Below are 70,794 nucleotides of genomic sequence, written 5' to 3'. Positions count from 1 at the left end.
GACAGGAGTTGTAGGGACGACTCAGTTATGGCTCAGCGGCTTCCGGTGGAGACCTTGCGTGACTGCCTGGTATTACTTTCTGAGACGATAAAAGCAGAAGTAAGAACAGGGTGATGAGAGAAGAAGGTTCACATGTATGTAATTTCAGGTCTGCACATCAGAAGCATCTGGGCAGGCCTGGCAGAGGGCTGGTCTGGAAACCATGTTTGGGCGCCCCCATCACGTGCCCATGTCCGGCAGATGCCCCTAGGGCCCTCCAGCAGAACACCCCGGGTCTATCTGACGGGCCCTGGTTCTGGGTCTTGTGCTGCTGCCGCTGCTGATGAGCCGCTTCAGTCGTGTCCGACTCCGTGCGACCCCACAGATGGCAGCCCACCAGGCTCCCCCGTCCCTGGGATTCTCCAGGCAAGAACACTGGAGTGGGTTGCCATTTCCTTCTCCAATGCATAAAAGTGAAAAGCGAAAGTGAAGTCGCTCAGTTGTGTCTGACTCTCAGCGACCCCATGGACTGCAGCCTTCCAGGCTCCTCCGTCCATGGGATTTTCCAGGCAAGAGCACTGGAGTGGGGTGCCATCGCCTTCTCTGTCCAGGTCTTGTAGGAGCCTACTAAAGCCTGTCCCAACCTCTCAGGAGAGTCGAGTCAGGAAACAGGGGGGAAAACCATTGCTCAGCGAGGCTAAAACGTGACACCTGGCTGCACAATCGCCTCATTAGCAAACAAACCACAAGCTTGCACTTGAGAGGCCTCGCCTGTTAGTCACACTTGCGTCGGGGCTCTGGTTCCGAGGACGCCACCAGGATGACGCCGAGCGATCCATGTTCACGACGTGAAAATTGCTGACGGAATAACTGCACATTAAGTAACTCCTGTTTCCCTGTGTATTACTGTTTCTAATCAGCAACAGGGAAAATACAGTCATTATTTATGGATACAGTTCGGCTCGGCATTTATACAAGGCCTGCCGACCTCACGTCCACCCCCGCCACCGCCCCAACCCTCCTGGTGGGCCCTGGAGCTGGTCAGCCGGGGATGGGGGCAGCAAGTCCCCCTCAGCCTCCCCGGCTCCTCCTCTGGCCTCCTCCCCCTCCTCCCAGCCCACTTCCTCAGACGCTCCCTGGAGTCTCCTCCCCTAACCCCTACCCAGCCCCACCCTCCACAGTCTCTGCCATAAAGGGAAACAAAACCCTTCATTCTGAAATCCTGAACATTCTGACACTGTGCTACACGAAATGCTTGCTTTTCATAATATGTTACTTCACGTTAGAATCCTTTTTGTGTTTGATATTTTTATTACAGTCAAACACGGCTGGGAACTTTTTCTTAACAGACCTCATTGCTTTCCCAGCCCTTTTAGATCCTGCATAATAAACAGCGGGTAAAGAATCTGCCTGCAATGCGGGAGAGACAGAGAAGACGTGGGTTGGATCCCTGGGTCGGGATGAAGAGAATGGCAACCCACTCCAGTGTGCTTGCCTGGAGAATCCCATGGACAGAGGAGCCTGGCAGGCTACAGTCCAAAGAGTCACAGAGTAGGACATGACTGAGTGGCTAAGCACACACACACAGTAAACAGTGGGCATCCATTAATGTGCAGAATTATTTGGATTTATTAAACTGCAACAGAACAAGCAGAGGGGAACCAGCCCCCATGTAACGGAAGGGATCCTGGGCTAAAAGCAGTGTCCCGTCCCTTCCACCTCCTTGCCTGCCCAGGCCGACAGCCTGTCCCTCCAAGCTCACCCAGCTCTCAGGCAGATGAGGCATGTGGCTGAAAATTATGCTAAAAAATCAAAAACCTCTGCCTCTCTCACACAACAGCCAGCCCATCTGGCTAGTGTGTAGCGCATTTTACCTCTCAGATCCTCAGTTTCACTTAAATAAGAACTCTGGCCTAAATCAACCTGGAAGTTGCACCTGACTAAACTATGAAATTTTTAATAAAACACAAAAGCCTGGCCGCATGGCCAGAGTGGGGCCCTGAGGGCCTGCAGGGGGCCCTCGGCAGCGGGGGAGGTAAGGCTGCGTGGGCAGAGGTAAGGCTCTGACGCCCACTCGGGTTGAAAAATGCTGTTATTCTAGAAGTTTCTCAGGCTTGGAAAATAAAATCGCTAGGGTCCAAGCTGGACCTGCTTGTGTTACATCCCCTTCACAAACAAGTAGAATATTCCTAAGGCCTTAATTAACGTGTTGTGGCCATGACTAAGTGTGCTGACCTCTCTGAACTTCAGAATTTCCATCAACTACCAGATACTAGATAATTATAGTAACTATATTTCAGAGTCACTGCAAAGAGGAAATCAGGTCATATGCTCCACACATTCAGATTCAGGACTATGAATGCATTTTCCCACTGGGAGAAGCCAGGAACCCTGGAAGAAATGTCTGAGTCCAGGTCTGAGTCAGGAACCGTACAGGATAAGTCTGGGATCAGTTGTTGCCCCGGAAAGAAGAAAGATAAACAACAACGCAGCTTTCAAAATAAAATGTTTGAAAACAAAGACATGTCAATTGCTGAAGAAACTGCCACTGGTCTAAGATGGAATGATTTTGGGCGCTAAGCAAATAATGTTTGGAACCGCCTGAAATACCTCCTGTTGTCAACTGTATACAAATCCATGAATTCTCAATGAAGTTTCAAAAATGAATAGAAATCAACTTTTAAAAATCAGTGGGAAAAAAGGTGTTATGAAATCAACGCATTTAAAATTTGAAATGAAATACACATTTGAAATTTGAAATGAAATGAAAAGTTTGAAATAAAATTTTGAATTGAGAAACACATGATTTAAACATGAAATAAAAAGAACCAAACTTTATTTTGCCTTATCTATACAAGCTTGTATTTCAGAACAGAGTTGGTGAGGAAACTTTTTGGAAGAATACCAGCTTAGAAACACCAAAAGGAGGTAAACTTTGAAAACTAACACCCTGAAACTTGGGGTAAAAGGATGGATCTCGTCAGCGGCCACTGATGGGCGTGAGAGCCGCTGGTAGAAAGAGCTGAGGGTGAAGAGGAGGCGTCACACTGCAGAGCCTCCTGTGCGCTCTGTCTCTGGAGCTCAGCTCGCTCCTCGCCGTGTCTGGATCGTGCAGGTCACGTCGGTCACGTAGTCTCAGAAAGTGGGGACGAACAACGCTAGGGACTGGAGCTCCTCTCACTCACCGTTGTCCTGCCCTTTGCAACTTCCCAGCCCCTGCGAACTGCCGAATCGTGCCTGTCCATGTAAAGGTCAGGCGACGCCCCCACCCCGCCCCTCAGTCTGGACTGCCCCTTAGTTTAAACCAGCCTGTTAACAGCTGGTGTTGTCCACTATAGTCTGTCTATAAAAACTCTGTAACCCCTTTGTTTGGGGCTCAGAGCTTAGAGCGTTAAGTCCTCTGGGCCAGCCGGCGTAATAAGCCTGAGTTCTCCAACTCTGAATTGTGGTGCGCGGTTTCCCGAGAACTGGTTTCTGCAACAATGGGAATTTTATAACGGTGGGATCAGATCAGAAGAATGATGCATTCTCGCATTAAGGGATCAATCTTTGCACAGCTGACAGAGAGCAAGCACGAGCAGGCTGATTCACACCAGCGTGAAGGTATTCCAGCCCTTAAAGACGGAGCCGAGTCAGAGGACTTCACCCTGACGACCTGTTTAGAGTAGAGGGGCCAAGAGACAAGCTAGAAGCCTAAGCAAGAAAGCAAAGCCAGAATCTGTGACCTTCTGCAGAGAAAACACTAAGCTTTTGCAAGAAAACAGTGGCACTGAGGAAAAATAGGGGGGCCAGGGGCTTCAGGAATAACAGCCAGCAAAGCCTGAGGCTGGGCTGCTCAGCCAGCCGCAGAGACATTTCTGAGATAGTGAGAGAAACTGGAAAAAGACCAGGTATTAGATGCCGCAAATAAAATTGTTAAATTTTAGTTCTATAATGAAATGGAATGGAATTTACGGGGAGACATCGTGACATAGTGATAAACGATAATCCATTTACAGAGTAAATGATACGATATTGAGGATCTGCTTTCAAACACCCTTGAAAAAGAACTGTGGTGGTACCAGTTACACGGGATGGAAAGACACGCTGGCGATTGTTGAAGCTGGCGACAGGGACACGGGGAGCATTGTCCTGCTCTCTCGGTTTCTGTGGACTTTTGAAAAGCTGCATGATGCAACCTTTAAAACAGGGCCACTTCCTGTGATGAAGGCGCCAAGCAAGAGTGTAAGGTGTAAGGTGTAAGGTGCAAGAGTGTAAGGTGCAAGGCGCAAGGTGTAATGAAGGCACCGAGCAAGAGTGTAAGGTGTAAGGTGCAAGGTGCAAGGTGTAATGAATGCACCGAGCAAGAGTGTAAGGTGTAGTTCGGGCGAGGCAGAAAGAGGAAAGACGACCTCAACAGAAGTAGGTGACCTTTATTCAGGCAAGCAGGGGCGACAGTCGGCCTAACGACCAGCTGAGCGCGGAGAGGGATAAGGGAGGCTGCATGTTTGTAGGGAGGCTTGTGGAAGCGATACGGGAAACGTTAATCAGGCGGGATGTTTTGGGTATACTTTAGTTGAGATGACATTTGTAGTTGGGCAGGGGGTGGAAAGTCTTCTGGGCAGGAGTAGGGGGTGGAAGGTTTCCGGACGGGGGGTGGTAAGTCCCAGATAGATGCGGACGGCCTGGAGCATCAGGGCAGGACCTAAAGCTCTGTTGTGTTTTCCCCGAAGTTAGACGATCCAGCAAGGGCCTTTGAGACTGCTGTTTTCTTTTCTAGGCCCAAAAGACTCCTTCAAAGAGAGTTTCAGAAGGACATTTATTTCTGCTTTATTGAATATGCCAAAGCCTTTGACTGTGTGGATCACAATAAACTGTGAAAACTCTGAAAGAGATGGGAATACCAGACCACCTGACCTGCCTCTTGAGAAACCTATACGCAGGTCAGGAAGCAACAGTTAGAACTGGACATGGAACAGACTGATTCCAAATAGGAAAAGGAGTGTGTCAAGGCTGTATATTGTCACCCTGCTTATTTAACTTATATGCAGAGTACATCATGAGGAACACTTGGCTGGAAGAAGCACAAGCTGTAATCAGGATTGCCGGGAGAAATATCAATAACCTCAAATATGCAGATGACACCACCCTTATGGCAGAAAGTGAAGAGGAACTAAAAAGCCTCTTGATGAAAGTGAAAGAGGAGAGCGAAAAAGTTGGCTTAAAGCTCAACATTCAGAAAACGAAGATCATGGCATCTGGTCCCATCACTTCATGGGAAATAGATGGGGAAACAGTGGAAATAGTGGCTGACTTTATTTTTTTTGGGGGGGGTCCAAAATCACTGCAGATGGTGACTGCAGCCATGAAATTAAAAGACGCTTACTCCTTGGAAGAAAAGTTAGGACCAACCTAGATAGCATATTCAAAAGCAGAGACATTACTTTGCCAACAAAGGTCCATCTAGTCAAGGCTATAGTTTTTCCTGTGGTCATGTATGGACTGTGAAGAAAGCTGAGTGCTGAAGAATTGATGCTTTTGAGGTATGGCTGGAGAAGACTCTTGAGAGTTCCTTGGACTGCAAGGAGATCCAACCAGTCCACCCTAAAGGAGACCAGTCCTGGGTGTTCATTGGAAAGACTGATGCTGAGGCTGAAACTCCAATACTTTGGCCACCTGATGCGAAGAGCTGACTCCTTGGGAAAGACCTTGATGCTGGGAGGGATTGGGGACAGGAGAAGGGGATGATAGAGGATGAGATGGCTGGATGGCATCACTGACTTGATGCATGAATTTGGGTAAACTCCGGGAGCTGGTGATGGACAGGGAGGCCTGGCATGCTGCGATTCATGGGGTCGCAAAGAGTCACACACGACTGAGCGACTGAACTGAACTGAACAAGTGCCCTTCTTTTGTTATCAGACAGCTGAGAACTGGGGGCTTCTGCCCTCGCAGTCTGCTGTGCTTCACAGCAGCAGACCGTGGGCCTTGCTCCAGAAGGATCTCATCAGTGCTCCCCAGGACTGCACCGCAGCATCACACAATGTCCACTCCAGGCTGGGGGTGGGGAGGCTTGGCAGGAACAGCCCTGCCCCTGCGACTCTGCCCAGACAGCCGGGTCTGTGAGCGGAGGCAGGAGCAGCCTTGACAGGGTCTCCCTGGGGCCTAACGCTCTGGAGCAGGCTGCATCGCTCCTCCTGGAGGGAGTCCCGTCTGCCCTGGGGTGGAAGCCACCTCTCCCAGGCCCATCCTAGTGATGTGCAGGCACCTGGCCGCGCCCTCCGCTACTGGCTTCTGCGTCACTCTCCCCTCATCAGACCCTCAAGCCCCTGTGAGTGTGTGTGTGTGAGTGTGTGTGTGTGTGAGTGTGTGTGAGTGTGTGTGTGTGTGTGTGTGTGTGAGTGTGTGTGTGTGTGTGTGTGTGTGTGTGTGTGTGTGTGTGGTCGGGGATGTTAGCAGACACTCATAGCCTTTATCAGGGAAAACGCTCTACATGTCCACACGTGGAGAGAAGACCAATAAAACCCACTGACCCACCAACCCAGCTCCAACAGCTGTCAGCTCAGAGCTCATCTCGTTTCAGATACGCACTCACACACCCCTAAATCATCCTAAAGCAAATCACATCACCTTATTTTGAAGTATTTCATTATGCAGCTCTAAAAGATATGAATATTTCCTCTCAACTATTATTCAAAATTAAAACATTCTCTGTAAGTTGGTATAGCTGTTATGGAAAACAGTATAGCTGTTCCTCAGAAAACTAAACATAGTTACCATATGACCCAGCAAACCCTCCCTTGGACATCCGCCCAAGCAAAACCATAATTCAAAAGACGTGGGCACCCCAATGTTCACAGCAGCACGGTTTACAACAGCCAGGACACGGAAACACTTAGACGTCCACGACAGATGAAAAGAAGATGAACATACAGGCAGTGGGGTCCACCTGGTCCTAGAAAGAGCGAAACCCTGCCGCTCGCAGCAGCGTGGACGGATCCAGGGGCTGTTCGGTGAAGTGAGTGAAATCAGTCAGAAAGAAAGGCAGACAGCAGACGATGTTGTCAGGGGGGTCTGTAATTTCCTTGGGTCTATCTCATTGCAACAAAAATCTGAAGTGATGGACGGACCAGTGTTCCATCTCCGTGTTACAGCTCGGTTTTATTTGGAAAGTACATCCTAGAGGCGTGAGGGCCTGCTAACCCAAAAGACACGAAGAGAAGAGAGGCCGCCGCGCAGGCTCGGCTCCTCCTGTGCGTCTCCTGCCCTCCCCCGGGCCTGGCTGTGTGCACTGGGGCGCTGCTCGCCCTCCCTGAGCGCCCCCCTCCGGTCCTCGGACCGCGCTTTGTTCCATTTCTCAGGCCTTTCCCTTCCTTGTCTTTCAGCCACCGCCATTCTGGACTCCTTCCTATTCTAACTACCAAACAATATCACTTACACGTGGGATCTAAGATACGGCACAGACAAACCTATCTGTGAAACAGGCTCAGACACAGCGAGCAGAGAGGCTGCCAGCGACGGGCGGGCGAGGGAGAGGAGGGACTGGGCGCTCGAGGTGGGTAGACGCCAACTATTGCATGCAGAATGGATAAGAATAAGGTCCTATTGTGTGGCACAGGGACTCATATCCAGTCTCCCGGGATGAAGCATAATGGGAAAGAATATAAAGAACAGTGAACATGTGCGTATGTAACTGAGTCACTCTGCTGTACAGCAGAGATTGGCAGACGTTGCAAATCAGCTATACTTCAAAACCACTAAAACGTCTCCAGGAATATAATTATCTTTCTGAGCCGTCTGAAGGTAGTTACATGCAAAGGATGATCCATCCCTAAATGCTGGAGCACTGGCTCCTAGAGCAAAGCTGTCCTCCCGCATGGCCAACTTCCCCGGTCCCATTGGCACTTCTGACACTGATATTTGCATATTATTTACATTCAGGCTTCCCCAATCGTTCCAAAAATGTCAACCGAGACTTACTTTATGAACAGAGTCACAATACTACTACCACACCTGTGATTACTAGCAGCAATTCCTTAAAATCAAATATTTAGTCACTCTTAGATTTCCGTCACCTTTCTCTTTCCAAACACTTTCCTTTCCTCTCTCTTTGTAGAAGAAACCTGGAACTGTACTATGGAATTTCCCCAAATATAGATTTTGTTGGGTGCATCCTGGTACTCTGTTTTGAAACCACATTTCAAAACAGCTAGACACAGGAGACTAGATATACAGCTAAATGTGGATATATAGCCAGACACAAGAGACTCTTCACAGAAACCAGATATGACTTTTCAGAAATCCCACTTCACAGGTGGTGCTGCGTATTGGGATGGTTAAACGTTCATTCAGATTTTTCTGTAACATCTTATGGAAAATCCAGATGAACTTTTTGGCCAACCCAATACTTATGACAGGTGGCTTCTAATGTCCAAGTGTCTTTTGAGGTTGTAACCAGGTGTTAGCAAGAGCCGTTAATTTATTGAGTTGCAAAATAGTAATATTTTGCAATATCATTTCTTCCTAATCCTCATACACTATGTATAACCATCGTATACTGTGTATAACTCGGATACACTTCAGCTTATGTAGGAAAGGCGGAATAAATGCTTGACTTTCATCATGTTCAAAAGAATAGTTTTGTTCACAAGCACCTCCATGACTGACCAGTTAGTTTCTGTAATGCTTTTTAACATTTCATTATGAAATCATAGATTTTAATATAGTTGATATGTTTTATTTACTACAGTTATTAACCCTATTGAAGCTTAAATTGTCCCATTTTTCAGTCTGTGGGAGTCTCTTTTCCTCCTAAGTCTTTCTAATGTGATTGTATTATTCTGTGACAGTTTTCTTGTTTTCTAGGAGAACAAAGTGTTCCAGGCTCAAATGGTACATTTTCAGCCACAGCCCTATAATCAGCCATTTTCCCAAGGAGTCCTGGCTGTTTCTAGTGATAAAGAATATATAACAACAATAATTCGAGTGCTACTGAACTGCCCATTGTCTCTAAGACTTTCTGTAGCCATAGACAATCAGTCAGCCCAGACACTCAGTCGTGTCCGACTCTTTGCGACCCCATGAATCGCAGCACGCCAGGCCTCCCTGTCCATCACCATCTCCTGGAGTTCACTCAGACTCACATCCATCGAGTCCGTGATGCCATCCAGCCATCATCCTCTGTCGTCCCCTTCTCCTCCTGCCCCCAATCCCTCCCAGCATCAGAGTCTTTTCCAAAGAGTCAACTCTTCGCATGAGGTGGCCAAAGTACTGGAGTTTCAGCTTTAGCATCCTTCCTTCCAAAGAAATCCCAGGGCTGATCTCCTTCAGAATGGACTGGTTGGATCTCCTTGCAGTCCAAGGGACTCTCAAGAGTCTTCTCCAACACCACAGTTCAACAGAATCAATTCTTCGGCGCTCAGCCTTCTTCACAGTCCAACTCTCACATCCATACATGACCACAGGAAAAACCATAGCCTTGACTAGACGGACCTTAGTCAGCAAAGTAATGTCTCTGCTTTTCAATATGCTATCTAGGTTGGTCATAACTTTTCTTCCAAGGAGTAAGCATCTTTTAATTTCATGGCTGCAGTCACCATCTGCAGTGATTTTGGAGCCCCCAAAATAAATAAAGTCTGACACTGTTTCCACTGTTTCCCCATCTATTTCCCATGAAGTGATGGGACCCAGATGCCATGATCTTCATTTTCTGAATGTTGAGCTTTAAGCCAACTTTTTCGCTCTCCTCTTTCACTTTCATCAAGAGGCTTTTTAACTCCTCTTCACTTTCTGCCATAAGGGTGGTGTCATCTGCATATTTGAGGTTATTGATATTTCTCCCGGCAATCAAGATTCCAGCTTGTGCTTCATCCAGCCCAGGGTTTCTCATGATGTACTCTGCATATAAGTTCAATAAGCAGGGTGACAATATACAGCCTTGATGCACTCCTTTTCCTATTTGGAACCAGTCTGTTGTTCCATGTCCAGTTCTAACTGTCGCTTCCTGACCTGCATACAGATTTCTCAGGAGGCAGGTCAGGTGGTCTGGTGTTCCCATCTCTCTCAGAATTTTTCACAGTTTATTGTGATCCACGCCCCCAACCTGCTAGAGAGGAGGGAAAGGGCAGGACTGAGATGCTCCCCCTTTTGCAAATCCTGTCCCAGCCACTTAGTTTCGGGGTTGGTCCCCACATAAATACAGCAAAAGGACAAGGGCAGCAAAAGCACGGGCCCCAGTGTGGAATCTGCAGTCTGACCTCTTCCATCCTGGCCCTGCCGCTTCCGCACCTGTGGAAGGGACTCACCCCTCCAGCCTCCTGCCAGCCTCCCCTAAGACCACAGGGTGCTCCCTGCCTCCGGGGGCGCTTTCAGTGGAGAAGAGCTAGAAGAGGCTACCTGAGCGTGTGCTCACGAGAGCACGAGGACCACTGTGCTCCCCCCGTGTCCGGGCCCTGCACGTGGACCCGCAGGGCTGGGAGCCGGCACCGCCTCCCCGGAGCCCTCAGTGATGCCCCAGACGGCACAAGAGGGCACTCGCGGGTCTGTTCACAGCCTGGACGTAATAGACGTGACCAGGGTGTGGGTCCCCACAGTGGAGACAGAGGTCAGCAGTGAGACGCAGACTCTGAATTTCTAGAAACGTTTCCCGCTGGGGAATGCTCCCTCACTTCACTCCATGAGCCTCACAGTGGAATTCAAATCCCAGCGTAGCTTTAAGGGTCAGATCTTTAAAAAGGCTCACTCCCTTCCCCTCTAAGATGAGTTCTGAGCTGGGAAAATTCTAATCCCTTGAAAACGGGAAATTTACTTCCAAGCCATTGAAGAAAAAGCGCCCAAAGTTTTATTCTTCAAAGGATTGATTAGAGTTGCTTAGGATAAATCAAAATGAATGTTCAGGAGATGTCTGTAGACTTGCCAGAATACTGAGGCAGTATGACCATCAGCAGGAGGGTTAGTGAGGGCGTGCTCAGTGTGTTTGCGTTGTTTTAAATGGAAAATGCCCTCTGGAATCACCATAAGACTTGAAATCAGCAAAATAAGTATGTCGTCAACATTCTTATGCCCGTGTGGAAAGGCGGGCAAGGCTGGGGGAAGGAGCCCTGCGGCTGTCTGCCCGCCTCCCTCCGGCAATGCTGGGCGCCAGGCAGGTGTGAGCTGCTTTGCTGAGCAGGGCCAGAGCAGGAACTGAAAATAAGCTTAGGGTCAGGACCCCTCCTCCCTCCTGTGCGCCTGCCTTCCCCCTCCCCAGACTCGCCATCCCCGTCACCCAGCCCCTCCTGCTGACGCACAAAGGTGTGGGCACCTGCTTCCCCCTGCCCCTCCACTCGGGGCTCCACCTGCTGCGGGACCCGGGAGCCTTACCCCTATCTCGAGGGACCTTTGTCTTTAACGCTGGCACGGCCCCCACTGCCACGGTCGTGGCCTCTCATTCTGTCACGAGAACCACTTGGATCCTAAAATAAAGCCACATAACTTCAGTAGTTTATCAAAACAAACGTTAGTCATGCTCTTGCTGGAAGAATGAAGACTTACTTTGGCACCAATGAATTTCAGGGGGACCATATACGTATCTTCTGTTTCCCTTCCAGGCAGTAAGTTTTCCTCTAGGAAACTGCTCACTTTGTCACAAACAGGACAAGGACTGGGGAGAAGCTACGGTGGTGGAGCCGGGTGCTCAGTCCCCACAGTAGCCTCGCCTTCTCAAAGGCGTGTCCCCTCAGGCCGAGGCTTCCCTGGGGCACATGAGCTCTCCCTGAACCCTGGGGAGTGAATTTGAAGAAACTAAGTAGCTAATATATCGTTGCGTCATATTTATCCAAAAAAATTTTAATGTGTTTTTAATTCGAAGTGAAAATCACCCAGTCGTGTGCAACTCTTTGTGACCCCATGGACTATACAATCTGTGGCATTCTCCAGGCCAGAATACTGGAGTGGGTAGCTAGTCCATTCTCTAGGGGATCTTCCCAACACAGAGATCAAACCCGGTCTCCTGCACTGCAGGCGGAATCTTTACCAGCTGAGCCATGAGGGAAGCTGAAGAATACAGGAGTGGGTGTCCCATCCCTTCTCCAGGGGACCTTCCCGGCCTAGGAATCAAACCGGGGTCTCCTGCAATGCAGGCAGATTCTTTACCAACTGAGGCATCAGGGAAGCCCCGATTCTAATTCTAAGGATCTTGGCGAAGACTCGAAGCCTTAGAGAATTCAGAGAGATCCAGGTGGGGAGAGGTCTCTAGGGAAGAGGCGATAGGTTTTCTCCTGGAAGCACTGGCTTGGCTGAAAGCCATGGGTCTAGCCCTTGACCCACTGAGCCAGAGCTGCTCACAGGCCCCACGAGGAGGACTGAGCCCCGTCTTGTACCCAGAATGCTCGGTGACCTCGGTCCTGATGAAGCACGCAGCCTGAGCGGGGGAAGCCTTGGGTCAGGACCTAGAGGGTGGAGTCGAGGCCTGTGGACGGCAGACCCCGGTCGCCCCATCCCTCCCTCAGGTTATCGGCAAGGATCCCCGTGTCCAGAGATGGCCGGCGCAGGTTGCGTGGGGCTGGGCAGCCCCAGTGCCAGACTCAGCCCAGTCCCCGCCCCCCACCTGCTTCACAGTTCCCACAAAATGGGGCCCTGGCCCATCACCGAGCACGCTGTATGTGGGGTCCTGCTCCCCTACGGCTGGTGGTGTGGTCGTCGGGGCACCTGTCCTCGGGGAGGTGGACTGAGAAACAGAGGCAGCTGTCCGTGAAGGTGGACAGTGCAAAGGCTGGAAGGCAGCTGTTAAGCAGGGACACTTGGCAAGAATACCTGTCCATCAAGCCTGCTTAGAGTAGACCACCAGGGAGACAGGGCTTTGCTTCCTGGACGGTCGGAGGAGCAGACGGTCCTCCGTCCTCACCCCACCTGGGCGTGAGTGTTTGGGGAGGGGCCGTCTCAGATTCGGAGGTAACTTTGCCCTCTTGGCAGGTGGGGCTGCCGTGGAGCCCAGCGCCAGGGTGTCCCCTCCCTGCAGCCCCCAAACCCCTCCCTGCTTCCTCTTGGCCCCCACCCACCACACTGCAAGTCACCCCGCTGCCCCCAGGGAGAGGGGATCCCTAAGGAGGGTTTATTACACCTCAACTGGCCACCCTTGGGTCACTTATGTTATATCCCTGTGCCTTTGGGTTCTAGGTGTTTTCATGTAAGAATTTTCACTGAAGCCGTTTCACTGCACAACTAATTGGCTGTAAGACAATTTTGCCGTAAAAAAAAATAATGAAAATAAACGAGGCATATTAAAAAGGACATAATGAAACAAGAAAAATTAACAATAAAATACTTACAATATTTTATTGTAAACAATGAGACTGCCAAAGCATGTCTGAACACATTTAGAATGCGTGTGCTCTGAGTCCCCATCTCCACTGCCGCCCTGCAGATGAGAACAGCCCTGCAGACCCGGCAGGGAAAGGGTGGGACGAACTGAGAGAGTAGCCTGCAAACGCGGGCGCCACCTCGTGCAAAACAGCTTGCAGGTGGGCATTTGCTGTGTGGTGCAGGGAGCTCAAGCCTGCGCTCTGTGCAACCTGGAGGGGTGGGATGGGGTGGGAGGTGGGAGGGAGGTTCACGAGGGAAGGGACGTGTGTATACCTGTGGCTGGTTCACGCTGCTGTCCAGCAGAAACCAGCACAATACTGAAAAGAAAATATCCTCCAATAAAAAGGAAAAAAAAATATGCTACACCCATACGATGGAATATTATTTGGCAATAAAAAGAAAAAGATGTGTGTGGATTTATGGTTATGGTTTTATCTGGGCATATCTTACAGAAAGTGGTGATACTTCCCTTCTCAAAGTCTGTTATTGAGGATTTAGGACCCAATGGAGGAGGTAAGTTCTTTGCAATATGAAAATATCCACTGAAGTCTCTAGATGTCCCTGGAAGTGAGAAGAGGGACGCTGCTACTCCTTGCGAATGTGTCGAGTGCGTGCTGCTGGTGATGTGTATTTGGGCTGCACTGAAATCTTCCTTCGTACACCCAGTCCTCAAAATTTACCAAATCAGTTGAGCCAGGTTAGTGCCAAATACGGACATTCTGTCTGCGTCACATTCTCCACCATCAAATAGGAAAAACTTCTCGCCGTTTTCAAGAAATGTCATTCATTTTGGGGAGCAGAAGGCAGCTGGCCCTTCTCTCGCCTCCCACTTCTAACACCGTATGATGAATGTGGTAAAACGGCTTGAGAGCCGCCTTGTACCTAAGGTTGGCTAAAGAATCAATCATTCCTGCTCCTGAAGACTGCGGTGAATCCCTTGCCGCTGTGTCCACATCTGCGTGGCGTGAGACACTTCTGCTTGTGTCTGATGGGAGGGTGATTTGCTGGCTGGCCTGGGCTCACGCTCCATCACGACGGGTGAAGTATGCAGCCTGGCTGTGTAGCGCTGAAGCCAAACTGCCTGCCTTTCAGGACAAAACTCCTTCTGGCTGACGAGCTGTTGGGGAGGACTGCGTGCGGCCTCCTGGCAGGGCCTCTGGTCCTGCGCTGCACGCTCCCCTTCCAGGGGCTGGGCACGCCCACAGGCTCAAAGCAGTGCCCGCAGGGAGCGTGGCCAGCGCCAGAGGCACGGACCGCAGCCCGTGCCCGGCTGCCCGGCTTCCCCGGCGGCTCCTGCGGTGGGGGAGCGGCTTCTCGGCAGCCTACATTCTGCCCCCTCAAGAAACTGGCAGTGGATTCATCAGGGTCTTGGCTGGCTTGGCAAAGAGAGGAAGGAAAGAGGCGCCCAAAGCCAACTGCCCGGGGCCCCTCTGGGGGCCTGGGATGCCCTCTGACCTGAGCTGGGCCCCCAGCTTCACAGTCAGCAGGTGCCCTGCAGCTGCAGGGAGCTCACTCTGCCCGTTTCCTGTTGCACACGTTGTTTTTAAGATTCCTCTGAGCTGAGGGCAGCTTCTCTGCCGGGGTGTCCTGTTCACAGGTCAGCCTTGGGGTCACGTTGTTCCACGCTGGCACAGTGGTCCTTGGGTGACCCTGTGCTCACGGGGACAAATGTAACTGGTGTGAGGAATAAGTGAAACACGTATAAGAAAAGACTTGGAAAACCCACTATTTTTTTTCCTTCCGAATGGGAGAAACACTGATGAGAGATCTTTGTGCGAGGCAGTTCTCCCCCTTGTCGTTTCTCCGGGTGTCTGAGCGTGCGAGTGGGGTGCATCTGTACCCAGCAGAGGATGAATCGGCTTCTTTAACCAGAACCAGAAGCAGCGCACCTGGCCGGGCGCCCAAATCGTCACCAGGCTCCCGTGAAAGGCCTGCCCCTCGGTTTCCAGCAAGTTCATCGCCGTGACGTGAAGACTACGCTGGCCCCTGGCACTGCTTGCTGTCCACCCAGCTCGGTGCTGGATCCGCAGGACCGCCCAGCGTACCAGAGAGTAACTCAGGACTGCTCTGGAACTCTCTGTGTGTCTACTGTCTAGTATGGCGGGGGTGGCGGAGGCGCACGGCCAGAGGGACCAGGGGCAGGCGCGGGGCCCAGCGAGGCCACCCGGGCAGGGCCAGGGTGACAGAGGGCGATGGGGCGCCAGGGCTGCCCAGCAGGGCCAGGGCGATGGAGGGCGACAGCAGTGGCGGGTGGGAGGCCTCGGAGGTGGCGGCCCCAGGCTGTGCCCCCCTTTCCCGAGCAGCCCCTCCTGCCAGCCCCGCTCCTCGGGCACGTGGCCCCCTCTGCCCTGCGCTGGCGCAGCAGCCCAGCCTCCCACTCTGCTCCGCAGCGGCCCTTCCCTCCGCCGCACCCAGAGGCTCTAGAATCAGCGCGCATCTCAGGGCGGTCCTGAGCCGCAGCAGAGAGAACGGCACACAGGCAGACTGGGCGCCTCGGCATATCGCTTTTCCTTCCCGGCTGGACCCGGAGCGGGGGAGGGAAGTGTGTGTGGCAGAGAGAAGTGCCCCGAGGCTCCCTGACCTGCAAAGCTCCTGAAGAGCACAAGCTGTCTGCTAGGCGCTGCCAGGAGGTTAGGTCATCTGAAATTCAGGACTTCCCTGCAAGCGTTTTACAGTTCGTTTCACTGAATCGCCTTTTCCTCGCATTAAAGGCATTCACATCACATGCAGTGCGAGCAGGAGAGAGCGAGGGGGGCACGAGGAAGCACTCTTCTGTGGAACTCGAGTGACCTTTCAAGAGACAGTGCAGCAAGGAGTGCGGAGAGGACAGGAGGTGGCGGGAAGGCCGGGCTGCCGAGAGGCTGGCCCTGACCCCACGGCCCAAGGCGAGGGTGCAGACCCCTGGGGAGAGTGCGGTCTCCCCAGAGCGGGCAGGCTGGGCTCCAGGCAGGGTGTGTCGTGTGAAGTGCCCAGGGCTCACCTGCAGCTGGGGTGCAGGAGCCGATGGAGCGCTGGCCGGGAGAAGAGGGCGAACAGCTGGGGGCCGCAGCCCAGGGCCCCGCCCCGCTCCTTGAGCCTGCAGTCACCCCGCAGCGCACACTCACGAGCCCTGAGGGCACCTGGGGTCACTGCAGGCGAACCTGCCCCAAGGGGACAGGCTGGACTGCAGGGGCCTGGGGGGGCTGGTCACCCGGCTCCCGGGTGGCATCCTCCCCGCCCCCCAAAACCCCGTCAGCACAGAGAACGGGTGAGTCAGGGGCGCCAGGGACCCAAGGGAGCCCCGTGTGCAGGGGGCAGAAGGGAGTGTCCACAGACGCCTCGCCAGGGCGTCATGGAGCCTGGAGCCTGCAGAGCTGGGAGAGACGATGTCATCCCTTGTCTACGGACACGCAAACAGGCTCACAGAGTCTGGGTGCAGATCAAGGCAAGTCTGGAACTGGACACAAGACAGGACCCTGCTCACCCTTCCTGTGAGCCGGGGGGCGGACAGCGCCTGCAGCATCCCGGCTTCTCGGTCAGTGTCTGTGGGCGAGTGAGTGAAGTGAGCCGAGGGCTTAGACACTGCCCCCGAGAGCTCCTTGCAGCGGCAGCGGCGAGGCGTGGGGTGGCGCGGAGGCAGGGCCGGGTGGGGGGCGGGGGGCTCAGCTAGAGGCAGTGCAGCACTCACTGTGGGGAAGCCCCTGCCAGCCCCGAGCTTGCTGAGGCCCCTCTCATTTGTTTTCTCAGTTGCGTGACAGACGTTTAGCAGCTCTGTTCTGTGCAGCGAGCTTTAGACAGAAACACACAGGATGGACATGGAGAGGGCACAGTATTTAACTGTGGGTCGCGGAGCCTGTTATGGGTCACTGATAGACGGGACCACAAAATAAGGGTTGGAAGGCAGTGCAGAGATGATGGGCTGGACCTCAGAGCTGACATTCCCAAGGCTGGGCACAGAGTCACTTGTTCAGGGAATGGCCCCTGGGTCTCAGGACCCACGCTCGCTCCTGGGGCTGCAGAGATGCTGATATTTGAGCTCCGTGGTCAAGAAACAAGCAGGCTTTCTCGGCCAAAGGTGGCAGGGTAAAGCTCTTGGGAGGAGAGAGTGGGCAGGGTGACCCAGGAGGCCCAGGACATGCGTCTGGGGACGGGGAGCTGGCCAAGCCCCTGTTTGTGGCGTAAACATGCCTTGAACATGCCCAGGTGCCAGGCGACGGCTCCATGGGGAGCTGCCACTGACAGAGGAAGCGTCTCGTTTGCAGGGAGTAGGGTGTGCGTGTGCTGGTGGCTGTGAGAGGAAGGGGCAGAGTGACAGGGCGCTCGGAGGAGGTAACAGCAGGGACGGCACTGATGTCTCACAGAGCTGGGCATCCAGGAGGGCATGTCTGGGTTCCCCAGGCGGTTCCTATTCCAGCCCCTAAAGCCCCAAGTCCTGGGACGGCCCGGATGGATGGGCAGCTAGCAGGGAAGGCTTCTTGCAGGAGGTGGCCGCCACCCCCAAATGTCATGGGGACCGTGGGCCAGTTCCTCAAGACTCGGGGCCGTTTGAAGAGGCTGAGCTGTGAGCAGGAAGCCTGCAGGAGGGCCCTGCATGCCGCCCTATGAAGTCTCGCCCCCGTCCATGCCCCAGCCCCACCCTGGGCATCAGGACGGCAGCGGGCAGCTGGGGGCCTCTGGGTTGTGGTGGGGCTGGGGCTGTGCCCAGTGCCCTCCCTGGAGCAGTAGCCCCTCCACCTGCCCCTCTGGAGGGCCCCCTCACGCCTCCCTACTCCCCTCCAGCCCCAGCTCCTGACGCCCTGTTTTCCCCACGGCCGACAGGGTCTCGTGGATGGCACTCCCAGCAGACCAACTCTGTCCTCGCTCACGGGCCACACGGCTGCCCCACCTCCACCAACGCTGTCCACAGTGTGGGTTGTGGGGCTCCGTAAGGATGGGCCTGGCACCTGACAGGACCCGGCACCCGTTCTCATCACCACCAGGGGCCTTCACGCGCCTCCTGGTCCCATAGGTCCCAGGTCCCAAAGCCCCTGAGCCACTCAGAGATGCCCTCCTGAGGGACGGGGTGGAAGAACAGGCTGGCTGCCAGGAGTCCAAGCCCTGCCTGAGCTTGAGGCTCCAGAGAAGCTTCTAGGAAACAATTTCAGCCCTGGAAGCTCTCGAGATAGACTCAAGCCGCCAGAATTCAGCCGCTGGAGTGGACTGTCCATCCCAGCAAGAGCTGTGGAGAGGGCCCAGGGCTGGGGTCAGGGGTCAGGGTCAAGTCCTGCCCCCAGGTCGATGGGTCAGCTGAGCATCCCCGGCCCGGAGGGGCTCCCTGATGCCCCAGGACTGAGCAGGCTGTGTGCCCTCGTTAGCTGGAGACGGCGGCTAAGCCGCTGACCGCTTCCTGCGTCCTGGACTTTAGAGAGGCCCCAGGACCTTCAGAGAGGCCCCAGGATATTCAGAGGCTCTGGCACCTTCAGAGAGGCCCCAGCACCTTCAGAGAGGCCCCAGAACCTTCAGAGAGGCCTCAGTGCCTTTAGAGAGGCCCCAGCACCTTCAGAGAGGCCCCAGAACCTTCAGAGAGGCCTCAGTGCCTTTAGAGAGGCCCTAGGACCTTCAGAGAGGCCCCAGCACCTTCAGAGAGGCCCAAGGATATTCAGAGGCTCCAGCACCTTCAGAGAGGCCCCAGAACCTTCAGAGAGGCCTCAGCGCCTTCAGAGAGGCTCCAGGACCTTCAGAGAGGCCCCAGCACCTTCAGAGAGGCCCTAGGACCTTCAGAGAGGCTCTAGGACCTTCAGAGAGGCTCCAGCACCTTCAGAGAGGCCTCAGTGCCTTTAGAGAGGCTCCAGGACCTTCAGAGAGGCCCCAGCACCTTTAGTGTGGCCCCAGAGCCATCAGAGAGGCCCCAGGACCTTCAGAGAGGCCTCAGTGCCTTTAGAGAGGCCCCAGCACTTTCAGAGAGGCCCCAGCACCTTCAGAGAGGCCCCAGAACCTTCAGAGAGGCCTCAGTGCCTTTAGAGAGGCCCTAGGACCTTCAGAGAGGCCCCAGCACCTTCAGAGAGGCCCAAGGATATTCAGAGGCTCCAGCACCTTCAGAGAGGCCCCAGAACCTTCAGAGAGGCCTCAGCGCCTTCAGAGAGGCTCCAGGACCTTCAGAGAGGCCCCAGCACCTTCAGAGAGGCCCTAGGACCTTCAGAGAGGCTCCAGGACCTTCAGAGAGGCCCCAGCACCTTCAGAGAGGCCCCAGAACCTTCAGAGAGGCCTCAGTGCCTTTAGAGAGGCCCCAGCACCTTCAGAGAGGCCCCAGAACCTTCAGAGAGGCCTCAGTGCCTTCAGAGAGGCCCTAGGACCTTCAGAGAGGCCCCAGCACCTTCAGAGAGGCCCCAGCACCTTTAGTGTGGCCCCAGCGCCATCAGAGAGGCCCCAGGACCTTCAGAGAGGCTCCACGCCTGTGATGCTCGCAAGAGACGCGGATATGGACGGCTTGTCATGGTTCCTGGTGGGCCGCCCAGGGTAGGGGTCGAGGGTCCCACGTGGGGACAAGTGGGGGACAGGCCCTGGGCCCCAGGGTCTGGCCCACAGATGGCACACGAGCACGCGTGACGGGAGCTGAGCTGGGTCAGAACACGCGTGGTGTGGGCTGTGTTCCTCGTCCTTCCCTGCACGAAGCCGGCAGCGCTGCCAGGCACGACAGGTTTCCATGGAAACCACTTGGTCAGCTGGGCCATCTCAGAGCTGCTGCTATGGAAGCGTGTTGTCCTCTGGGTGATGGGCTGCATTATGAGCAGGGACACTGTGGGCTTCCAGCTCATGTCCCGTGGCCCACCCCCTCCTGGAGGCTGTCTCTGAGCTACTTACCGCTGCGTCACCAGGCCTGGTGTCAGGCGCTTTACAGAGAGGAGGAAAGATGCTGTAAGCCGTCAAGTGCCTGGTGCGAACAGGTCAGCAAGGAGGCAGGAAGGGGATGGTGGTCTTTATGGAATCAGAGGCTGAGGGTGGGGAGAGAGCCACCAGGGAAGGGCCCGTAACCACCGCCGACGGCCCACCACCCGCCGACCAGGGCACAGAGGAGGCCCAGGCCCCCAGAGCCCCATGCAGACCTGCGTTTGGCGTGGTCCCCCCCTGTCTCCTGGCCCTGCTCCCCACCCACACCCCTCCACACACTGCACACACACTGCACACAGCACACACACAGCACACACGTGCACACACGTGCACACACACCACACGTACCCGACCCACATCATACAGACACACATCACATCCAACATGCACACCACAGAGACACCCCCATGTCTGCACGCACACTGCACACACCACACACACTACACACAGCACACACGTGCACACACACCACACGTACCCGACCACGCACACCACACACACTACACACACTGCACACAGCACACACACAGCACACACGTGCACGCACACCACACGTACCCGACCCACATCATACAGACACACATCACACCCAACGTGCACAGCACATCGACACCCCCACGTCTGCACGCACATCACACACACAGAGCCCGAAGTTTCAGACAGGACAGGACACGCTGACCGTCCCTGTGAACCAGCTTCAAAGGAAGTGCCCTGGAGGTGGTGATGAGTGGAACACAGTCCTTACCAGCCACACGGGGCACCTATCCAAGCGGCCTCACGTAGCTTTCATGTAATTTAGAGAAGAGCTTATTTGTTAATCGAGTTTCCAAAGAACCACAACCAGCAACCAAACAGCCAGCTCCTGAGCACCGGCAGGCGTCCCCCAACCCCGCCCTCTTCTAACCCCAGGGGGGCAGTGGGCCCCTTGTGCCTTCCCAGTCGGACCATTCAAGGGCACAGGGGAGCAGGATCCAGCCAGCCAAGTGTTGAGAGGAAAAACTAGAGAGTGAAAAATGGAATGTGAGGGCTGAGATGCTGGAAGGATGGGAACTGCCTCCAGGGAGAGGAGCGGGTCTCCTTCGTAGACGTCAGTCTCAGATGTGTACTAGCGTGTGTGCACTAATGTGTGTGTGCTAACGTGCAGGTGTGCACAGTGGGCGGATGTGCAGTGGGCGGGTGTTCATCCATTTGTGGGTGTGCACAGTGGGCAGTGTGCAGTGGGTGGGCGTACACAGTGGGCGGGTGTCCTGTGGGCGGGTGTGCAGTGGGCGGGTGCACAGGGGGCAGGTGTGCAGTGGGCGGGTGTGCAGTGGGCGGGTGTTCACCCATTTGTGGGTGTGCACAGTGGGCGGGTGTGCTGTGGGCGGGTACGCAGTGGGCGGGTGTGCAGTGGGCGGGTGGGCAGTGGGCGGGTTCACAGTGGGCGGGTACGCAGTGGGCGGGTGCACAGTGGGCGGGTTCACAGTGGGCGGGTTCACAGTGGGCGGGTACGCAGTGGGCGGGTGTGCAGTGGGCGGGTGTGCAGTGTCTGGGGTGCACCCATGTGCAGACGTGCACCCATGAGCACTGTAAGCATGTGCCCCCAGCCTGCCCCCTGGCCCTGGCGTCCCCTCCAAGCCCCTGGCCCCTATTGGTCCCTCCCTGCCCCCTGGGCCCTCACCCCTGTCACTGACCTCACCCCCAGCCCCACAGGTCCCCTGTGACCCTGTCCTGTTGGGAGGGGTTGGCCCACAGTGTGAGCGTCTCCTAGACCCTGGATGTCACGCACCAGCCGGGGTGACCCCCGTGAGTGTGGATGCCGGAGCCCCTAGGCCTGGGCAAGGAGGTCCTCCACCCCGTGGGTCCCTGGGTGAGAGAGGAAGAAACGGGAGATAAGCTAAGAGTGACAGAAGCCCTTCCATTTAGGCAGAGCCGTCAGCCTTCTCAGGCTCTTCAGATCCCTGTCACCCCACCCTGCCTGCCTCTGGGTTCCACCAGGCCCTGAGAATGGCGCCCTCAGCCCTGCCCTCACCCCGGGCCCCAGACCCACACTCGCGCCGGGAGCCCCCCAGGCAGGGAGCAAGCAGCCTCGTGAAGCGTCGTCCCCACACCCTTCCCTCCAAACCCTCAGCCACGCGATAGGGAGAGGCTTGGCCGTGCACATGGGGGCCCAGAGCTTGGCGGGTCTCGCTTTGGACTGGGCATGGGAGACGAGGCATGGAGAGGCCACAGGGGCCGGACGGGCGCGGGGAGCGCAGAGGGCGCCCAACTCCTGCCTCAGTTAGACCCCAGGGGACAGCAGGGGCAGAAGGGCCCAGACTCTCAGCTGTGAGGACGCGTCCTGTCCTGAGGACGGTGAGGAGGGCACGGGGACAGGCCCTGCCGGGGTTAAGCTTACAGACGCCAGGGCCCCGCACCCCCGTCTGTAGACGCCTCGCCCCTGGACAGACGCAGAACCTGGTCCATGTGCCCTGCCCAGAGGAGCCCTGTGCTCTTGGTCAGGCTCCAGCAGAAACAGCAGGATGCGGGCCACCAGGGAGACAGGGCGGGCCCCGTGACGGGGAGGACGGACCCCAGTGACAGCAGGGAGGACGGGCCCCCAGTGACAGCAGGGAGGACAGGGCCCAGTGACAGGGAGGATGGGCCCCCAGTGACAGCAGGGAAGACGGGGCCCAGTGATGGGGAAGACGGGGCCCCGAGACGGGGGAGGATGGCCTGCGCAGGAAGGGCCTGGGGGCAGAGCCCAGGGCAGTGACACTGCTGAGGGTCGGCGGGACCGGGAGCGGGCTCCATACACCCTCAGGGGTCCAGCTCTCCTGCTTTCCTGGGGCAGACCTGCCCCATCCTCCCCAGACGCCACAGAGGACTCGTCCCCCATCCTCCGCAGCTCACAGCTCCATCAGAACCATCACCCCCTCGGGAAGACCGACTTGGTGCAGCGGTCCTTCCACGGGGGCGGGGGCACATGGAGCCACCCCTCCTTCCCAGGCGTGGAGCAGCCGTGGAAGCGCCTCCAGGCCAGGGGACACACAGGGTCCTCTCCTCTCACCCAAGCTTGGCTCTCCAGGAGTGGGCGTCTCCTCAGGGACACTGGTCTGGAGGCGGTTTCGATCATCAGAGCCTGGGGGTCTGGGCTCCTGCACCCAGGACTCCTGGAGGCAGAAGTGTGGGTGCTGCTGAGTGCTCAGAGTGGCCCACGCTCAGCGCCAGGGGCCGCAGGGTGGGAAGCCCCCAGCGCAGTGAAGCACGTCCTCCCGGCCGGCGCGTCTCCACCAGGGCGGCCCCTTCAGCCTTTCTGCTCCCCAGGGGCCGTTCTGTCCCTCCAGGGGCCGTCCTGGGCTGGGGGCAGGCACAGTGGGGACAAGGCTCACCCACAGAGGCACTCCTGTGCTCACTCGCCCACCCCCCGGCCCAGGGGCAGCACCCACGACCGTCCACTACCAACCAGCGGCCTTGGGGGTGCCCTGGTGGGCACTGCATGCTTTCCAGATCAGACAGGACAGTGGGGCCCTGCCCACTGTGGGTGCAGCCCCCGAGCCGCCCGGGGACCCTCCTTGTCTGGCCAGCAGGCTCCTCACGCTTCCTTTCTGAGAAGACAAGACATCAGTCACTCCCCAGAGCCTCCCTCAGAAAATGAGCGAAGGACGCCGGGCTGGGCTGAGTGACAGAGGACGGCACAGTGCTGACGCGGGACAAAGCCTCGCCAGCGCCGTGACGGCTGGTCGGTGCAGCCGGCAAACTGCCGGCAAGGGCAGACTGTCGCGGCGGGATTAATCTCCCCCTGGAAAACAATTTCACACTAGAATAGACGGCAGAGTGGAGCAGGAAATGCTCTGCGTGGTCCAGGTCCTAACCTGGGCCTGATAAAGACTAAAAACAAGTTGGTCATTCTCACCAGTGGCAGAAGCTCACCGTGCTTAGCAAAATAAGATGAAGAGGTCTGGGGTGGAGAGCAGCCGTCCTGGGGTGACCCGTGTCTCCCAGGGGAGGCCCCAGTTGCCTGGCCCGGCAGCGGAGGAAGCAGAGGGCCAGTGTTTCAGCGGCGAGGGCCTCGCTGTAAAATACAGTCGCAAAGCACAAGGATGCCGAGGACTTGCAGGCGGCACCCCGCCTCCCCAGGGATTCAGTCCTGCCCTGCATCCCGAGAGGGCATTCGGCCCGCACTGCAGAGAAAGACGCACCTGCCCCCAGGTCGGGGCTGGGCCTCTGTCTGTGTATGCAGGACGTGAAACCGACCGAGAGGCCTTGCGAAGACGTCGCCTGAATCCTAGACGCGTTCTCGTGCCTGTCAACCCATGACGCCGACGGAACCAGTTCACTTCTGCTTGTGGGGCCAACGCACTCTAGGTCTCTGGATCACTCAGGGCCGGGAGGTTTTGTGAGAGAGGGAAGTGCTTTGCTCCGACAAGGCTGCGGTGCTCGCAGAGGGGAGCGGTGACCTTGATGATGGCTGAACGCCCCGCGCCCAGTGGCCTCAGCCTCAGCGGTCTGCTCCCCAAGCCCGCCTGTGTGATGCAGGGGGGAGTGTGACCACCCTTCCGAGCTGCTGTTCTGCACCAGGCCTTGCCCACGCCCCTGCTTCCAGAGACACCCCAGCCCCACGAGCCCCAGGCCCTGACCCTGTAGACGGCCGGCTGCCCCCCGGCCTGTCAGCTGCCCACTGGTCCCTGTAGAGGGTCCTCACGTTCAGGCCTCAGGCCTCTCTTCGTGGCCCCCTCGACGATGAAAGATCAGGAGATCAGCTCCAGCTGGTCCTGGGGGGCCCCGGGCATGGCCCCCGCTGGCCCATCGGGGTTTGAGGGAGCAGCCCTCCCCATCCTGGTCTGCTGGCACCCTGACCGCCTGTCTGTCCGTGAGCACTCCTGGAGGTCCCCCTGCCCACCACGAGCAGCCTCTCCCCTGCAGCCCGCACAGACGGGGAGCCCCGTCCCCTGGGCACAGCCCCTGCCCGAGCCCTCCCCACGGGGCCGCTGGCACCCTGACCACCTGTCTGTCTCTGGACAAGCAGCCTCTCATCACCAGCCCGCACAGACAGGGAGCCCCGTCTCCTGGGCACAGCCCCTGCCCGAGCCCTCCCCATGGGGCTGGTGGTCCTGCTGCCTGGCCGGGCTGGCCCTCTGAGGCCTCCTCAGGGCCAGCCATGGCCCCATTGTCCCAGGGCCCAGGGACAGGCGCTGACAGGGCCTTGGCTGCAGCCTCTGGCTTTGGGGTGCGGCCGGATGGTACAGGGTGGGGACCCCGGCTGGGGTCCCGTGCCCCCTGGCGGCCTTGTCACTCCACAGCAGTCGGTCAGAAATGCACCTGTGAGTTCGCGAGGTCACGAGTGCCTTCAGGGGCGCCCCTTCTGGGGACGAAGGCCGTGGCACCCACCTGACTGAGCTCCAAAGGCCTGCTCTGACCCTCCTGTCCCGGAGGGACCGTCCCCCACCTGGGCCTGGCTGCTCCCTCAGGGCCCGGCCCGGTCGCTCCCTAGCAGGGGCTGCCGGCTGGCGCACCCCTCCTGCAGGGCTGGGGGCGACGGGGGCCCCGGCGTCTTCAGGCACCGTCAGCCCGCGATCTCCGCTGTGACAAGGGGCCCCAGTTCTTCAAAGCTGTACACGCTTCTTGTGGCAGTTGTTATTCTTCTTTCCCCGTTTTGGGAGCCAGGCGTCTAAAGCTCAGAACACTGGAAACTAACTCCGGATAAGGGAGGATTTAGAGACTCACCACAAGGAGACGCTCAGGCCCAGGGAAGACCTGAGGGAGCCTCGCACTTTCAGTTCTGGATGGTTCTGGGTGAAGACGCAGCCTCCGACCTTCAAAGAAGGGAAGGAAGGAAGACCAAGGCGGGAGCTGACCTCCAGACTGACCACAGTGTGAGAGCGAAGCGTCCACTTTTCAGCAACAACCGCAGATCATCAGGGCAGCGGAGAAACACGGAAGTCAGTCCCACTGGAGGGAGCACGACGGACGGACAGCGCCCGAGAACGCCCCGCTGCTGGGAGCCGCCGTGTGCTGTGTCCACGGGCCTGGGCGCTGCGCTGTGCCTTTCGGTTCTAGGCGCAAGTGAGCAGGGACGGCATTTTCCTTTCTCTGTCTGACCTGCTTCACTTACCCCTCAGCTTGTCCACGTTGCTGCAAGTGGTCAGATCACATTCACTTTCATGAGAGGATGATGTTCTGTTGGATATGTGCTTGCCACACTCCTGCGTCCAGTCAACCATTGTTGGAAACTTAGGTCATTTCCACAACATGATTATTGTAAATAACGCTTCAGAGAACACGCAAGTGTATGTCTTTTCAAATTGCTGTTTGTGTTTTCTTCAGATATATTTACCCAGGAGTGGAATAGCTGGATCGCATGGCAGTTCTACTTTTAATTTTTAAAGGGGCCTCCGTGCTGTTTTCCATCGTGACTGCACCAAGTCATGTCTCTGTCAGTAGCATCCGAGGGCTCCCTTTGCTCCGAGGCCTGCCCGACTTTGATTGCTCGTATCCTTTCGGGTGGCAGCCACTCTGACAGGTACGGGCTGACGTCTCGCTGTGGTTTTGATGGGCAGCTCCCTGGTTATTAGCGACGCTGACCATCTTTTCATGCGCCTGTTGGCTGTCTGTAAATTTTCTCCAGAAAAATGTCCATTTAGCTCTTCTGCCATTATTTAAAATTTTTCACTGTTGTTTTGATGTTGACCTATATGCTGCTGCTGCTGCTGCTAAGTCGCTTCAGTCGTGTCCAACTCTGTGCGACCCCATAGACGGCAGCCCACCAGGCTCCCCCGTCCCTGGGATTCTCCAGGCAAGAACACTGGAGTGGGTTGCCATTTCCTTCTCCAGTGCATGGAAGTGAAAAGGGAAAGTGAAGTCGCTCAGGCACGTCCGACTCTTAGCGACTCCATGGACTAACTGCAGCCCACCAGGCTCCTCTGTCCATGGGACTTTCCAGGCAAGAGGACTGGAGTGGGGTGCCACTGCCTTCTCCGTTGACCTATATGAGTTCTTTAAATGTTTGGGTATCAACCCCTTGCTGTATCTTTCATTCATTTGCAAATGCCGTCTACATTTTGATAGGCTCCCTTTTCAGTTTGTCGATGGTTTCCTTTGCTGTCCAGAAGCTTTTAGTTCAGCATCCGATGTCCTAGACAGTTAGAGTGGGGACAAAGGTGAGAGAGTGAATGAGGGTGAAGGGTGAACCCGGGGTGCTCGAGCGAGGGTGCTGGCAGGGTGGCAGCCGAGACCACAGAGCGACCCGGACTCTCTTCCTTGTGGTTCTCGAGGGTGACAAGCTCCGGGGGAAAGCTGCACGGTGTTGCCTGCCCCCTCTCAGAGGTCACTGTTTGAGGGTCTTGGGTGGGTGACAAGGCCTCCAAGGCCTCCAAGGGGGGAACAGAGTGTGAGGAGGTGGGGTGTCTTCCATGAAGGAAAGGAACACCAGGTGTCAGTGGAGAACAGCCAGGCACAGGGCATCTGCATGTCCAGTGGGGGAGCCGTAGAGGGTCAGCAGTGCCTCTGTGTGAATGCACGTGTGTGTGTGTGTGTGTCTGCACATATGCACACACGTGTGTGCACACACATGTCTGCACGCATGTCCGTGCCCACACATTCGTGCACACACGTGTATATGTGCATACCTGCGTGTATGCATCTGTGGGGGGTTGTGTGTGTGTGTGCGTGTGTGCACGTGTGTACATGCATGTGGGTTAGAGGGAGGCAGACGTCCCACTGAAGAGGGCCACAGCAGCCCCTCCCTCTCCCCCTGTCCCCAACCCCTGCCTTTCTACACAGTCTCACTTGTGTTTTGTGTTAATTGCACTTAATATGCAAGTTTCCCAATAACGTCAGGAAATAAGCTCAATTAAATGCAGATGTATTCAGCTTACTGTTGCATTTTACAAATATAATTTTTCCACTGATGTTTAATTGCCTTAAAATTCTTTCAAGGTTAAAAGGGAACTATCTCTTGAACATTAGTTATTAAATTATGCAACGCCAATTAACTTGCTGAATTGATTTGAGCTTTATGACACTTTTTATTGATTGTTTGAAACCAAACTTCTGATTATCAAAGGCTTGGATATTTTCAACTCAAAAGTCCTCTGAGAGTAACAGAAAGCTGGCCTGTCATTTTGAAGGTCCTGGTTCCTTATGACCAGTGATTTGAACCCCAGTGTGGGATCAACAAAAGGAAGCATCTTCCCGGGTGGAGGGCTCTGGGAAGGCCTGGATCTGCTGCTGGTCTTCCACGGTGTTACCCAGCTGTTCTCCAGGTCAACGGCAGCACCCAGAAGTAGGCCTGCTATCTCCACAGGCAAAGAGCTGCTATTTCCTCCCTTTGTCCTGCTTGGAAATGAAGCACTCTCCCCCCAGGGTTTACAGCCCTGGTTTCACCACCTGCGAGATTTTAGCATCTGGACCGCCACCTAACACTAGGGGCTATGGTCCTCCCCTACAACCAGTGATGTGTCCTTGCCGCGGACCGTCCAGTGCACTTAAGAGCAGGGATTCTACAAAAAGGCATGAAATAAACTTAATTATGTATTGAAAGTGAAAGTCACTCAGTTGTATCTGACTCTTTGTGACCCCATGGACTATACAACCCATGGAAATCTCTAGGCCAGAATACTAGAGTGGGTAGCCTATCCCTTCTTCAGGGGATCTTCCCAACCCAGGAATCAAACTGGGGTTTCCTGCATTGCAGGTGGATTCTTTACCAACTGAACTAAGAGGGAAGCCCCAGTTATGTATTCAGTTCAGTTCAGTTCAGTTCAGTAGCTCAGTCGTGTCCGACTCTTTGGAACCCCATGAATCGCAGCACGCCAGGCCTCCCTGTCCATCACCATCTCCCGGAGTTCACTCAGACTCACGTCCATTGAGTCCGTGATGCCATCCAGCCATCTCATCCTCAGTCATCCCCTTCTCCTCCTGCCCCCAATCCCTCCCAGCATCACAGTCTTTTCCAATGAGTCAACTCTTCACATGAGGTAGCCAAAGTACTGGAGTTTCAGCTTTAGCATCATTCCTTCCAAAGAAATCCCAGGGTTGATCTCCTTCAGAATGGACTGGTTGGATCTCCTTGCAGTCCAAGGGACTCTCAAGAGTCTTCTCCAACACCACAGTTCAAAAGCATCCATTCTTCGGCGCTCAGCCTTCTTCACAGTCCAACTCTCACATCCATACATGACCACAGGAAAAACCATAGCCTTGACTAGACGGACCTTAGTCGGCAAAGTAGTGTCTCTGCTTTTGAATATGCTATCTATGTATTAGTCATAATCTTAATTAAAAGCCACCAAGTCTTAAGCAAAAGCTAGGAAATAACATATTTTGAAATTGTGAAAATTTTATTTTTAATTTATGTTAAATTAAAATTTATATTTAAATTATGGAAGTTTATACTTTTATAGCAGCATCATTAAAATCATAGGGAAAATTCAATGAAATGTGTGTAAAGTCATGCTCTAAAAACTACAAAACACTGTTGAGTAATTAAACACCAAATTGAGCTATGCAGTTAAAACAGTATCAGTCAACTTCTAGTAGTGATTGTGTTTTTCACATTAAACCAGATTCATGAGATAATTATTATGTAAAGCCTTTGGCTTCCAGAATGTGGTTTAAAATCACAGTCTAATTAATTCAGCCTTTGGCTCCTCCTCCAGCCCTTTTTTATTGACTTTTCTCTCACTTCCCAAATATACAGATTGCATTTCTGGTTTTATTAAAACTGCCCTGCTGCAGAATACTTAATGGGATTCAAAATTGGGTCTCATTTATTACTGCATAATTAACACATCCAAAAGTTTCCTTTGCCACAAAACCCTGAGTGCTTTATTACTGTATTTTGCAAAACGTAGAAGGGAAAATGATTGCTGGGGACTCTCCAAGAAAAATGTGTGAGACTCCTACTGCTCATTTCTGTGAGCTGATGTGAGATTTTGGCCCTTAGTACAGATGGTCCCTAACTTACAATTTTTCTACTTTACAATGGTGCAAAACCAATACAACTTTAGTAGAGTCTGTACTTGGAATTTTGAATTTTGATCTTTTCCTGGGTTGGTGATATGAGGTCCAATCCTCCCCTGTAGCGCTGGGCAGTGGCTGCAGCTCCCAATTGGCCCCGAAATCATGAGGGTGAGCAACCAACAGACTTAAACCATCCTGAACCCAGACAACCAGTTGGACTCTCAGGGATTATTACTTTCATCATCATCACCATAATCACCATCACCACCATCACCACCATCACCACCACCGCCATCATCACCATCACCACCATCACCACCACCATCACCACCACTATATCCATCACCATCACCATCACCGTCACCACCACCACCACCACCATCACCGTCATCCTCGGGGGGTGAGTGGGCCCTCTTCGCCTCTCTGCCCCGCTGCCTCCATGCTCTCTTCACAATCATCAACTCAAATTTCAAAGCTACCTCTTTTCCTAATAATTTTAACTTCTTTTCCGTGCATATTTCTATCCATCAGCTAGGCTAGTATAATCTCAACTCATGTAAACAGCAGACTACATTGCATTTGTTTTTAAAATTTTGAGAAAAATCCTCAAATGCTGCACCTTTGTTGCCCTGACATTCTTTCATAATTTTTCATTTTTATTAAGTTCATCTATTTATCAAAAAACAATATTAAAGATGAACAGACATGTGACAATTTGGAAGATATTACATAGATTTAGAAACAGATGCCAATGTAGATATGCAGATATAAAAAGGGAGAGTCGTTGTGTACAATTCAGCAATTAATACACGAAAAACCCATTGGAAAATGCAAATAGGCGTTTCATGAAAAAAGACATTTGAACACCAATAAGCATATGAAATCATGCTCAACATCATTATTTATCAGGGTGATGCAATTTTAAACCACAGTGAGATACTATCTTCAACCCTCTAGAATCACCAAAATGAAAAACTTCTGATGATTCTCATACCAAACACGGTCAAAGGTATGAATTAACTCAGGCATAGCTGAGGGAGTATAAAATGATACACTCGCTCTGGCAAACTCTTTCATAGTTTTCTTAAAATAACGTCAACTACACGTCTGACCAAACAATCCCACTGCTGGTTGTTCAGCAAAGGGAGTTTGGAATCTGTGTTCACAAAATCTATTGTGCAAGAATAGTTAACTAGCTTTTTTACAACAGCTAGAAACTGAAACAACCCAGATACCCATCAACTGAAGAATGAGCACCAAATTATGGACTATTCCAGAGGCAGTGCTGCTTAGACACCGAATGCAACTCTTCCATAAACGGAACGAACATTATTCTGAGTGGAACAGACCAGGCTCGAAGCACACGTTCTGTGTGATCTCACTGACGTGGAGTTGAAGGACAATCAAACAAGTGAGTGGGTGAAAGTCGCTCAGTCCGTGGAATTCTCTGGGCCAGAATACTGGAGTGGGTAGCCATTCCCTTCTCCAGGGGACCTTCCCGACCCAGGAATAGAACCCAGGTCTCCCGCATTGCAGGCAGATTCTTTACCAGCTGAGCCACCAGGGAAGCCCAAGAATACCGGAGTGGGTAGCCTATCCCTTCTCCAGCAGATCTTCCCGACCCAGAATCCAACGAGGGTCTCCTGCATTGCAGGTGGATTCTTTACCAACTGAGCTTTCGGAGAAGCTGCATTGAATATAAGCTTTGGCTTTGGTATAAAATGCAGCAGATTGATTTCTTGATATAAGCACCCCAAGCAAGCTTTCTGGGGTGACGGAAATACTCCATGTCATGCTTTTGCAGTAGTTTTATGGGCATGTGAAATCTCCCAAGTTTATCTAACTAGCAGTCAAGCTAAGTTACGAGCTTAATAAATAAACAGCATGTGTTCATGGGGAACATTGTCTAACACTGGCCCTAAGTCTTTTCTGAGCAAGATGAACTGGCAAGCTGGATGATCACCAGCCTCACGGTTCATTTTCCGGTCCAGCCTGAGATATTCTCTGCTGACAGCTGTGGGCACGGTCTAAATCACCCCTCCGCCCCGGCCAGTCACAGTCAGCAGTCATCTCACAAAATAACGAGTCTGCCAGCACAGAGAATCCCAGAAGATCTCAAAGGAATCCACTTCTTGAATTTCATTTCTAACCTTCCCTTCCCCTTGAAGTATTTCAAAGCCCAGTAGCTGTCTATGGGGTCACACAGAGTCGGACACGACTGAAGTGACTTAGCAGCAGCAGCAGCCCTCCTCAAAAGACAGTGACACAGAGTCACAGCAGGAGAAAACCATCAGCAGAAGCACCGTGACCGGCTGCCATCGGCCGAGGAGGGACGCTCGAGGGTGAGGACGGAGGGAGAGGGGGCCAAGGGGCACCCGGGCCAGGCGGGGCACAGAGGGCAGCTGGAGAGAAGGCGGAGGAAACACACAGGAGCCGAGGAGAGCCTCAGACCGGGGTGGAAGTAGGTAGCTTGGAACTGGGTTTCTGTCCCAGGCAACGTCATAACTTTGTAATAAAAGAGACGCCCAGGCATCCCCAGTAGAAGCGTGTTGCACAGAGAAGCCCCAGGTCTCTTTCTGTTTTGTTTTTGGCCGAGAGGCATATGGCATCTTAGCTCCCAGACCAGGGACCGGGCCCACACCCCTGCACTGGAAGGGACGTCTTAACCTCTGGACCACCAGGGAAGTCCCTCAATTAATTTCATTTTGTTTACTGGGATAGAGCTGCCTCAGAGCCTTGTTTTACAATAAGCAGCTCCTTCCAGGATGAACACCTTTCTCTGAGACCTGTGATCAAAGCTTTTCTTTGAGGTACGCTCTTTGCATTTAATGATCCCGGAATCTGTGACAAATTCTTCCTCTCAGGACTGCGGTGACATCAGGGACCCTCTGTCTCCTGCTGCCTCTGTGGGTTTTCACTTCTTGTAGATATATTTATGAGGAATGGGGAGACTCCTTTCGCCCAGTTTAGTTTTCATTTGATTTGTGGGTAACATGTTTCACAGAAGACTCATTTATCCAAAACATTCTCATTACTGACTCTTTTCAAACCCTTAACAATGTGGAACAAGGGCAGCAGGGCCGCTGTGTGAGCCTCTCGACCCTGTTTGGGGACCAGGAGGTGAGAAGGTGAACAGGGGCGGCTGCACGTCCATGGGCCGACTGGGGCCCTTCAGCCATGTCCTCACCTGCCCTAGGCCAGTGCTCCGGGACGGCCCAGGAACCTGGTTCTGGGTCTGAAACAGCCCTCTTGGCCTTCAACAGTTTTGATGGATCCGGCTCCGGCTCTGTGAGCCTCACTCTGGAAAACCTCAGAAGAGGAAGCGAAGGACAAGCCGTGGAAGGGGGTGGAAGGAGGCTAGGGAGAGCACCGGTTCCAGGGGTGTCCCTCCTCAGTCCCGCTGACTGCGGTCTCGGGCTCTGCAGCGTCTGTCCCAAGGAAACACCCTCCCTGTTGCTGCCAGTGACACGGGTGGGGGCGTGGATGGGGCACAGGGCTCAGCCGCTGTCCCTGATCCCCTGCCTGCTGGAGCGGAACCCGGAATCATGGGTCTGGGTGACAATATTTGGGATTGGTTCCTGGGGCTGAGAAAACTCACGCCAGAAAGAGGACTGTTCAGTGTCAGGGCCGAGTGGGCAGTGACCTGTATAGGGCCGTCTTTCCAAAGAACCTAAGTGACTCTCTAGTGAATAAGAGGTGTAGGCTGCTCCGAAAAAAGGATGCATGTGAAAAACAGCTTTCTACAACGCAAATCCCTCCCAGGATCGCTGTCATAATTTGAGAGCTGGAGAAACCTGGCGACATGTGCAACTTTTATTCTAAGATAACTTTCATTCTGTCCCCTTGACAATGGTTTTTATGAGGCTCAAAGGAGGTCACATACATTTTGAGAGTAATGTTAGCCTGGAAACACTTTGCAGATCTGGCCACGGTCTGTGTGACATCATTAATATTGATCCAATCAGAAACTTTTCCTTGGAACCTCCCGAACTACTTCTAGTGCATCACAAAACTACATGGGATAAATCGGATTTAATTGTTTCCATTTTATTCCAAGGCACAGAGGGAAAATACTTGGAAATTTATGACAAAACTGGGGCTGGAATCCAGGTCAGTCGTCTCCTGAGATGGTGTGGCTCCTATCATGCTGCATTGCTTCCATTCAGAGAAATCGTACCGGGAAACCACAGCGCCCTGGCTCCTTGTGCAGACAAGGGGCACAGTCCCCTGGGGCAGAAGGGCTGCCCGTGGGAGCCGGGCTGGCAGCCCTGTGGTGCGGGTCTGTGGGGGACCACACAGCGTCCTTGGGCGGGTGCTCTCCCCAGCACACACAGGTTTTCAGCTAACCCCAAAGCCACCACCAGCATGAGAGCATTTAACTCTGACAGCGTCAGGCCCTCTGACAGATGGTGACTGAGACACAAAGCATGCTGGGGGCGTGAGCTCCGTGACGCCACGGCCGGGCCTGGTCTGAAGAATCTCCACTCGGCACACGCCTGCTTATTCATCCAATGCTCCCGGTGATGGGTTCCCGAGAGAACTCATTCCTTCGTCTCCTTTTCAAGAGTCACTTCTCGGGACCAGGCCCTGTGATTGCTTGTCAACCCACAACACGGAGACTGTAAATGATGCTGATGGCCTCACCCCTTTCAGAGGTCATTTATTTTTCTTCCTCATAAGTGCCCAGATGGCCCTGGCTCTTTGCCACAAAGAGCATCGAGAGTGAAGTTAAGAGCAGGGTTTGTTGGCAGAGATTTTCCTGAGCAACATGCTCACAAAGAGCCCGGAGATGGGATCAGGTGGACGGACTCTCCGCACTGGTCGAGGGGGGCTGGATGCTGGGGCCAGTGAGACAGACACAGAGCAGAGCGGCCGGGACTTGCGTGGCAGGAGGTGGACAGATAAACTGGCTGGAGAAGGAGGGGAATCAGGGCTTTATGTGGGTCGCCCTCTTCTCCCGTGTCCAAGTGTGAGTCCGTTATTTCAGGACCTGTTGTTGCCGCGTGATAGGAGCCCTCCCTCCACCCTCCTCACAGCAGCCCTTCCTCCTTGTCTGACAGCAAGTTTCTCAGAGATCCGAGAGCGGATTTCCTGTCCTGTTCCCCCACCAATTCCTCCTTTGGCTTGGCTATTCCCTCCCCTCGACCTTTCCCTAAATCTGATCTCTGTCTCAGGCAGGAAATCCTCCCAGACTCGAGAAAAGCCCCCTTCTCTGCAGAAGATGGGCGGACCACGTCGGCCGGCCAAACTCCAGGCTCGCGACGGCTTCTGCTGCACCCAGGGTGTTTCACCTGCTGTAAAAGTGCTTTCAGGTTGCAGTTGAGGTCACTGTAAATGCTTAGCAGTATGCATTTCTTGGCTGTGCAGAGGCCTGGGCGGTCTCTATGCAGATCAGTGCCTTGTCTGATGCCTGTGAGCTCGGTTTCTGGAGGAGCAATGGCTGGAGTCATGGATAAACTCAAAGGGGGTGAGGAAGCAGGGACCAAAAGGAGGCAGAGTCTCTGCAGCGAGAGAACGGACGCTCCTGGAGACACGTGCTCCAGCTCCACCCGCAACCGTGTGTGCGGAGGTGAGGAAGCCGGTTTCATCCAAACCACTGGGCGTGTGCCCCTTTCTGGCCTGGCCTCAGTTCCGCTCAGTGCCGTCGTGTCCGACTCTGCGACCCCATGGACCGCAGCTCGCCAGGCCTCCCTGTCCAGCACCAACTCCCGGAGCTTGCTCAAACTCATGTCCATCGAGTCGGTGATGCCATCCAGCCATCTCATCCTGCCGCCCCCTTCTCCTTCCCCCAATCTTTCCCAGCATCAGGGTCTTTTCCAATGAGTCAGCTCTTCAAATCAGGTGGTCAAAGTATCGGAGCTTCAGCTTCAGCATCAGTCCTTCCAGTGAATATTCAGGGTTGATTTCCTTTAGGATGGACTGGTTGGATCTCCTTGCCGTCCAAGGGACTCTCAGGAGTCTTCTCCGACCACAGTTCAGAAGCATCCGTTCGTCGGCGCTCAGCTTTCTCTGTGGCCCAACTCTCTCATTCACACGTGACCACTGGAAAAGCCGTAGCTTTCACTAGATGGACCTCTGTCGGCAAAGGGGAGCATGTTTTTTGATTCAGGTTCATCAGGGGAACCACTTTTTAGGGAGAAGGCATGGTGCACATGGGAGCCCCCAAAAGCTATAGGCCGTGATGTTGTAGGGAAACGGAGTGAAGAAGGACACTGCCCAGCAACCGTGCTGAACACTGCGTTTATTTCTCGTAACCTTGGCAGCAGTTCTGTGAAGTCAGATGTTACAGGGTGGGGTCCTCTGGGCGCTCCCACTGAGATGGCGTTTGCCCCACAGGATACTGATAAAGGGTGATTATCATCCTGATTCGTGACTGAGGCACGCGGGCAACTCAAGGGAGAAAAGCTAGTGTTCCCAACACGGTCCCAGACAGACCGGACACACGTGGGCGAAAGAGTGCGCCTGCGGAGCCCAGCGCTTAGAGCGGTGGACTGTCCGCCTCTGCTAAACGCCTTACGCCGCGGCACGCATTCCGATGCAAAGTGAAGGTCTTAGGGCCTACACGGCGCCAACTCAGAACACGTCACGGACCTCAACATAAAACGCGAAACTGTGAAACTTCCAGAGGCAGAGAGCGGGGAAGCCTGCCTGACCTCGGATTCGGTCATGAAAGATCAGATACAGCACCAAAACACATGGGCCATGAGAGGAGGGGCAGACAGGCTGGGTTAGTGACGTTAAAGGGCCCTGTGGGGGGAGGGGCCCCGTGAGGCCCTGTGGGGGGAGGGGACCCCGTGAGGCCCTGTGGGGGGAGGGGACCCCGTGAGGCCCTGTGGGGGGGACCCTGTGAGGCCCTGTAGGGGGGACCCCATGAGGCTCTGTGGGGGGAGGGGACCCCATGAGGCTCTGTGGGGGGAGGGGACCCCATGAGGCTCTGTGGGGGGAGGGGACCCCATGAGGCCCTGTGGGGGGAGGGGACCCCGTGAGGCCCTGTGGGGGGGAGGGGACCCCGTGAGGCCCTGTGGGGGGAGGGGACCCCGTGAGGCCCTGTGGGGGGAGGGGACCCCGTGAGGCCCTGTGGGGGGAGGGGACCCCGTGAGGCCCTGTGGGGGGGACCCCGTGAGGCCCTGTAGGGGGGACCCCGTGAGGCCCTGTAGGGGGGACCCCATGAGGCTCTGTGGGGGGGGGGACCCCCGTGAGGCCCTGTGGGGGGGACCCCGTGAGGCCCTGTGGGGGGAGGGGACCCCGTGAGGCCCTGTGGGGGGGAGGGGACCCCGTGAGGCCCTGTGGGGGCAGAGCATGGTGGGGGGGAGGCACAGGTGACCCCACAAAGGTTAACAGCACGGGGCAGAGCACCTCTTCCCACTCACCGGAAAGAAAACAAAGTTCTAGGCTCCGAAAGCTTACTTCTCACCTTCTGAACTGTGAAAACCGGAATTTAGTTCCCTTTTCAGACAGAAGTGAAAACCGTGTGCACCCCTTCTCAGACTAAAAGGCTCCCGGGGTGTCTGCTGAGCCCCCGTGGGACCGCTGACACCCAGGAGCCTCCGTCCCCACCCACTTCCCAGGTGTTTCCAGCGAAGCCTGCAGCTGTGGGCTCACAGCCTCCCGGAACCCGGCGTCCTCAGCCTTCTCATCTGCCCTGTTAACTTGACACCCACTCTGCCTTCACTGGCCTGGCTGAAAATGGCTCTCTGCCCCACAGTTTTAAACCAGAAATGAGGCATTTTCTCTGCCCATCTCCCACTCCGCATCTCATCCTTGGAAAACCTGTGGCTCGAACCCAAGGGAGGGTCTGCTTTCCAGAAGGGAAGCAGTCCTCTGCCCATGAGTGTGAGCAATGGAGGCTGACTTTGCAAATTCAAGTTCAGGCCAAGCCTGCTCTGAATGGGGCCTGCGCTTCTTGCAGATGCAGGTAAACGAGACTGGGGGTTCCCGGAGTGGAGCTCAGCGCCCTGTGCAGTACCCCCGCGCCCAGCAGTGGGTTCCCCTCTGGGCGCAGCCTGGCAAGGCAGGCAGGGCATGTGTCAATGAGCCGAGCGCTGCACACTGCTGTGCCAGGGGCCCTGAGGCTGCTTTAACAGCACAGCCCTCTCCTCGTTCACACCCAGCGTTGTTTGAAGCAGGTCTGAACCTGGGACACCCAAGTGTGCATCTCCTGTGTCATTTCAGATACAAATCACACAGGCAGAGTCTCGGGATGATAAGACATCTCACAGACCCTTGGGGTAACTCCTGTCCCTTTAATTCACGAATGTCACCTCCAATATCTCCTTCAATTCATCTTCCACGCTCTCCTGGAATTGCTTCAGTGAACTGCATGCCCATCAGTCGCTGAGCCTCTCTGGAAAGAAGTGTGGACTCCTCATGACTGCCCACAGCTTGTTCCTGCCAACGACCAGCCTCCGCCCCAGCGCCTCCTCCAGCCACCCTCCTGCAGGTCAGGGCTGGCCCTCGGATGCAGGGCATGGGGAAGAGACATTCCCTGGACCTCGGTCTCCCCCTTCACCCAAGGGGTGACCTACAGCTCCTCCCCCAGCACCAAGAGGAGCAAGACCAGCCGGAGCCCCTGCTAAGTCACGTCAGTCGTGTCCGACTCTGTGAGACCCCATAGATGGCAGCCCACCAAGCTCCTCCATCCCTGGGATTCTCCAGGCAAGATCACTGGAGTGGGTTGCCATTTCTTTCTCCGATGCATGAAAGTGAAAAGTGGAAGGGAAGTCACTCAGTCGTGTCTGACTCCTAGCGACCCCGTGGACTGCTGCCCACCAGGCTCCTCCGTCCATGGGATTCTCCAGGCAAGAGTACTGGAGTGGGATCCCATTGCCCTGCTCCCCAGGCCTTGCCTATCTGTCACAAACTCGGGAAGGTCACTCACAAGTTCCATCCCAAGCCTCAGCCCTAGGGGCCGACGAGGCGGCAGGAGGGGGCCCATGGGGGAGCCTTCTGTCCCCACACAGCGACAGGGCAGGGTCCTCTTGGGCACAGCCCCATGTCAGCCTGCACTTTCCTCCCTGGCTGAGCCCACTGCCAGGCAGCGTGTGGGCCTTTCGCACCTGGAGGAGCCGGGGTGTCCTGTTCCATGGTTCTCACACCCACGGGCAGTGGGTGGCTGGCCAGCCTGCCCCAGCTCAGGGGGAAGTCCTTCTCAGCTCCCGCAGGTGTTCTCCAAAGGAGGAGGCTCAGGCCCTGCCCTCGGATCTGTCCTTGTTCGGTCACTCAGGCGTGTCCGACTCTCTGTGACCCCATGGACTGCGGCACGCCAGGCCTCCCTGTCCATCACCAATTCCAGGAGTTTACTCAAACTCATGCCCATTGAATCGGTGATGCCATCCAACCATCTCATCCTCTGTCGTCCCCTTCTCCTCCCGCCTTCAACTTTCCCAGCATCAGGGTCTTTTCCAATGAGTCAGCTCTTCGCATCAGGTGGCCAGAGTATTGGAGTATCAGCTTCAGCATCAGTCCTTCCAATGAATATTTGGGGTTGATTTTCCTGGGACCTCTTCAGCCCTTATTTAAGGGCCAGTTTTATTATCTAACTCAAATATTATCTTGCTGAAATTAAAACTTTGTTATTTCCCCCTTAAGCCTCATCCTCCAGCAGATCTGTAAACAGAGGCTGCTCCCAGTTGCTGTCAGCATCTGGGACACGCCTGGGGGCTCATCGCCCCCGTGCTGGGGAGCAACGCAGTTCTGGGGTCCCAGGCGCACTGGCGCAAACACCACGGCCTCCAAGTCTGGGAGCCGCAGCGCAGCCAGAAGCCACCCGGCCGCGCCGCTGGGAAGCGCAGGGACCCGGTGTCCCTTCTCCCTGTCCTGGGTGAACCCCGGTGCACCTGCCGCTCACCATCACCATCCCCGAACCCCAGGCTCCTCTCAAATGCTCCCACTGGTCACACCGCCAGATCCTGCAACTCGTTTGGCCTCTTGTGGGGAGAGCGTGTGCCCCGACTCGGGAGATCAGCGGTGGGGAGGGGCAGCTGCACAGTCCCAGGCCCGTGTCTGCCGTCTGCCTGCTGTGTGCTTCCTGCAGGGCCTCAGATGACGCATGAGCGTCGGCCAAGACCGTGCTGGGTGTGTGTGGGAGTCTTCTTTTTATCTTTTTGTTTCTTTTTAGAATAAAGGGGATTCACAGTGCTGTGCTGGTTTCAGGCCTACAGCACATGGTTCAGATACACACACATATCGGCCATATGCCCCCGTTCATGCTCTGCCGTTACAGCTACGGCAAGATGCTACACACAGCTCCCCGCGCTGCACAGCAGATCCTTGCTACTTAGCTACTTTATGTAGCATTCAGTTCAGGTCAGTCGCTCAGTCGTGTCTGACTCTTTACGACCCCATGAATTGCAGCACGCCAGGCCTCCCTGTCCATCACCAACTCCCCGAGTTCACTCAGACTCATGTCCATCGAGTCGGCGATGCCATCTGGCCATCTCATCCTCTGTCGCCCCCTTCTCCTGCCCCCAATCCCTTCCAGCATCAGGGTCTTTTCCAATGAGTCAGCTCTTCGCATGAGGTGGCCAAAGTACTGGAGTTTCAGCTTCAGCATCGGTCCTTCCAATGAGCAACCAAGACTGGTCTCCTTTAGGATGGACTGGTTGGATCTCCTTGCAGTCCAAGGGACTCTCAAGAGTCTTCTCCAACACCACAGTTCAAAAGCATCCATTCTCCGGGCTCAGCTTCCTTCACAGTCCAGCTCTCCCATCCACACGTGACCACTGGAAGTGGGGTGTGCCTGTCAATTCCGAGCTCCTAGTTCATCCCCCGCCTTTGCCTTCTGGTGCCATGAGCTTGGCTTTTGGGTCCGCGAGTCTGTTTCTGTCTTGTAATGAGTCCGTCTGTACGGCTGTGACGCGCAGCATCACGTGGTCGTCCCCTCTCTCTGCCTTGCTTCACTTGGTGCGATAACCTCTCCATCCGTCGGTGCTGCTGCGAGCGGCACTATTCCAGGCTTTCTCGTGGCCGAGTGACATTTCCTTACATACGTGCCACTCCTTCATCTGTCCAGCTGTTGACGGACACTTGGCCACTTCCGTGCCGAGACCATATTTTCCTATTTATCACTGCATACACGTGAATCAGGGGCCATCACCACTCGTATCCTGAAGCCCACCCGTCTTCCTCACTGTCTCTCAGCACCACGCCCTCCTCGTTGCCGCAGCAGTTCCCCTCACGTGCACACGGCAAAGCCTGTCTCCTGCCCGGGGGTGGGGGGGGCGGTGGGGGCGTGGTCCTGATGCAGGGCGTCCAGCGTGGGCCCAGCGAGGGGAATGGGCAGCTTCTGCTCGAAAGACCCGAACTGCCCTTGGCTTTCGGACCAGGTTGTTGGAAGCCGGGTTGAGGGGGACGGTTGTGGACTTCTGGTGGGTTGGTGGTGAGGGAACAGGGTGATGTCTTGAGGATCTTCAGGGTCGGCGAGTTCCAGCTGCTCCAGGTCTGCAGGGGGCAGCGCGCGTTTCCTTCCTGCTGCAGGGGATGTGAGTGTCTGTGGCTCACATTACCAGTAGCCCTTGGGAACAAAGGAAAGTCCTTGACTTTATTTAATGGCTTAACTATTACCATTTTGTCTTGCTTGATTGTCTTCCTTTGTTTTGGAATTTTCTCACCTCTCTGTTTCCATTTGCTCTTTGGAACATGGGCAAAGCCTCAGAGGCTAAAGCTTGTTCTGCAAACGAGAGAGAAGCGTTGGGGGGCACAGGATCGGGCGGGATCCCATCCCTGAGGTCCGGCCTCGGAGAGGAGTGCCCGCCTCTCCCTGCCCTCATCTCCCACAGCCCCAGCCTCCCTCCACCCAGTGTCCAGGGGCCCTGCACCAGGACCCTGCATCCCCCGGGAGCCTACGCGGGACAGCGGGCTGCCAGGGCCCCTCTGCACACCGTCCTCTGAGGGTCAGAGCTGCTCCAGGCAGGAGGGCATCTCAGGTTGGACTCACCCTGTGAGGCCTCGGACCCCCACCTCTCTGCCCGCCCCCTGAGACGAGTCCCTCCTGGGGGCTGCTTGTCCAGCATATATGGCAGGGCTGAAAACCCAGTTTCCACAGAACGAGGCTAGTTTGCTTTGCTTCATGCCTGGCCGTTAATTAGAACAAATAGCCTGAGACACACAATAAAATAAAAAATTGATGATTCAGTGACAGCTAATCGTTTGCAAGAAACAACAGATGCCTTACAATGAAGATGTATTTCATGGTTTTTTTAAAGCACATCTAACTAGCTGCATAATGCATTATAACGATCATGCTGATGTTTCTAAATATGCTTTTAAGAATGTATAATACAATTTTTCCTTTGAGGACGCCAAGGAGTTTTACTTAATTGGTGATGAAGTTAAAGCAGGAGTGGGTGCTGGCTTTTTACACTTGCCCATCTCCACGCTCCAGACAGCCAGAGGAGGAGGATGTCCTGAGGCAGGAGGGTGGGGATGGGCCATCAGGGAGGGCACTGGCAGACACAGCCCCGGGGGGAGCAGGGACACACCGCAGGTTCCCTGACCCTGGAGGGTGGAGCAGGAGGCTGTTGGCACAGGCCGCCGAGGAGATGTCCTGATCCCAAGCAGGGCCCACACAGCTGGAGACTGGGTGAGACCTTGCAGGGCTGGGCCCAGGGCCCAGCGTCTCCAAGCAGGCCTGCCCAGCAGTGGGCAGGAGAGGGCCTCCCGCCTAGCGTGCTTCAGACCCAAAGCAGGAGCAGACTTCCCAGCTGTCCGGAGCCGCCGGACACCAGGAAACGCGGGCTAACTACGTGCAGCCCGAAAAGGACGAGGGACTGGGTCTATCACGGTCGTCCTCTGGGGACACGGGGGCCTGCGTCTTTCAAAGAGGCATCGGGCAGGGACCCCTCCCTCAAGCAGCAGCCAGGCTCCATGGCCAGCCCATCCTGGGGTCTCTGCGGTGTCTGTGGACGCGACCCTGCCCCCAGGTGTGAGCATCACAGCGCATCACTTAACCCGGAAGCACCGTGAGTCCTGCAGATTCTGTGACGACCTCACTGTAACTAATTAAAGACAGGAGTTCAGTTTTGATCATTTTATAGACAAAAATCTGACCCTATGACTCTCCAAAGTCTCCCCACATCTTCAAATATAAACCGAAACTTTCCCGTTGCTCTAGTCTGACCGCCCTTGGCCTGGCGATCCACCTGTAACTGTTCCACCTGAGGCCGCCTCTGCTGGGACAGCGGCTGACTGTGGGCCAGCCTCCCCCCCGCCCCGCCCCCCCGTGGGCCCATCTCCTGACCTGGGGTATCATCTCCCTGTGGGCCCATCTCCTGACTTGGGGTATAACCCCTTCCGTGGGCCCATCTCCTGACCTGGGGTATAACCTCCCCGTGGGCCCATCTCCTGACCTGGGGTATCATCTCCCTGTGGGCCCATCTCCTGACTTGGGGTATAACCCCTTCCGTGGGCCCATCTCATGACCTGGGGTATAACCTCCCCATGGGCCTGTCTCATGACCTGGGGTATCACCCTTCCCTGTGGGCCCATCTCCTGAACCTGGGGTATCACCCGTCCCCGTGGGCCCATCTCCTGACCTGGGGTATAACCTCCCCGTGGGCCTGTCTCGTGACCTGGGGTATCACCCATCCCTGTGGGCCCATCTCCTGACCTGGGGTATCACCCATCCCCATGGGCCCATCTCCTGAACCTGGGCTATCACCCGTCCCCGTGGGCCCATCTCCTGAACCTGGGGTATCACCCGTCCCTGTGGGCCCATCTCCTGACCTGGGGTATAACCTCCCCGTGGGCCTGTCTCGTGACCTGGGGTATCACCCCTCCCCGTGGGTCCATCTCCTGACCTGGGGTATCACCGGTCCCAAGGGCCCATCTCCTGACCTGGGGTATCACCTCCCTGTGGGCCTGTCTCTTGACCTGGGGATTCACCCCTCCCCGTGGGCCCTTCTCCTGAACCTGGGGTATCACTTCCCTGTGGGCCTGTCTCATGACCTGGGGTACCACCCCTCCCGTGGGCCCATCTCCTGAACCTGGGGTATCACCCTCCGTGGGCCTGTCTCCTGACTTGGTGTATCACCCCTCCCTATGGGCCCATCTCCTGAACCTGGGGTATCACCTCCCCATGGGCCTGTCTCCTGACCTGGGGTATCACCCCTCCCCGTGAGCCTGTCTCCTGACCTGGGGTATCACCCCTCCCCGTGGGCCCGTCTCCTGAATCTGGGGTATCACCCCTCCAGTGGGCCCATCTTCTGAACCTGGGGTATCATCTGTCCCTGTGAGCCCATCTCCTGAACCTGGGGTATCACCCTCCGTGGGCCTGTCTCCTGACTTGGTGTATCACCCCTCCTTGTGGGCCCGTCTCCTGAACCTGGGCTATCACCCCTCCTGTTGGCCCATCTCCTGAACCTGGGGTATCATCCCTCCCGTGGGCCCATCTCCTGAACCTGGGGTATCACCTCCCCATGGGCCTGTCTCCTGACCTGGGGTATCACCCCTCCCCGTGAGCCTGTCTCCTGACCTGGGGTATCACCCCTCCCCGTGGGCCCGTCTCCTGAATCTGGGGTATCACCCCTCCAGTGGGCCCATCTTCTGAACCTGGGGTATCATCTGTCCCTGTGAGCCCATCTCCTGAACCTGGGGTATCACCCTCCGTGGGCCTGTCTCCTGACTTGGTGTATCACCCCTCCTTGTGGGCCCGTCTCCTGAACCTGGGCTATCACCCCTCCTGTTGGCCCATCTCCTGAACCTGGGGTATCATCCCTCCCGTGGGCCCATCTCCTGAACCTGGGGTATCACCCTCCGTGGGCCTGTCTCCTGACGTGGTGTATCACCCCTCCCCGTGGGCCCGTCTCCTGAACCTGGGGTATCACCCATCCCTGTGGGCCCATCTCCTGACCTGGAGTATCACCTCCCCGTGGGCCCGTCTCTTGATCTGGGGTATCACCCGCTCCCTGTGGGCCCGTCTCCTGACCTGGGGTATCACCCCTCCCTGCCTGCCATGGGCCCGTCTCTTGATCTGGGGTATCACCCGCTCCCTGTGGGCCCGTCTCCTGACCTGGGGTATCACCCCTCCCTGCCTGCCATGGGCCTGTCTCCTGAACCTGGGGTGTCACCCGCTCCCCGTAGGCCTGTCTCCTGAACCTGGGGTACCATCTGAGTCCGGATCCATCCTTAGCGACTGCAGACAGCTGGTGAGATGCTCTGGCAACAAAGCCCACATATTCTTGGACAGAGGGATAAAGCTGGCTCAGATTTCGTGTTTCTAGGCCGATATATCAATCCGGCACAGCCAAGAACTCATGGATTTCTGTGAGACTGCTTCTTGATGGTGAAGGATGAATTTTTAGCCTAACATCCTGAGGCTCTGACTTACAGAGAGGCAGGGGGCGGAGGTGGGGGCGGGGGCTGGGCTGCTTCCGGCTCAGCGGCCTCTGCCTGCGAGGCTCTAGGGGCCTGGCCGTGCAGTCCCTGGAGGCACTGCTGAACCAGGAGGAACCAGGCCGGGGAGGAGGAAAGAGCAAGGGCTCCAACTGGGGGTCTGACTCCCCCAACCCTGGTCCCAAGGCTCAGAGGGACGAGGCTGGAGGTCGCGTGTGTCCAGTACTTGCAGCTACTCCTGTAGGTCTGGGTAGTGGCCTGTGGAGTTGGTGCCCTCTGACTCCTGGCTCTGGAAAAGGGCCCCTCCCCTGAACACAAGGCAAGACATTTGCTGGTGCTGATACTGACCCTGATGCTGGGAAAGATTGAAGGCGGAAGGAGAAGGGGACGACAGAGGATGAGATGGTTGGTTGGATGGCATCACCGACTCGATGGACATGAGTCTGAGTAAGCTACAGGAGTTGGTGATGGACGGGGAGGCCTGGCGGGCTGCAGTCCACGGGGTCGCAGAGAGTCAGACGCGACTGAGCGAGTGAACAGCAGCAAATACTGAGTGCATCGAGGGGTCTGGAGAAGCTTAAAGGGAAACTGGTTCATAAACCACTGCTCAGCACCACCCAGGACACACAGCCCAATTAACAGGGGCCTTGGGAAGAGGGCAGCCACCTCCCTGGACAGGGAGCAGAGCTGCTAGGGGGTGAGCTGAGGGTGGGGGGGGCTTGGACACCGCGAGGGGACCAGCCACACGCAGGTGGAGTGCCCGGGGGCTGAGGGCGCACGTGGGCCTCAGGCCTGCAGGTCGGTATCCAGCGCCAGAGCTGCAGGGCACGGCCTTCGGGCTGAGCCTGCGGGCCGGGGGCGGGGCGGGGGGAGGTTTCAGTGGAGGAGCCGGGACCTGCAGAAGACAGAAGTGTCTGTCTCTTGAGGGCTGGGACCAAGAAGTGAGCCGCCTCACGGGCAGGAACCTGGAGGAGTGCCCTGCAGGGCCAGACGGGCCACCCTCAGGGAGCTGCGGCCGCACCGCAGGCCGAGTCCCCTCTCGCCTCTGATGCAGGTTCTTCTCTGGCCCGGCCCGCGCGGACTCTGCTCTGGAGGCTCCAGGTCGCTCTCCAGAGACGCCCTTGCAGAGGAGGAGCCCTGCGGAGGCCCTGAGGCTCAGGAACTCCTCCGGTCGGCCTGCTGAGCGTGTCCTCGGGCTGTTCCAAGAGCCGCCCTCCACCTCCCATGCTGCCATCAGCTCCGAAGCGCCCCGCAGCCTCAGCCCCCGCCCAGAGGAGACGCCCCGGCTCCTAGTTTCCCCCAACAGCAGGGTCCTCACGGGCCCTTCAGGGGTGCGGGGCGTGTTCACCCTCGTCACCCCGTCGGGTCTCTGGCTTCTGAGTCCGCACTGTGGAAGCAGGCCCAGAGCAGGTGCCCGAGGGTTTGTGCAGAGTCATGGAAGGCGGGATGGCGGCGCTTCTGACCTGGGGCCCCGACTCTGCTGCTGATGGGGCAGGAAAGGTGCCTGAGGGCTAGACACGCTTCCAAACCCAACAGTCTCCCCTCCCCGTTCTGCAGCCTGGCGTGGGGACAGGGTGGCCACAAGCCCACTTCAGTCCCTTTCGGGGCCCTCCCGGGGACGCCTCAGTGGAGACCCCAGGCTCCCGGCTAATCCTATCCGGCAAAGACTTGGCCGACAAAAGGTGTTGCGGGTGTTGGTGACCATTGACTCTGTAACCACTTCTCTCTCCTGAGAGCAGAATATAGAATTAACTGGCCTTTAGGCATCGGAGTTACGGGGCCTTGGGAGATCACCTGTGGCAGGAACCCAGCTCTGGAGCCCATGTCCCATCTGATGCTGCCTGAGCAGGGTGCCAGTCCTGGAGTGAACCCCGCCTCCAGCCCTCGGCGGTGGGCAGGTCACCCGGGCCGTGTGGCCGGCCTGCTGCCCAGTCGCTGGGAGCTTCTGCTGTCTGGCACAGCAGCAACTCCAAAACAGACGTGAGCAGATATCCCACAGAGTGAAGGGAGTGTACAAACCTTAGAGAAGGAAGCCTCGTCGAGTCCACAAAACGCAGGTCAGTCCCATTTGGGGCGCATTCACTAAGATCTTTCATGATTCAAACAATTAGATCTGGCCCTGCCTGACATCTGCGGGTGCCTCTCTGTTGGAGCCAATCAAGGCTTCAAAGCAGCTACAAAAGGAAGGGAGCTCGCTGTCCCTGAGGGATCAATTAACACCTCAAGTTTTCATCTCAGAGCTTTCTGATGCAGCCTTCAGCTCCGATGGGACTGGTGGTCAAACACTAACAGAGTTGTTTGGCCGGATTGCTAGTCTATACTGAGCAGCAGTCAGAGGACAAGGAAGAATCGGGGTTAATGAATACCTGCAGCTGTGCATGGAAAAAACCAACCCAAAGCATCCTTAATAATCCTCTTCTAGCTCGTGTTTTCAGGCATAAACCTTACCCATGATATGACACGTGAGTAAAGGATGTTCACAGAGACGTAGATGGGTTTTTACATAAACTTTTACACTAACAGAAAGCATATCTGCATCGAGGCACTCTGCTCTGTTTCTTGCGGGCGCTGCCCCCTCCGAAGGACGGCTGCCCTGGCCTCGGGGGCCATGCGTCCCTGGTAGCCGCTGGGCGTGGAGCGGGAGACCCCCTGCGTCTGGCTTCTCTGCGCAGTGTCTGCTTGGCTCAGCATCTGTGTTGCAGGGCGGAGTGGCAGCCTCTCTCCCTCACTGTGCGCTATTCCATTGTGTGGAAGCATTACAAACTGTTCTGCTGCTGATGGATATTCAGGTGTCTCTCATCTGGCATGGAAAGCGACCCCCAACAGGAGCCCCGGCTCCGTAGAGGGAGGCAAGGCCAGCCCAGGAGAGGAGAGGGAGGGGTGGCACCAGCCTGTCCCCTGCCGGCAGCCGGAGCACAAGGGCCGACAGGTGGGCACGGCTCCCAGGCCTGGGTCTGGAGGGTGTGCGGACTCAGCCGGCAAGTGCAGGCATGCAGTGGGGCAAGGACCCGGGGCTGGCGGCTCCCTGAGCTCTGCTGGACAACTGACGGCAAACTGCAGCCCTGCTCCCGGGAGCCCCGAGCCCGCTGCCGCCTGCCGAAAGCAAAGGCTGCCCCCCCACGTCCAGCTGCACCACGCTCTCTGCTGCCCGGGCCGCCTCTGCCGTGGCTGCGGGGAGTCTCTGCGCTGAGCTGGCAGACCCCGCAGCTGCAGCACAGCAGGCAGATAGTCACAGCATTGAAAGGGCACAGCCTTGGCTCTGAGACCTTTCGGGAGCACTGGGAGGTTAAGCAAGGTTTCCAGAGCTGCACAGCAAAGTCACCTTTAGGGATATTTGGGTCATAATAGATAGATGACCATAATGAAGGCTGAGCACTGAAGAATTGATGCTCTTGAGCTGTGGTGTTGGAGAAGACTCTTGAGGGTCCCTTGGACTGCAAGGAGATCCAACCAGTCCATCCTAAAGGAAATGAACCCTGATATTCATTGGAAAGACTGATGCTGAAGCTGAAGATCCAATACTTTGGCCACCTGATGCAAAGAACTGACTCATTGGAAAAGACTGTGATGCTGGGAGGGATTGGGGGCAGGAGGAGAGGAGGACGACAGAGGATGAGATGGCTGGATGGCATCACGGACTCGGTGGACATGAGTCTGAGTGAACTCCAGGAGTTGGTGATGGACAGGGAGGCCTGGCGTGCTGCGATTCATGGGGTCGCAAACAGTCGGACATGACTGAGCAGCTGAACAGCAAGAGACAGGCAGACGTGCCAGTTTTCAGACGGGAGAGGCTATTAGAATGTGGAGCATACCTGGGAAATCTGAATTCTTCCCAAAAGGCTTTAAAAGTGGACCTGAGGCTGACAGTCCAGGCTGAGGCCGTCTGAGGCTCAGGTGATGGACTTGCGTGGTGGGCGGCTCAAGCGGGCCCAGACACGGGTCTGGGGCAGGATCTCCTCTGACGTCCCAGGGTCCTTCCCTTTCCACCTGGGCCCCGGGACGATGCCCCATCCAGCCCCACTCAGTCCTCCTCGCTCCCATTCCTGGATCCTGAAACGCTAAGTGAATCAGAGTTCTGGCTGGTGGGTTAGCGGACTACAGGGGACGATCCTGGGGCGGTTACTGAGGACGTTAGCATCTTAGCAGCCTTTCCAGAAGAGCTCCCGCCCTCTCTTATGGGGTCAGTGCTAGCCTCTCTGCCTGGACTCCCCACCCTGGACCAGAACTTTGCAGAAGCGGGCGCTTGGCCCAGCACTTCCCAAGGTTGTGACTGGGCCGTGGGTGAGGCAGGGCCTGGACCCCTGGACGGGCACCCCAGAGACCACACCCAGCCCTGGGAGCGCAGAGGACAGTAGGAGAGCGGGGGTCGGAGTCGTGCCTGCGCGCTCTCACCTCTGATTTCAGACCCAGCTCTCTAGCTGTTGCCTAGTCGCTCAGTTGTGTCCAGCTCTTTGCGACCCATGGACTGCAGCCCACCAGGCTCCTCTGTCCATGGGCTTCTCCAGGCAAGGACACTGGAGTGGGCTGCCATTTCCTTCTCCAGAGGATCTTCCCGACCCAGGGGGTGGCCCTGCCTCTCCTGCACTGCAGGCTGAGCCACCCGGGAAGCCCCAGGTGTCTGACTGAATGTCTCCTGTTCGGCGATGCCGGCTAAATGGCAACGGGAGGCAGGACACCTCCGGAAGAAGGGAGGCCGTGTAGGAGACAAGTTTTGGCTGCCAGCCCCCACGCATGTCTGCCTCCTGCATGGGCCCATCTCACACACCACTTCCCTTCCCCGCACCCTGTCATGTCGCACTCAGATCAGGGTGTCCCTGCCCTCGCGTGCAGGGCCCTGGGGCACCTGGCTGCGGCGACCCTCATTTTTCCCGCTCAGAAGCGAGAGGACGTCATAAATACGCATTTCAGCCATAGTAGAAACAAACGCGCGGGGGCAGAGCAAGGACTCCTGTGGGAACTAGGAAAGCCCGTCACAGACCGCCTCTCTGGAAGGGTGGCTGGACCTCATCGGGGCTGGGAGTGACAGAGGAGGCGTGTCTTTCAAGGGACATGACACACCTCGGCCAGGAGACGACTCTGGGTCTGTGACACGCTGGTCCCCAGGCCGTGCCCCACCGGCCCCCAACAAGGGTGTGTGTGCTGGTTCCAGGCGGGTCATGGGCACCTGTGAGCGTGCTGGGACCTTGGGCTGCAGTCGGGAGAATGTGCTCGTCTTTGGTTAAAGGAGAGGGGCTGTACGTTTAGACCATCACTTCCTTGTGATTCAGGCTCTGAACACAGTGTGTGAGTCAGGACAGGGTGTGTGAGCCAGGAGGCCTCGGTCCATCCACCTCAGATGGTGACCCCTCCACTCGCCGGATGCTGGGACAGGCTGGAGGCGACCCGGGGCTGTCTCCAGCCCTTCCTGTTCTGTGTGTTCACGGTGGAGGGCTTCCACGAGACCTTCACCATTTTCTGCTCATGAGATGATGGACCCACGGGGACAGCCTGCAGTCTGGCACAGGCGATGTCCCCGGTGTGGGAGGGGAGGGCTCTCTGACCCTTCACCTCAAACCTGGCAGGAGCCTCCTGGCCTCATGGGACTCCGCGCAGCTGGGGGATGGTGGTGCCGGCCGTGAGAACAAACAGGGCCCACATGGCCGGGCTGGGTGCCCGCAGTGGAGACAGGTCCAGACCCTGGAGAGCACCCCTGAGACCTGGTGAAGGGCCCCTGTTCCCCAAACCTGTCATCCTCCCACTGGGTGGCTGCAGCCAGTGAGGATCACAGGCTCATCAGACGTGGACGCGGAGCTGACCACACGTGCAGAGCAGGGGCCCCAGCCTCGTCATCCAGATGCGTTCACGGCCCCGGTTCCTGCAGGAGAGCCACTGACCGGGGACAGGGAGGCCTGAGCCCGCCCTCCGGGAGCTGGCGGCGCAAAGGTCTGGAGCCTGCGGATTCCGACACGGGTGGAGCGTGACCTTTGGCCACCCTTCCCGGTCTCTGAGTTCAGGCAGCGTGTTCCCCTCCCCCCATCCAGGACAGGCTCTGAGCACTGCGCCCCCGTGACGCTGACCAGCAGGGCCAGCGCAGCTGAGGCCACACCTCACCCCGTGCGGGGTCGGCCAGCCCGGGACCTTGGCCGAGCACCGGCTCTGCCCTCCGGCTCTGCACCCAGGAGACAGCCTGGACTGTCCGAGGAAGCCCACAGGAGGCATTTCCTATGCACTTGCAAGGGTGCGAGACCCTGTCAGGCCTCCTGCGAGTCCCCTTCGGTCCAAGGCGTGGCCCCCTGAATAGGCATGTGTGCACGAGGTCACTTGGAATGAGCCCTGGGCCCCCCACCAACCTGCCCGCTGCCCCTGCCCACCCCGACCACTGTCCTAGGGCCAGGGGCTCTGGGGCAGGGCCTGGGGCCCAGCCCACCAGGAGGGGGAACCCTAGGCTGCGAGGGCGACAGGCCCCCCGGCCACACCAGACGTCATGCTCCCCACAGAGACGCTGCTCACAGAGCTGAGCTGTGGCCGAGAAGTGTGAGTCAGGCTCCAGAGAGGAGAGCACAGCAGGACCACCGGCAAGAAGGGCAGAGGGAAGTGACAGCAAGACGCAGGCTAAACAGCCCCCAGACGGCAGGCCGGGGTGAGTCGGCACGTGCAGACAAAGGAGGAGAGTAATCGGAGGGCGCAACTGGTCCTCACCATCTCCGGACGCCCCCTGTTTACAGTGGGGAGGGGGGCCTGTGACCGGCTCCTTCCCCCGAAGGCTGCTCTCCCTGCTCCGCCCGGCAGCCCAGCTTCCTGGGGTCTCCTCCTTGTCCCAGTGGACCTGGACCGGGAGGGTCCCAGAGGAGAGGGCACCGGGGCACTCTGAGGGGCTGTGAACCGTAGGCCTTGCACAGGGTCCCGCGTCCACAACCTCTGCTTAGGTGGAGCCGTCCCAACGCGTCACAGCTTCACTCCCTGCACCAGCCACGTGCCCACCGGCAGGGGGGAGGCAGACACGGCTCTGGAAGGCAGGTGTGGGCACCCTCTCCAGGTTTGAACCTGACACTCAGCACCCAGGCTCCCAGCTGGCTCCGTGTGCCCCTCGAAGCCCTCTGCCGCAAGCCCGTTCGCCCAAACAGCTTTTGTTTGTCAGAAAGGGAAGCTTTGCCTGGTTAATTGCATCAGTGCACTCAAATATTTCCAGACTGAGTTGGGGTAACCGGCTGTCCTCAGGTGGTCCCCCCACCACCCCCCTGCTGTCCCAGCAGGGCTGACGTCCCTGCCCCTCCTGTCCTCGGGGCCCGGGGCGGGGGAGCATCTGGCTGAGCCCCAGGCACACCCTCCCTGTGCGCAGAGTCCCCGGACCTAGGCGGGTGGACAAGCCCTTAGCACAGGGCAGTTCCGGGGCAGCGGGGTCTGGCTGGGCGGGGGGCCGGCTCACCCCGCCCTCAGAGCCTCCCTCCACCTCCCTGGCAGCAGAGGCTGCTGATCGCCGGCCAGAGGGGACAACCCAGGCCTTTGAGCACCAGCCAGACAGGATCTGCAGAACAATCCTTTCAGAAACACCCCCAGCCGGAGCCTCGGCTGAAAACGGGTTCCTAAAACTGCAGGAGAAATTGGACTCTGTTTTGGTGAGGAATAACTGGGCTGCTGAATCGCGGGGGAAAGGCCTCATTTCAGCATCAGGGCTCAGGTGTCAGCCCCCCTCGCTGCCCTGCAGGAGACTCCCCGGTGGGGGACCTCCGCATGCTGCCCTGTTCCCTAGTGAGGGAGGGCCCCCACCTGCCGCCTGGAAAGCCCCACCTCTGAACGCTGGGTGCTGAACCCCTTCAGCCCTGGAGCGGACCCCAATTTAGGACAAGGAGGCCGTCACTCCGTCTTCCTCCGGGGCTGAGCCCGCCATGCCCTCGGCCTGGGCACCGGATACGGGTGCTATAACGGCCCAGGGCTTGGTGCTCCCTGGGGACTGCACTCCACAGGTGCTGTTTGTGTTTGACTCTGTGACCCCGTGGACTGCAGCGCGCCAGGCCTCCCTGTCCTTCACCAGCTCCCAGGGTTTGCTCAGACTCGTTATCTGTTGAGTCGGTGATGCCTTCCACTTCAGAGACACCGTCCTAAACTGTCGTGTTGGGTCCTCACACAGCCTCCAGAGGTGTTTAATTCTGCTTTCTCCGTTTTCTCCAGAGAAACAGAGGTCAGTAAGCTCTCACGCCTGTTCCCAAATTATGCCTCAGCAAACGCAGAGCCGCTGACCTGCCCCGAGCCCTGAACTCAAAACACCAGGCCAGCTCCTCCAGCCAGAAACCACCTCCTCTCCAGGCGTGGAGAGAACATGAACTCCAGGAGTCAGCACCTCCTCCCAACTTGCAGCTGCCCTGGAAGGTTCTGGAAAGACTCAACGGCATGGAGCTGACAGATGTCTACTTCCCTCATGCACGCCCAGGCCCCGAGGTCTACCCAAAGGGCCATCCACCCCAGCATGCTTACGCCTCACCCGCAGAGGCGGTGGGTCCCAGGAGAGACTTCTGCAGAAAGTGAGATCAGCGGGGTAACTAGGAAAAGGAACAAGTCATAAATTACAGGTATGATGTTCTCGAAGGCAGATTCCAGGGAGAAAAGAATGCAGCCAGGTGAGCTGAGAATTGTGTGCTGGTTTTCCCAGTGGGCAATCGTGCTGATCTAGGGCTCTGGTCGATGGCAGGAAAGAAGAGTCAGCAAAGCTGCCTGCCTTTGCTCCAGCCCCGGGAGGAGGCTGGCTGTTTGAGACGCTCCGACAGCGGGCATCTGGGGGTGGCGCAAAGACCGGCTGTGGAGGCGCGCGGAGCCCGCAGTGTGCAGGGGTCCGGACGGCGCCTCCTTGCCCTTCTCAGGGAGCCAAGCCCTGCCCAGGGAAGAGGCCTCCTCCTTGGCACGTCGGCCGGCGGGGCTCCTCGTGGCCCGGGGCCGCAGCTGGGGCTCTGACCGCACTGGACACCCACAGCTGCGGCTGAGTCACGAGCCCTGCTGTCCCTTCCTTGTGCTTCAGCCTGGGATGTGCCTTCAAAGCGCCGTCCTCCCCTCGCGATGGCGGTAACTGGAGGTTTCATCCGGGCGGCCTGCCTCTGCTCTTGTGTGTCGACGGGCGCGAAGCGGGCGAGTGTGGCTGGAATGCGCTTGCCCTCTGCACTCGGGTCCCCCGTCAGCTCCTTCGTGCTTGCCCCCTCTTGCTGCACTATTTCTACCTTGAACATTCTCCAGCGTCCCAGCGTTAGCTTTCAAGCTAGGTGACTTTACTACTGTTTTGCGCATGGCTACTCCAGGGATTATAAAATCCATCCTTATCTTATCACAGTCTGCTTAGAATTTACGTTACACCTCTTCCCTTCCTGTCCGACCTCATGCTTCCCACGTGTGAGGCCTTTAAAAAGGGTGTAGGATCGTCTCCTGGCTCCATCCCTTGCCGACTGCTGTTGCGTCTTTTCCTTCCACGTCTCAAAGCCCCAGGTGACTGTCCTCGCTCGGAGTCATCACTTGGAGTAAGTCATCTGCCTGCTAAGAAAATGGATTGAAGAAAGCAGACGGCTTCAGTCTTGACCCACGTGTGTGAGTTTCACAGCTCCTCCCTTCCTCCTGTGGGTCCCGGTGTTTCTCTGCTGCGATATCCCTGAAGCCCAGGGGACGTGCTGTAGTTTTTCGTCCCGGGCAGTCTGCTGGTAACACAAGCTCGCAACTTCTGTGCATCAGAAAATGCCTTTATTTTTGCAGCCACATTTGAGGGGTGTTTCACTGGATGTAGACTCTGCGTTGACATCTCTCTGTTCTTCCTTTCATTCCTTACAACGTTGCTCCATGACCTCCGACCTCCACAACCCCTGACCTCTGCTGCCTCTGACCTCCGCTTTCTAGATGTGATGTTACTGCCGTGACATCATGATCCCTTGTATGTGGCCCATTTGCTCAAGCTGCTTTGGGAATTTGATTTCCATTTTTTATTTCCAGGGGTTTGCCCAAGTGTGGCTTTCTTTGTTTGTGTCCTTCTAAGGGACTGCCAAACTTCGGTCTATTGGTCAAATCTGGGGCTTACTTGGCCATTGTTTCCTAACAGAACTGTTGTAGCCACATCCCTATGTCTGCCCTTTCTAGGGTCCCGTCACTCTCTGTGTCATGCGACACTGTCTGACAGGCTGGTGACAGTGTGTTCTTTCCTTCCCCTTCTTTCCCCTTCTCTGTGCTTCAGATTGCATCATTTTCACTGAACTGTCTCCTAATTCATTACTTCCTTCTTTCTTCCACTTCCAGTCTGCTGTTTAGTGCATTTGCTGAATTTTTTCATTTAAGTAACTCTATTTTTAGTGCTGAACTTCTTTTTGATTCCTGCTTATAATGTCCACAGCTTTGCCAGCAATCCCTACCTGTCCACCCATTAACATTAATTTTGTAAAGTCCTGTAACATATTGGCAGTAACCGCTTTGAATGTTTTGGCTGCTAAACCCAGCATCCAGGCCATCCCAAAAGGTTTTATTCACTGATTTCACCTCTTGCCAGTGGGTCAGGTTTTCCTGTTCCTTCGTTTCTCTAATAGTATTTTATTGTACACAAGGCGCTGAGCTCACTCACTGTAGGGTTCCTGGTTCTATTATGTTCCTCCGAGGACTGTGGGCATTTGTTCTAACAATTAGTGTGATCGCAGCTGAGCCGCCTTGACCACCGTCCAGGTTCCATGCACTGTGATGGGACCCCATGGAAACCCCAGCCCTTCTCATGAGCAGAACCCGGCTCCAAACCCAGAGTTAGAATCAAAGTGTCTCGTTAACTTTGGGCTTTGTTACCTTGAGGAGGAGTCACCTTTCCCAAGGGGTGTCTCCCCCAAAGCCACCGTCTCCGCGTGCCCCCCAGGTGCCTGGGGCAGGACTCATTCCTGCTCTGGCTCAGCTGAAACGCCCCATCCAGGGCCCCTCAACCTCTGAATGCCCTTCACCCACAAACCCACGACCTGCTCCATTCACTGGTCTCACCACCCATGCACCCCAGGCTTTGGAAGGACCCCTGAGAAAGCCCCCACACAGATGTGGGCCACCTCCCGCGGGGGTCTCTGTGCTCCAGCCCTGTGAGCAGAGTCTTACCAGAGCTCGGACCCAGCCCCAAACCAGCCCGTTTTACTGCTAGAGCGGAAGCCCTCCTCTTCTGCCCCATCGGGAGAGGAGACTCCAGTGTGAGGGGTAAAACATCAGCTGGAGTCGTTAGATCTCCTTACACACAACGTGGGACGCATGAGACAGCAGACCTCACTAGGCAGGCAAAGGAGTAAAAAAATAAAAAGCCTGCTGCTGCTGCTGCTGCCATCGCTAAGCCGCTTCAGTCATGTCTGACGCTGTGCGACCCTACAGACGGCAGCCCACCAGGCTCCCCCATCCCTGGGATTCTCCAGGCAAGAACACTGGAGTGGGTTGCCATTTCCTTCTCCAATGAAAAAGCCTGCTAATAGGGCGAAAAGCAAACCAACAACTCAGATACAGGACTTGGCAGCAAAAAGTTTTACAGTTCAGTTCAGTCGCTTAGTTGTGTCCAACTCTCTGCGACCCCAAGGACTGCAGCACTCCATGCTTCCCTGTCCATCACCAACTCCCGGAGTTCACTCAAACTCATGTCCATAGAATCGGTGATGCCATCCCACGATCTCATCCTCTGTGGTCCCTTTCTCATTCTGCCTTCAATCTTTCCCAGCATCAGGGTCTTTTCCAAGAGGTCAGTTCTTCGTATCAAGTGGCCAAAGTATTGGAGTTTCAGCTTCAGCATCAGTCCTTCCATTAAACATTCAGGACTCATTTCCTTTAGGATGGACTGGTTGGATCTCCTTGCAGTCCAAGGGACTCTCAAGAGTCTTCTCCAACACCACAGTTCAAGAGCATCAATTCTTCGGCGCTCAGCTTTCTTCACAGTCCAACTCTCACATCCATACATGACCACTGGAAAAACTACCGTTTGACTAGACGGACCTTAGTCAGCAAAGTAATGTCTCTGCTTTTGAATATGCTATCTAGGTTGGTCATAGCTTTTCTTCCAAGGAGTAAGCGTCTTTTAATTTCATGGCTGCAGTCACCATTTGCACTGATTTTGGAGCCCAAGAAAATAAAGTCTGTCACTGTTTCCACTGTTTCCCCATCTATTTCCCATGTAGTGATGGGACCAGATGCCATGATCTTTGTTTCCTGAATGTTGAATTTTAAGCCAACCTTTTCACTCTCCTCTTTCACTTTCATCAAGAGGCTCTTTAGTTCTTCTTTGCTTTCTGCCATAAGGGTGGTGTCATCTGCATATCTGAGGTTACTGATATTTCTCCTGGCAATCTTGATTCCAGCTTGTGCTTCCTCCAGCCTGGCGTTTCTCACATGGACTCCACATGTAAGTTAAACAAGCAGGTGACAATTTGCTTCTTGACCTGCATACAGGTTTCTCAAGAGGCAGGTCAGGTGGTCTGGTATTCCCACCTCTTTAAGAATTTTCCACAGTTTGTTGCGATCCACACAGTCAAAGGCTTTGGTGTAGTCAATAAAGCAGAAGTAGATGTTTTTCTGGAACTCTCATGCTTTTTCAATGATTCAACAGATGTTGGCAATTTGATTAATAAGGTTGGCAATTTGGTTAATATTGTTATGTTATGTTAATCACTCAGTCGTTTCCAACTCTTTGCGAGCCCGTAGACTGTATCCTCTGTCCATGGGATTCTCCAGGCAAGAATACTGGAGTGGATTGCCATTCCCTTCTCCAGGGGATCTTCCCAACCCAGGGATCGAACCCTGGTCTCCCGCGTTGCAAGTGAAATTGCTCAGTCATGTCCAACTCTTTGGGACCCCATGGACTGTAGCCTACCAGGCTCCTCCCTCCATGGGATTCTCCAGGCAAGAGTACTGGAGTGGGTTGCCATTTCCTTCTCCAGGGGATCTTTCCAACCCAGGGATTGAACCCTGGTCTCCTGCATTCCAGGCAGACACTTTAACCTCTGAGCCACCAGGGAAGTCCTTTGGTTAATAATGAAAGTGAAGTTGCTCTGTCGTGTCCGACTCTTTGCGACCCCACGGACTGTAGCCTACCAGGCTCCTCCATCCATGGGACTTTCCAGGCAAGAGCACTGGAGTGGACTGCCATTTGATTAATAATGCCATAAACAGTAGAGATCAACAGTGTAGATGAAAAGATGGGCATTTTGAGATGTATAATTGCTAAGTCACGTCAGTCGTGTCCGACTCTGTGCAGCCCCATAGACGGCAGCCCACCAGGCTCCACCGTCCCTGGGATTCTCCAGGCAAGGACACTGGAGTGGGTTGCCATTTCCTTCTCCAATGCAGGAAAGTGAAAAGTGAAAGTGAAGTCGCTCGGTCGTGTCTGACTCTTCGCAACCCCATGGACTGCAGCCCACCAGGCTCCTCCATCCATGGGATTTTCCAGGCAAGAGTACTGGAGTGGGGTGCCATTGCCTTCTCTGGAGATGTATAATTGGAGCCTATGAATAAGTGAAAATGTAATGTTTGAGTATTAATCAAATATTAAGTATTAATTATTAATATTTAATTGACAGGTGTGAAGTCCTAGGGGATGGAGCCAAACACAAGGTTAGTGAGCAGAGAGACGAGTCAAAAGCTTGGGACTCACACCCAGGGGAGTGGGGTCAGAGCCCCAGGCCGGCTCTCCAGCTCTGACACGCGGGCCCTGCACTGCCAGGCCCCCTGGGGCGGCTAGGGCGCCGGAATTTGGGCTCATGGCCCACAGGCTCAGTACCCTCAGCGGGTGGAATCTTCCCGCACCAGGGATCAAGCCTGCGTCCCCTGCTTGGCAGGTGGATTCTCATCCGCTGGAGCATCAGGGAAGTCTTGAAGGCTTATTTTTTTTAATTGCCTTTGTTTTTAAAGGGCTCTCACTTTTTTTCTTCTAATGCTTTAAAAATCACGTTCCATTATATTCGCCGCGGGGAGCAGAGGCAGCAGCCAGCGTGGGGCTCAGGTGGGCTCCTCAGAATCAGGGCCCGGGGTGTGTGGATGATGCCCTCAGGGAAATGTGCGGAGAGGAAGATAGGAGGAGTGGGGTGGGGAGAGGTCTGGTCTCAGCCAGGGGAGGGAGCAGCGAAGACCCCACACAGCAACAGTGTGAATAAACAATAAATCTTGAAACAAGCCCCTGGAAAAGAAGCACATCTCGAGAAGGAGCCTCCAGCCGCCCTCCTGAGCACCTGCTGAGCACCTGCCCATGACGCCTCCCAGGGGGAAGTGTCCATCTGCTTGATTCTGCCCCCTGTCTGGTTCCAAGTTGAGAACAGAAGCAGAAACAAAGTCCATCAGAAACTCCTAGCTCCTGGGAGCCCCGAGAAGGCTCCGTTGACCTGTCCTGTCCTCCCCCGACACCCCCCTCCCCGCCCCGGCCTTCCCAGCGGGGTCGGCTGCCCCAGGCGCTGCAGGCTGTACCCAGCAGAGGCTCCGGGCTGTGAGCGTCCCCGTGGGCCCGCGGGGAAGGGAAAGGCTGCCTGGTCCTCATTGGCTGAGAACTCTGGAAGCTCTTTGAAACATCTCAGAGAGAAATGACTCCATTCATGCCAGTGGAGGGCTGTCTGGGGCTTCCCTCCCCCGGGGAGGGCCAGGACAAGGCTGGACGGGGGGAGGGACAGGCGGCTCAAGGCTGCCTTCCACCAGGCTGGGGTCCAGGAGCCCCGGTCTCCCCTGCCGCAGCAGGGCCGGCTCAACCTGGGCGCAGGGGGAGAGGCTGCACTTAGACCACCAGCAGGCGCCTAACCGCCCCCTCCCTGGGCCGGGACCAGGCCCCTCCCCACCCCACTCCTCCTATCCTCCTTCCCACACATTCCCCTGAATTGGAAACACATCACCCGCACACCCCTGGGCCCTGATTCTGAGGAGCCCGCCTGAGCCCCACGCTGACTGCTGCCTCTGCTCCCCGCAGCCATCAACCCAACAGGCCACACGGACCTCCCCCTCCCCCACACCCTGAGCTGCTCACCCCACCAGGTTGATCCCCCTGCGAAGCCAGCCCAGGATGAGGGCGGCCCCCTGGCAAGGCGGCCAGCGTCGCCCTGGGGTGACTGCCGACACCGCCTCCTCAGGTCCCCATCCCCACGGGGAGCAGCCTGCCGGAGCTGTATCTCAGGCCACATCTAAGGGATCCGGGGCCCCTGCGGGACACAGAGACCAGGCCGGTGCCAGCCTTCCTGACCCTGGACTCCATGTCGGGCGGAGCCGGCCCAGCCCCCGCTCCAGGCCGCATGGCAGACAGGGCGGTGTCTTTCAGGGAGAGGAGGGTGGAGCATGGGCACACAGAGAGGCGCCTGGCCCTGAACTGCGCGAACTAATGACAACCTCCCCCACCGCCGCCGACGGGATAATTGCGCCTAATTTCTTAATTCTAACGCCGTTGTTGCATTTGGCTTCTGCTAATGAGATGTAAATATGTGTTGCGGGTTTGCGGATTTGTTTAATTGCAGGGTAGCTAAACTGCGATTGGCCAGAAGGTTAGACTTGTACTTGCTTTATTTTCGTTTGCACGTGGCCCCAAACGGCAAAGAAGGTGGCAGGCGTGACGGCGGCCTCCCCGAAGCTGCGGAACCCAGGTGGGGGTTCCAGGCTGGAAAGGGGACCGACGGGAGGGCTGCTGGACTGCGTCAGCCATCGGAAGCCGCAGGGGTGTCCAGACCAGAGCCCTGAAGAAGCGCTGGCTCAGCCGAGATCCCGGCCTCCAGCTCCTCCGGAGGGCGGGCCCCCTGCCACCGTGCCGCCCTGCATTCTGCACTTCTGACTCGACCCTACCCTGCGGTCTCAGGGGGGAGTCTCTGCACCACCGTCCGTCCAGGAGCAGCCTCTGGACCTTTAGAGGAGGACACGAGGTGCCAGCCTCCTGCCCGCAGGGACGAACAGTCACTGCCCCAGCCCTGCCTTCCCATGGTTTCTCCGAGACCGCCCGCTGCCTCCCTTGGGTCCCGTCAGGGCTGCAGGCCCCTGGCCGAGGAGGACACTGTTTAGTCAGGGTCAGAGCGGCAGAAGCGTCCTGTTACTCTGGGCCTCAAGGATGACGACGCTGAGAAATGGACGGTGTGCCTCTCGGGATGCCCGCCTGACCCCCTGCCCAGGTCCACCCAGAAGACCCTGGAAGGAGCTGGCGGGCGTCAGGGCCACTGGCGTCAGGGTCAAGCCGGCCTGACCCCGGCACAGAGGGTCCCCCGCCCCGTCGGGCCCCCTGGAAGCAGCAGCTTCTCCGGCGCCCCTCTTGCCTCCAGCAAACGTTAATTATACATGAAGCTGCTTCCAGCAGAAGGGTTATAATTAATGTATGTCGGGACCATAATAGATTCCAACACAGGCGGCTCCACTGCACCCAGCTGATCTCTGCGGCTGCAGAATCCCGAAATTCGCCGTGCGGGCTGCCTCCGCCTGCCCGCCCTCCCGGAGCCAGGAGGACGCGGAGCCCTCTCCCCAGCCAGGCGGCCCCTACCGTGGGCGCCGCACGGAGCTCCCTCCCGGTGACCCCCTGTGGGCCTCCGCTCCCTCGCTGGTAAAGATGGGGCCGTGGGTGTTCACAGCTTCTGTGAGCACTGAGTCAGGCAGAGTTCGGCAGAGCAGTCACCACAGCGTCAGAACCTGCTGGGGACTTAACGAAGGAGGCGGCAGCCGCTCAGCCCTAATGCTCCGCCCCGATGCTCCTTCCCGAGTGCGGGGGCCCTGCCGGGGCCTCCCACCCGCTGGACGCCCTGTGGGTCAGGCCCCCGAATCGCCCGTCCCGACGGTGGGCCCTTCTTCACCCCATGGGCGGGCGTGGAGGGCGCATCCGGACGCTGCTGCACGGAGTCCCTCGGGGAGCAGGGGAGGCCGCTCCTTCCGGAGTTGGGGCTTGCCGTCCCCCAAGGGCGCCAGGATCTGAGGAGGAAGGAACTCGAGATGAGGGAGAGATGCCCAGGCCCCTCCTCGCTCCCCTCCCCTCCCCTCCCCCCCCCCGCCCCTCCCCCTCCCCCCCGCCCCTCCCCCTCCCCCGTGGATCTGCCCTTCCCCTCCCCTCCCTCTGCCCCCATCCTCTTCCCTTCCCCTCACCTCCCTCCCCTCCCCCTTCCCCTCCCCCACCCTCCTCCCCTCCCCCTTCCCCTCCCCCACCCTCCTCCCCTCCCCCTTCCCCTCCCCCTTCCCCCATCTGCACTTCCCTCCCTCTGCTCCCCCTCCACTGTCTCCAGCTGAGTGATTCATGGGCCCTTGAGTCTTGGGAGGGTGTTGTCCTGCCGGGGGCCCAGGCTCTGAGATGGATGCTGCCCTGTCCTGGATGCGCAGGTAATGGACATGCAAGGCCGCCTAGGGGAGCTCCCCTTATCTCACCTGCAGAGGCGCCCTCTCCATCATCTTGAAGAATGGGAGCTGTGACCACTCTTCAGAGCCTTCACTGGGCTGATGGATGGATCTCCGCTCTCGGCAAAGAGACTTGGCAGCAAGGCCTCTGTGCTGGGCTCTGCCGACTCTGCGAGGAAGCGCGGGCCCTGGAGGCTGGAAGGAGGCTTCTGCCCACGAGGACAGGGAGTGGACAGGGCGGGGCAGGCGGCAGTCACAGAGCTCCAGGGCGGAACGGGTGTGGGAGTATATGGCTGCAAGCCTTCCTCCGGGGAAGCACGCTGGAGGAGCCGGGCCTGCGGCAGAGACTCGCCCTGCAGGCCGGCACCCCAGGGTAGGGCCCTGGGCACAGAGCTGGTCCTAGACAGCACCCCCGCCAGGCCCTGGTGTCTCCCCCGCCTGATCTGCATGGGCCTGCGGCCCAGGAGGAAGCCAGGACCCAGAGGCCTGCTGTGCTGAGGGCAGGCTGATGCTCCGCCGGGCAGCCCTTCTCTGCTGGACTCAGGCAGGTGTGGCCGGGGTCTGCCTGCAGGGGGCGGGGCCTGAGGCCGCCGCGTGGACGGGGATCTGGGCCTGGCTGGTGACCTGGGGGCTGGAGGGCCCTGGGCAAGGGTCTGAGAGTGCCCCTCGCCCGTGTGACATGAGGGAGGAGAGGGAGGCCCACCAGGCTGTCCCCCATGGCCCGGGGGAGGGCTCACTGTCCTGACTCCCTGCGGACCCCACCCGCCCAACACAGAGACGCCCTTGCTGACGGCCACCCGACTCCTGGGGCTTCAACCCCTTTCCTGAGGGGAGGGCAGGGCCTCCCCAGGGAGGCAGGTCCCCTTGCCCGCATGCGGGCTCCGCGTCCTCCCCCGGGAAGCTGGCCACACCTCTTCCAGCCTCCCAGCCCGCAGACAAGCCCAGTGCGGTCATCCCCATGTCAGCCACGGAGCAATCGAGTCCTTTGATTTTCGCCTGACTCGAGATGGACGAGCACAGGTCACAGGAGCCCGGGGCAGGGAGCTTGGCCTGCTCCCCGGAGGCCAGCACCACGGAGCTGGGATCCCGGGCCCCGCCTCCAGCCTGGGGGGCGGGGGGAGCAGGACCGCTGCTGTGGAGACGCTTCCCAGCAGTGCCAGGCCCGTCAGCCGGAGGTAACCTTGAAGGATTTCACGGGAAAGAGAACCCGCAAACAGTCGCAGGGACAGATCAGGATGCGAAGCCTGACCTTCACCCGGGTGGCTAGGGAGGATGGGAGGCCAGAAAAGATGCAGGGGCCCACGGGGAGGGGGATGGAGAGGGGAGGGGCAGGGGGAGGGGGTGGACGGGGAGGGGCACGGGCAGCTTCCTGAGAGCTGCTGTCTGCCCGGCCCTGCCCTGGGTGGAGGAGGACTGTGAGGTCCGGGTCCCCCGTGGACGCATCCTAAGTCTCAGATGGGAAAAGGACGCAGATGCGGTTGGAACGCAGCTCTTTTGACTCCAGAGTCCTCAGCCCTTCTCCCACTCCCTGGTCCTGCTGAATCGGCCCAGAGATCCAGCTCCCAGTTGTGCTGGGAGCCGGGCGGGCAGGCAACCATCTCCCATGCGGCTCACCTGGCCCTGGGTTCCCCAGGGTCTGTCCCCTCCAGCCCTCCAGGACAGAGCCTCTCACTCAGGACTAGAGACCTCTGGAACTCCAGTTTCGAGGGACAGAGCTTCAGCTTCAGAGTGGCCCTAAATTTTGGAAGCACAGGTCACAGTTTTCTGGCATCTCGTTAAACACAGGATCTAGCTGAGGACTCAAAGCGATGATATGGTAAGTGACGGGGGAGGCACCGTGGTGGAAGCTCAGGCTCTTCAGGGACCACGACTATTCAGAGGCCAGCAACTTGCATAAACTGAACTGCACAGACACATTCCCTGAAACATACAATCGACGAGGTCTGAGCCGTGAAGAAGCAAAAATATCTGAACAGCCCAATAACGAGTAAGGAAATTGAGTAAATAATCCAAAACTCCCCAACAAAGGAAAGTCCAGGACCCGATGCATTTACCAGAGAATCCTAGGAAACATTAGAAAACTGGTGCAGATTCTCCTCAAACTCATCCAAAAATCGAAGAGGCGGGAATGAGCATTTCCAAACTCATTTCATGAGGCCACAGAGTCGGACACGACTGAAGTGACTTAGCAGCAGCAGCAGCAGTATTACCTTCACACCAAAACCAGACAAGAACACCACACGAAAATAAAATTCCAGGCCAAAAATTTATGATGAACACAGATGCAAAAATTCTCAACAAATATTAGCAAGCAAAATTCATCAGCACTTTAAAGGGATCATGCACCATTGATCAGTCCTAAAGGAAATCATGAGGTCGCAAAGAGTCGGACACAACTGAGCGACTGAACTGAACTGATTGCCCAAGTGTTCAGGCTACAACTTACAGCAATGTGTTGAATAAAACACAAGAGAGAGGGCAAGCTTGTCTTATTCCTGATCTTCAGTTCAGTTCAGTTCAGTTCAGTTCAGTTCAGTGCAGCTGCTCAGCAGTGTCTGACTCCTTGCGACCCCATGGACTGCAGCAAGCCAGGCTTCCCTCTCCATCACCAATTGCCAGAGCTTACTCAAACTCATGTCCATCGAGTTGGTGATGCCATCCAACCTCATCCTCTGTCATCCTCCCGCCTTCAATCTTTCCAAGCATCAGGTTTTTTCCAATGAAAAGTTTCAGTTTTTTGCATCAGGTGGCCAAAGTGTTGGAGTTTCAGTGTCAGCATTAGTCCTTCCAGTGAATATTCAGGACTGATTTCCTTCAGGATGGACTGGTTGGATCTCCTTGCAGTCCAAGGGACTCTCAAGAGTCTTCTGCAACACCACAGTTCAAAAGCATCAATTCTTCAGTGCTCAGCTTTCTTCACAGTCCAACTCTCACATCCATACATGACCACTGGAAAAACCACAGTCTTGACTAGACGGACTTTTGCTGGCAAAGTAGTGTCTCTGCTTTTCAATATGTTGTCTAGGTTGGTCATAACTTTTCTTCCAAGGAGCAAGTATCTTTTAATTTCATGGCTGTAATCACCATCTGCAGTGATTTTGGAGCCCCCCAAAATAAAGTCAGCCACTGTTTCCCCATCTATTTGCCATGAAGTAATGGGACCAGATGCCATGATCTTAGTTTTCTGAATGTTGAGCTTTAAGCCTACTTTTTCACTCTCCTCTTTCATTTTCATCAAGAGGCTCTTTAGTTCTTCTTTGTTTTCTGCCATGAGGGTGGTGTCATCTGCATACCTGAGGTTATTGATGTTTCTCCTGGCAATTTTGATTCCAGCTTGTGCTTCCTCCAGCCTGGCGTTTCTCACATACTCATATAGCCCAGGATGCGCGCATACATATACACGTAAGTGATAGACGGATAAATTGCGCAGAATAGCTACCTTAACAGGACAAAAAGTAAATGTACAAAAGTCATAAAAATCAGTGAAAACATACATTTTTAAATGAGCATGAGAATGCAAGTGTGCAAGAGTGCAAAACATAGGTTTTCACACTGTGAAAATGAAGCTCGTGAGGGCTTGTTACTGGCTGGGACAGTGGGCTGGGTGAGCAGGCCGGTGGGCTGCACCAGCTGCCCCTGCCCTCTCGTTGACCCCATCGCCTGAGAGGAACTAGTCCCGCTGCCCACTTATCAGCAGAGGAAGGGGCCCAGAGAGGCTGCGATGCTTACTCTAAGCCACACAGCCTGTGAGAAGGGAGGGCTGAGCCGATGGCCGTGACTGCCCAGGCCCCTCGCCGCCCCCGTGGAAATGCACGTGGGTGTGTGAGCGGCGCTCTGCAAACCCTTGCTGCACAGTCGCTGGCCTGCGTCTCCGGCTGCCCACTCACCTCAGTCCTCCTAATTAACCCGGAGTCTTGGCAGGAGGCCCAGTCCCTGTCCTGCCACCGCTGTCGGGAGACGAGGTCCTCAGGGAGAAGGCACAGTTCCTGAGGCCACACGCAACAGGGCTTCTGTTTCTGAGCTCACCCACCCCCCTGTAGTCCTCGTGGCAGGCCCAGGGGCGGGGGCCCCTCCACCTCCGTACTGGTAGCGCTGCTGGGACCATCCCGGGGCAGCACCAGACGGCCAGCGGCCAGCACCTCCTCGACAGGATGGGCCATCCTCGGCCAGCAGCTCCGGGGGACTGGTGTGAGCGGCACCATGGCCCTAGAGCAGGACAGTCACCCCCCGGCTCTCGGGTCCGAGCAGGGGCCTGGCCTGGACGCATGAGGCAGGGGGTCTCGGGTCCGAGCAGGGGCCAGGGGCTGTACTCCACCCCTCGAGTGAGAGTGGGTCTCACTGGACTCCCAGCGCCAGGCTGTGAGCTGGCAACGAAAGGAAGCAGGCTGCCCAGGTGGTGGCACCACCGAGCGACCCCAGGTGCCCCTCCATCCCCCTTGCTGCTCCGTCACCTGCCCACCCGCCCTGCCGGCCACTTTGCTCCAGGCTCATAACCCACTTTATCATGGACTTAAAAAGGTCATAATGAGGCAAGCCGAGCACGCGAGGCGGTTCCCAGCTCGGGGGGCCCCCTGCTCTCTGACGGGTGCAGACGACCCCCGCCTGCCCCCACACCCTACGCAGCAGAACTCTGAACCCTCAGTCGCAAGTGTGGGCACTCCGTCAGGGCTGCTGAGCATGAAACGATAAATCCAGGCTCCAAATCTCGAGGGTGGTCAGGTCTAAATTTTGTCCTTAGGCCTTAGAAAGCAGACAGATGTAGACAACCAGGGGCACTGGAAAATACCCCACACGGGCCCTGGCAGCAGGCAGGACAGGGGTCAGGAAGCAGCTCAGTGTCTTGCCTTCATGACCACACTTTGACGTGGGTCCTACTGTCTCCATTACACAGATGAGAAAACTGAGGTATACGGAAAGGACACACAGGCCGTGACGGTGATGCTGGCCTGAGCCCATCAGGCCGATTCCGAGGAGCTCCTTCCCGCCAGCCCTTGGTGCAGGGAGCCTGTGGGTCGTGGGGCGCTGCGGTGGCCCCCGCTCCGCCCTCTGGACTTTGTGTCCTTGGGCCAGCGGATGGGCGTCTCTGTGCCTCAGGCTCCTGGGTGAAGAGACCGTGAGAGTGCGCGCACCCTACAGGGAGTCACGGCTGCTCTATGATGGCGCGTGTGAGCTCTGGATCTCGCTGCCGCGGCTGCCCTGCAGAGGGCACATGTGAGCTCTGGATGGCACTGTCCCAGCCGCGTCTGCCCTGCAGAGGGCACGTGTGAGCTCTGGATGGCACTGCCCTGGCTGTGTTTGCAGTGGGCACATGTGAGCTCTGGATCTCGCTGCCCCGCTGCGTCTGCCCTGCAGAGGGCACGTGTGAGCTCTGGATCTGGCTGCCCCAGCCGCGGCTGCCCTGCAAAGGGCACGTGTGAGGTCTGGATGTCGCTGTCCCAGGCGCATCTGCCTGCAGAGGGCACGTGTGAGCTCTGGATGGCACTGTCCCAGCCGCGTCTGCCCTGCAGAGGGCACGTGTGAGCTCTGGATGGCACTGCCCTGGCTGTGTTTGCAGTGGGCACGTGTGAGGTCTGGATGGCACTGCCCCGGCCGTGTATGCCCTGTGGCCCCACCTGGCTGCACGCACAGTGCCACCCATGTGAGGACTTTTGTGCTCTCCCAAGATGGGGCCTGTGACCCGGATGGGGGCAAGATGGAGAAGGCTGGCATGCCCTTAGAAGGACAGACCCCGGAGGGGACCCTGCTCCCTGGGCTCACCCGACCCTGACCTTGGCTTCAAGATTCATCAGAGCCAATTGAGGAAAGGGCCAGAATAAGTCCCGTGCCCGACCGAATCTCCTGAAGGTGGGACTGTCCCGGGAGAGGCCCCAAGCCTGCCCCGCTTTAGCTGCGGGCCCTGCGCTGCCCCCTGGGAACCTGGGCCTGGTCTGATCGGGCCCTGTCATGGTCCTCCACTCATTCCCAACGTCAGAGGGCCTGCAAAACACCAGCCACATGCTTGTGACTTCAGCGCGTCCGTCTCCATGGGTGGTGGAGACAGAGAGGAATAGCGGCACAGCCGGGCCCCATGGTCGGGGAATCTCATCCCGGAAGCCGTCTCCATCGTCTCTCCCAGCTGCTCCTTCCCTGAGACCTGAGGGTGCGGTGACAGAGGGCAAGGTGCTGCTGAGGCCCAGGGAACTTGGGGGCTCCCTGATCGAGTCCTGCTCCCCGGAGAAGAGGCTGACCCCGGCTCCGGGCTCCCGTGGGCCCCCATCAGGGCTCAGGTGCCCCCTGGGTCCCAGGGCTGAAGCAGGTGCTGAGTCAGGGATGGGACCCGCTGCTGAGCGTCAGCCTGCGCTCAAGCGTCTGCAATAATTACTCTCAGAGCACCAGGCTATTTCTGTCTCCAGCAGGAGGATGGATGGGGGCAGAGTCCAGAAATAGCAGAAGCAGTTAGTGGTGAGCTTATCAGGGCGTGGTTGGTCCATGAGGACCATGGCCTGGCCAGGCCAACCTCAGCCCTGTCTCTGGGTCGGGGAGGCAAGGCGTCAACCCCCAGCCCTCGCCTGGCTTGGCAGGGCTACCAGCTTCAGGGGGCCTCCTCCCCGAGTCCTCTGGGACCCAGCGGCCCTGCTGGGCTGAGGGGCTCTTGCAGGGCGCAGATGCCATGACTCCGGGCAGGCTGGGGGTATGGGGGACTGGAGGGCACATCACACCCTCACTGGCAGCCCCGTGACTCCACCAGGACAGCCAGGTCCAAGGCCTGGAAAGCAGGTCCACAGACGGGGTCAAGGCTGGCGGTTCACCCCTGAGCTCCGTGAGCTGGGCTGAGACCCCTCCAAGAGTCCGTTTTCTCTGCTGTGCAGTCAGCGGCCTGAACATCAGCACGAGTGGGGACAGGCTGGGCGGTCCTGTTGCAAAGGCCCAGACTGGCACGGTGGCCCGTGGGCTTGGAGTGGGTCCCTGGGCTGTGGCGTCTGCAGGGGCCTCAGACGGCAGGAGAGCTGCCCTAGAGACACGTCCACCTGTGAGGCTGTGCTCATGAGGGCCAGCCAGGTCTCCACCTGCAGAGACCTCCTCTGGCCCCTGCTCTCGTCCTGAGCCCAGGGCCCGTCTGCTGTTCCTGTAGGTTCGGGGCTAGCAGGCCCAAGGTGGAAGTCCGCCAATAGCCCGCAGGCAGCAGTTTGGGCCAGGCAGAGGCAGGGAAGGAGACCACCAGAGCCTCGCCCTCTCTGCCCCCTCCCTGCCTATTCTGGCCTCAAAGGGCTGCTAGAGAGAGCCGGGATCAGTGCTGTGCAGCTTGAGCCCACAGGAGCCTGAGGGGACCGAGCGATGGGAGGGAGACCAGGGGGGCTTCCTGGAGGCAGCGTGAGCCCACAGGCGCCAGAATGGACCCAGCAATGTGGGGGGGGGCGGGGTGTGAACCAGGGGTTTTCCTGGGGCAGGTGCTGCCAGCCAGCCTGCCCAGGGCCCCAGCTCCCACCAGGCTGGCTACAATGCCCTGTGCTCCAAACCCAGCTCCCCTCTTGCTTCTGAGCCTGGAGGGTAAGCGTGTGCCAGCCTGCTCTGCCCCTGGGTCCCCACTCGGGCCCAGTGTTACCACCCTTCCCTCCACCCAGGGCGGAATTGAGGGGCAGCGGTCGGGGGGGCTCTGCCAGGCACAGCTGTGGGCTCAGGCCGACCTGGTCTGTGCAAGCTCTGGGCTTGGTGGGGTCCCTGGCCATCACGGCCCCGGTCCGTCTGATCCGGAGCCCCCCAGGGCACCTGGTGCCTCTTCCTAGCCTGTGCTGTGCTTTCCTCTCCGGTTTAGGGGAGGGGTGGGTGGGGCAGGGTAGGGATTAAAGGGGGTGCTCGGGGCTGGCTGGCGGCTCAGAGCTGCAGAGGTCTGTGTGGGGACCACAGCGTTTTGGCGTGGGCCCCTCCCCACCCAGGCCCGGGGCGAGCAGCACCCGGGCTCCCTCTGAAGGGAGAGCCCGCCCCCTTGTGTGACTCTGAGCCCCTGGTCCCCGCGCCTCTGGGCACTAGGCTCTCAGGACCAAAGGGGAGCGGGCGGCCAGGCTGTGCCACCCCCTTGGGCGCGAGGCTGGTTTGGAGCCAGAAGCCAGGAGAGGCGCCGTATGCTGGGCTGGTTTTCCTCCCCATGAGCAG

The sequence above is a fragment of the Capricornis sumatraensis genome, chromosome 16 (genome assembly GCF_032405125.1).
Source record: "Capricornis sumatraensis isolate serow.1 chromosome 16, serow.2, whole genome shotgun sequence".
NCBI lineage: Eukaryota > Metazoa > Chordata > Mammalia > Artiodactyla > Bovidae > Capricornis > Capricornis sumatraensis.
The sequence above is the reverse complement of the archived record's forward strand: the minus strand, read 5'-3'. Positions refer to the sequence as shown.